Here is a 60948-nt window from a genome sequence, read left to right on the forward strand (position 1 = left end):
ACAGACACCAGTACCGCCTTTGCGGCTGTCTAGGTGCAGGTCCTGGACGTTCCTCGTCTGGCTCCTCTACAAAAAGAAATAGGAAAATGTCAAACCCTGCCATTCGGTGCATGATCCACTAAATAGACCTAATTACTAGTCCTTTGGTACAGAGCTATAAATGGCCATAGAATTCAATATTGCCCCTATCCTGTTTTACACTCCAGGTGGGAGTCCCTGAGGCAGAAGGAGGGCTTGAGCAGGGCTGCAGATGGCTTGGGTATTATGACTTTCTAAGGAGACAGAGCACTTTAAGTGTGCTCTATGGGGGTCATTTTCAAAGGAGTTACGCATGTAAATGTGACATACTATCGTAGCAATTTTCAAAAGCTATTTACTCGAGTAAAGTGCACTTACTTGAGTAAATCCTATGGACAATTCAATGGCATATATTGTAGCAATTTTGAAAAGCCCACTTACTTGAGTAAAGTGTATTTACTCGAGCAAAAACCAGTTTTGCTTGAGTAAATGCTTTTTAAAATCTACCCCTATGTATTTGGGTCACAATCTACCACTGACACAAAGACAAGGCCCTTTCTTTTGAAGAATAATGAAAGGGGAGAGAAGAAGATAAAGTCACAAAGACTCCCAAAATGTAATTTGCACTGCTGGAACACAAGACACGGTCATGATGGACTTTTGAGTCACTGTGTAGGACGGTTACTGTGGTGAGGGATGCATTCACTGTTAGCTGATCCCACCCCACACCATGGAGGCTAAACATTTACACAGCCCCTGCCTTGAGGAACAAATGGCTGGGAGATAGAAAACCATTACCTCCTAACTTCTTGAAATCTTGGGGCCCTGTTTGTACCTGCACACACACTGTACACACTCATACTTTAAATACACATCCTGTTTTTGCAGGCTCCTTTATAAGGGAGCCTTTACCCTTAAGCAATAGGAAAGTACAGAAAAACACAAATAGATGTTATCTCCGCCATTGGTATAGAAGGTTTTTATTGTGGCCACATACATTTCCTATCCATTGGGGAACTTTGAGGTGGAAACTGTCAGAGGAGATAGCCCCCCCCAAAGAACATCCCTTCTGCTTTTTAATATACAGGCTATGCAGCAACACATTAAACAGTGTACTTTATTTGGCCATAAAAACAAAAGTGTATTGTAGCTGACAGCATTTCTTCATACACACCAGAAAGACCACTGCACAGTTTGACATTCCTTACATCAACAAAGCCAAAGCAGAGATAAGGTGTATGCTGCCTTTGTACATACATGTGTAGATCAGGCATTCCTGCAATTTTTGTGTAGCTTGAAAAAAAACCTGTCCTGTGTGGTCATTAAAGAGCTTAGCAGAAACTGCTTTACTTTATACTGTGTACATACAGACAGGTAAAGATGTACCAATAATGCTTTGTGTGCTGTACATGAGCATATTTACTATGGCATAAGGTTTAATAAGACTGTACTGTCTCGCTTATAAAGAACAGCCTGATGGATATCTGTACAGCCGGCTTTTAGAATGCAAAATACAATGCTCACCTTCCTGCCGTAGACATTGCATGGTGTCTAGCTGACCAACTCTACCCATAGCTGCCTAAGATAAGGTGCTGACCACCAGCTGCTCAGAAGGAGTGAAGCTGATGTGGCTGCCTTCTCCCTCTGCAATCCTCCTGGCCTGCTTCTGCTTTACATGTCTCCTCAGGTCCCTCCACTTGTGCATCTGCCCCCTAATGCTACGATTGTGGTGGAAAACTGAGTTGATTGCATGCTTGATCCACTTCCAGATCTTCTCCTTCCTGTAGGCACCCACCCTCTTGGACTGGGGACTGTACAGCAGATTCTGGTACCACATTACATGCTCATCAAGCTTGTCCACCTCAGCTGGCAAGAAGTTGGGCTTGCAAATCAGCGCTCCACGTACCTGAGACATGGTGCAAGTAGGACAGTGACTGGGGCAATAGATATTTTTATAGGCAGTGTAATTTGCACCCCTCCCTGTGTAAATTATGTGCACAGGTGGTTCCGATCTGTGTGCAGAGGAGTTGAGTGCGCGGGCCATTAAAATTGATGTAAAACATGTGTGTGCTGGCTGATTTGTGTGCGCTGGCATTTAATAATAATGAGTAAGATGTGCATGCAGGTTAATTTGTTCATATAGCAATTATAATTACTAGCCAACATGTGTGTGCTCATTGATTTGTGTGCATTGCAATTCAGATTGATGGCGTACATGTGAGTGCTGTTTGATTTCAGCATGTGTTAAGAAGTTTCATTACCTACCGAGTTAATTACAATTAGGCTCATCAACATTGTGATGATCACAAAGGTTATTATGTGCATAATACCTGGGCTGAGGATGTTTAAGTAGTCAAGGGGAGCATTTTGAAGGTTCAGCTTTATCATTGTGGAGACCCTTAACACCTGGCTGCCTTGCTGTGTGGGGGGAGAGGGTTGATTAATCACCTGGCCATGATTGGGTTGATCTTCTCTCTGACCTTGCAATCCAGATTCTGCAGTCCACTAGGACTATTATGTGCACAATATCTAGACTGAAGTTTTGTATGCTGCTGCTATAGGAACAAGACTACAATGTTTAGGTAAGAATAGTTTACAAATTTAAGCCTAGGGGGTCATGTTAATTATCTTTATCAGTTCAGGGATATTTATGTTGAGAGATTGTATCTCCTATTTTGAATTTTTTTTGTTTTCTCTGTAAAACGATCCAAGCCAGATGTTAGATTTCAAACATGTCTTGTCTGCTTCTCATATCCCTATGTGAGGTCAATACTCAATGTATGAGATGTGGCTGCTCACATTTCAACATCACTTGAATCTCTTCCCACTATACTAGCTCAGCTAAATATCTTCTAGCAAGACTGTATTCTACAGCTTTGCATGTTGAAGCCTTTTGAGAGGTTGAGGGGACTTGTATTACATACCAGGTACAACAGAGCCTATTTTTAAGGCTGGGGGCTACCTGAAGCTCTATAAAAGGGGTGAGGTAATAAAACATATTTGGCTTTTCCTGTCCTAAACAATATGAGCAAGGTGAAAATGTGGATATGGAAGAATATTAAATTGATAGGTAACAATGAATATTCTAATTTACTATGTATGTGCTGTGATATTTGAAGAGTCTGTGATTTGCAGATATATTTTGGCCTATGCCTGCCCCCTATAGATGTCTTCACAGTCTGTATAGTACTGCAGAGTAGGCATTCTGTCTAATATTGGAAAAAGGTATAGGCTGATGAGTACAATGGTGTTCTGTCCCTCAGCAGTTCACCCTTCACCCTGTGTTATTAATGATCTATATGTGCACTCCACCTACTCCCTGTGAGTCTTTAATATTTCCTCTGTCAGCCATAAAATGTGTAAAAAAATGTGTAAAAAAAAAAAATTTAAACAATATAACAAAAAAAGTTTGCTACACAACCCTGAGTACCTCCCTGGGTCCCAGAGCTATGAAAAATTAATGACTAGAAGATTGCAATGGAAATATTAGTAATTGTTTTTTCTAAATGTGTTGGATGTTCAAGTAGCTGGACATTGCAGCTGTATGTGGAGATAGCGATGGTGCTGCAGATCTTCATTCCGACGCTGATGCTGTTGACAGCACCACACCTCCTTAGCTTGGCAGATGGTTGTTCCTCCTTGACCATTGGAAGATTTTATTTATTTTATTTATTTGTTTTTTATATACCGACATTCAACTAAAGTCATCACATCGGTTTACATATAATAAAATAAGAGAGGTTACATTGTAATAGAAAGTAAAACAGAAAATAATAAAACAGAGAAGGAGAAATAAAAAGAGAAATAAATAAGTTAGAATTAGGTGTTAATTCTTCTTATCATGTTATAAATGCTTTTTGAAAAAGCCATGCTTTAGATTCTTTTTAAATGTTTGTGAGGATGATTCAAGTCTCAGATCAGTTGGAAGAGTATTCCATAAGAGTGGTCCGGTTATTGAGAAGGCACGTTGTCTTGTTGAAGTGAGGCAGGACAGTTTTGGAGAGGGAGCTTCAAGGAGACCAGTGTTTGTGGAACATAAATTTCTTTTTGAAACTTGGAAGAAAAATATTGTGTCCATCCAATTCGTCTTGTTATTACACAAAGTTTTATGAATAAGAGATAAGGCCTTATATTGAATTTTATAAAATATTGGCAACCAGTGTAGGTCTTTTAGAACTGGAGTAATATGATCTGATCTTTTGAGGTTGCTGAGTAACCTTGCCACAGCATTTTGTAAGAGTTGAAACGGTGCAATGGTGGAAGTAGGTAATCCAAGAAGAATTGCATTATAATAATCTAATTTAGAAAATAAAAGGGTTTGCAAGACAATGCGATAATCATGGTGATGAAGGAGAGGTTTAATCCTTTTTAATATTTGAAGCTTGTAGAAGCCTTCTTTTATGATATTATTAATATTTATTTTATTTTTATTTATTAGTTTTTGTATACCGATATTCAACAAAAGTTAATATATGTTGCTTAAAACATAGTTCTGAATCTAAATTGACTCCTAGATCTCATACATTGAGTAGAATTTTTTTGTTAGTTATATAGTTATTAAGATGGAGGTCAATTAAAGGTGAGGATTTATTACAGATATAGAGAATTTCTGTTTTATTGTGATTGAGAGTGAGGGCCAATTGTATTAATAGATGTTGGATTGTAGTGAGTTGGTGAAGTTGGAAAAAAAAACAACCTGATCTCCTTATAAATATGTAGTATTGTTACATAGCCAATCTAATTTTGTTTTTGCAGGGTAATTATCCTAAGTACCCTCCCCTTCACTCCCTCCTTCACCCCTCCTTCACCCCACCCCCTTCACCCCTTCCTTTACTCCCCTCTTTCACCCCCTCCTTTACCCCTTACCTCCCTTCCCCCCACCCTTTCTGTCACCCCCCCTTCACACACCTCCCTGTACTTTTTTATTTTCAATAAAACATTTATCTCTACAAGTGTATTATAAAAAAAAAAAAAAGGATGGAGAGGGGACAACTAGGGATAAAAAATATTTACAGAAAAAAAAATCCCAGGGAGTTAGGGAAGCAGGGATGAGGGAGGATGGTCAAGACCTGGGGATGCGATTACCCAGGGCCCTTACAGCCGTGTCCAGCAGCTTTATGGCCCTGAGCATTACATCCGTGTTCTTGAGCATCCTCTCCTGGAAAGCATGCACAGCCCTCAGTTTCTCTTGCTTCCCCTCACATAAGTCCTAAATTCACGCCTAGTAAGAGGCTCATCATCGGGAGAATGTGCTCCCAATGATGAGGCTCTGCAGTGCTCACATGAAGGGGACTCAGAGGAACAAGAGGGCCATGGATGTCTTCCTGAGCCAGCAAAGGCAGGCCCATTTGTGTCCCAACGATCATAACTCCCTGGGCAAAATAGAGAGATGCCCTACTCGGGGGGACTATGGAGAGGCTTGGGGTGTGCCTCTTGAGCTGGAGGTGACCGCCTTCTGTGATGTTCCCAGGGGGAAGAATCCGGCTCTCCCCCCTCCATGGCGGCTGCTGCTGGTGCAGGAGCTGGGTCTGGTCCTTTTTCTCCTTCTTCAGGTGCTGGAGTATATTAAAATAAAAGCAGGGGTCAGAATGAAGCGTACATTAATGTGGAAAAACATGTAATCTATGTAAGAACATTCCATTAGCATGGAAGGATCACTTACCACCAGGCCCAGCCCGCTCTGCATGCAGCCGCTCTAGCCACCCCCTCTTTTTTAGGAGCAGCCACCGGGCCTTCTTCTTCAGGTCCTCTATCTAATGAAAAAAATGGGAAGACTACCATGAGTATGCTCTGTAAGTGCTAACTGGACTTGCATACTGGTATGAGACAATGAGTGCTATAACTACAGTTCACTACCATGAAGAACTATGATATTGAGGTTCAATAGTCATGTAGCAAATAATTCGTTCAAATTATCTTTGGGGTTTACATTATAGTCTCCATCCATAACCCTATAATATAACACTCTATGTTTCTCACTCACTTTCCTCCCCCCCCTCCCCCAGGTCTAACCTGACCTTCACACTCCCACAGTGCCCCCATCTACAGTAACTTGCATAACTGGAAAGACTGTCAACTTATGTCACAGCGGTGAGAGGCTTACTCATTAAATTTGGTTTGCACCTCCCACCAGGGCTTCCTGAGGTGCAGAAAGTTAGTGTGGTGATCTTGGAACGGGAAGAGTACCTCTCCTTTTCCACCACCAGGGATGCGAGCAGAGCAACATCCCTGGTTGTGAAGTTTGACTGCCTCCCTCTCCCGGCCATTTTGCATGCACTGAGAAGGCGCAGGAAGTCCCTCCCTCACGTTTCCGTGTGCATGGGCGAGCATAAGTGCTCGAATGCTCGGTATGCGCAGGGGCATGCGCAAATATTTGCATGTGCTCAAACCCGCACGCTGCGCACAAGGGACACGCACAACTCGCTGGTGAAACATGAGTGTATTTTGCATAGTTCGTACAACACGAACTTTGCAAAATACATGCCGCCCGTGATGTGTCTTGCCCTGCGCGCGTTTATGCCCACGCGCGCATGTTATGAAATCTATCCCTAAATGTGCACATTAAACTGTATTGCATACGCAACTATCTCTATATATTGGATAGATTCAATAAATAACTTGTCGGCTGTATTTAAAATGAATCTTCAAAAATTATTTTTAAATCTTTTTTCTATTTATACTGAGAAATCCAAGCACTACTGAACATGCTAGATTACTAGAAAGGCAATAAAAGATCACTGTATTAGCACCTCAAAAACTGGCTGAAACTGAACAAGTAGGAGCCACTGATGCTTTAAACTGTGTCACATAAAAAGCAGGATTGTACAAGGTCACCATATGGCTTTGGTCTATTCAAGGTCCTTCAAACATATCTCTGATGACAAGCAAAGTGATGGTTAATTTTTTTTTTTAAATGGTAACTAGAAAGAACAGAGTAAGGTTATAAAAACACATTTTTCCCAAATGCACACTAACAGGCACTTCAAAGAGAACTACGGCATTAAGAGCTCTCAGATTCTTGACCCTGTATTAGCCTTCATAAAATTTTTGAAAAATATCATGTAAGTCATGATCATGAGTTTAATTCAATCTTGGCATAATGCCCCTTTTTATTAAAGGGACTTGTTCAGGAAAAAATGTGTCCCATGTCACGTCCATGGTCAAGAAATCTTTAGGGTCTCAAGTCAAACTTTTCAAGATATCCATTTTCCCATGTTTTTTTAATGGGCACTCAAAGAGAAAACCATGATTAGAGGTGAACATGCTATATGAGATTATAATTTATGAAGTGTCTCACAAGCAGAACACTGGAACTAAGTTGGTTTTTGGATCTAAGAATTATGATCATGCATTCCTTTTGATTGAGGAACTACACTGACTTCTGATCTTGTGTTGGATTAAATTCAAAATACTTTGTCTTGTTTTTAAAGCCTTATATAGGGGGCAATCAAAATTACTTAGCAGATTTGTTGATAGAGATCTGCAGAGACAAAATTCTTGTTTAGGTTCATTTATTTGTTTTGTAGGTCACCTCCATTTGTTACATTAGTTTCAAAAGAAAAAATTTTCATTTCTTCATTTAATTTGCTTTTTATTTCCAATTAAAGTCAATAGGGGAAGAAATGCAGCCTATTTTGAGCTTCAAAATTGGTATTTTCTAATCAGTTCTAAAGAAACATATGAGAGGACAATATCAGAAGGGGAAAGAGAATTCCAAAGCAACAATAATGTGACAAAGTAGTACCAAAAGTGTCATGAATAGCCTAAGGCACTGTAAAGGAGCAAAAAGGTACCAGCGGTGACAGGATTTCTCCAAGGCACCATCAGAGGAACAAAGCAGCATCAGGAATACCCAATGGTTTCAAAATAGGGCACCAATAACAGTGGAATTAACCCCCAAAGGCAGCATGAGAGGGGCAAAGTGGCGCCAAGAATGGCATGAACAACCTAAGACATGGTGAAGGGGAAATAAAGCAGCAAAGATGACAGAAAACAAAAACACGCACTGATAGAGGGAGAAAGCATAAAGAGTGGCATGAAGGCTTCAAGATGCCATAAGAGTTGCAAATAAGTCACCCAAAGTGGCAAGAATGTTCCAAGGTGTAGAGTCTGGAGTATGGCAGAATGGCACTAAGACTCCCGAAATGGCATGGCAGCTAGATGGCATGGCAGCAAGATCCACCAAGTTGTAGCGAGGGGTATACCAGCAAGGCATAATGGTAGCAAGACCCCCAAGGTATAAAGTCTGAAGTATGATAGCCAGGCTCAGTGGCAGCAAGACTTCCCAAATGGTACATCAGGGGCATGGCAGCTAAGCAAAATGGCAGCAAGCCACCCCACAGTGAAAAGTCTTGGGTATAGTAGCAAGACTGAGTGTCAGAAAGACCCCAAAAGTATAGACTCAGGGGTATGGTAGTCAAATTAAGTGGCAACAAGACCCCCCCAAAGTGTAGCATTGGGGCATGGCATCCAGATAGAAAGGCAGCAAGACCCCAAGGTGCTTTCGGTCATCTTGCCGCTCACATGGAAATTCTGAAACACAGCAAAGGCAGACTGATGTTCAAAATAAGTTACAGTGGCAGGCCTGGGTCCGAGCTCTGGCCCGGACCTTGGCAGCAGGACCCAGCCTTCGGTTGGATCGTGGCATTGGGCCTGAGGTCAGGCATTGCCCTAAGCTGAAGCCCCAGTGCAGGACCCAGCCTCTGGGCTGGTTCATGGCAGCAGGCCTGGGTCCAGGATCTGGCCTATGCTAAGGCCCAGGCATCAGGACCCAGTATCTGTGTCAGATCTCGGCGTCAAGCCTAGGTCCAGGCCAAGGCCGGGCTTGCCATCAAATACCCAATGGATCAGGTAAGACCTTTTTCGGATCTCAGTTGAGTCCCCAGCATCATGCTTGCCCCTAAGCCACGGCCCATCCTTTGGGCCTAAGACAATGCCATAAGCAAGGCCATAGCTTCAGCCCTAGGCTTAGGCCAAAGTGTCGGTGTCACAGGAAGGTATAAGTTATAGCCCTTGCTTTTGGCCTCAGCCTATAACTTAGCTGAGGACCTGGCCTCAGGCCTAGGCTGAGGCCTGATATACTTTGTTTTCAAACAAATTCAGTGAATAAGGTTTGTTTCATTCGGAGGGCCCTAATTTGTTTTGGTACCCCTCAAATTTAAAAAAAAATTGCCTTATTTGTTGCATTTTTTAAATTTGTTTGAAACAAATGCACATCCCTACTCCCTTCCCCGATGCCAGTTCTAATACCGTCCCTCAACTGATGGCCTTAGTGCAGTGAATAAACTACAAAATGCAGGCCCTCTCTCAATTTAAAGTGATTCCAAACCAGTGATGTCTTTCACACTCTCTTCTCTGCATTGCATCCTTGGGTGCTGATGCTAGCATTGAAGTTGAGGTTGAATGTGAAGAAAAAGTATCATCTCTCTCTCTCATCACCTCACTGGAGTCTAAGGTGCTACTAACTAAACCTCCCAAATTTTCTTCAGCTACTCACTCCTTAATATCTTCTGATTTGTGGAATTCCAGACTAGATTCTTCCTTGAATTAGTTGTTGAAAATCCTGCCGTATTCTCAGCAGCAGTAATCATGGAATAGTTTGCTGTCTACTTTGGTGTTTGCACATCTGATGCCCCCATCCTTGTGTCTGTCCTACTAATGTCAGACTTGGATTGCTCTCCCAACTTTTGCCCCTTTTCCAAAATAAGAGGAAGAGGAACAGACAGTGGTGACACATGTTCTTCCAGTTTCAATTTCTTATGGCTTGAGCTGGCTTTCACTCCAGGCTTTCTACAGCTAAAGAAGTGTTACAAAAGGACTGAAAGGGGGTGAAATTAAATTGCAAAATAAATAAACACTGACCTGGCTTCTGGTGTTGTAATGGTTTTGGCCACTTTTCTTTTTTATTTGTTGGTTGGTGTTAATTGGGGAAAAGCTGTTGGGGGCTGCTCACAGGGCTATTGTGGCTTATAAAGAAGATACTTGTTTAGAATCAGCATGAAGTTGCAGGGGGAAAAAAACACAGCACCAAACTGCTCCAGGAGAGTGCCAGCATTGTGCTGCATTGGGCAGAATTGCACAGCTCTTCAGGGACATAAAAGGCCTTATTGCTGTCTCTAATGGTGCTAGGAGGGGGCAGAGCAGGTTGTGATTACCACTGTGAAAGGAGGAATGCTGCCACAGGTTTGATTCAGTTCAGCAGTGTCAGCCTTGGGGACAATGCTGCTGCTCTTGTAAGCTTTTTTTTTTAGTGTCAGGTGCCCCAGGAAAGCCCCTGGCACTGACAGGAGGTGAAGGCTATGTAGAACAGGCCCAGATGATGTCATTTATGGCCCTGTGGGGCCCAGCCATGATAGAAAATAAAAATATAAGAAAGGAAAAAAATAAGTAAAAAATATAATTAAAATAAATCCTGATTACAGGTGAGAGACATCATGAGAGGACTCACGTGAATTTTAAATTCCCAGGAAGTACCCTGGCAGTACCAGCACCAAAGTGTTTTAAAACATAAAAAATATTTTAAAATAAAGCCAAATAACCATAGGGGATGCCAGAGAGGATGGCTGAAAGCCTTGAAAGACACTGAGTGGTGCTTTGAGAATAGAAAAATGTTGAACATAATCACATTTTTTTAGCACTAACAATAAAAGATTTAAAAATAGTCAAAATGAGAAATAATATATAAAATAATAATAGGGAATGGCAGGATAGAAATAGTGAACCTGAAAACTAGTCTTAAATATTTTCTTAAAATTTAAAATTTAGCTAATTTAACATTGTAAAAATGGATATATTTTTGGGGTAGAAATGGGACCAAAATGGGATCAACATCTCAAAACCTTGGTAGAACTTTAAATATATAATTAAAAAAAATAGATTTATTGTTAAATCTTTCTCAAACCCAACTAATTTCTTTGATTCAGTCTGGGGTTTTTTTTTATTTTTTTTATTATTTTATTTGTATAGGTTTAATAATTATTTTCAAGAAAGACACTTCTTGTTTGAAAAAAGAGATACATCATAATGAATATTTTTAACAGGAAATATAACATCACTATGAAGAAATACCCGTTTTGATCTCAAATCAAAGTCCACAATTGCTAGATCACAAGACTAATACCTGAGGAAAAAAGAATTGTAAATTACAATTTTATTTTAAAGAAAAGGAAGTTATAAGGTGTATCTGGGTACGTAATTTACTGCTTGGTGGTCCTAACATTCATTCTATAGGAGAGGAAGTTCCCGGTAATATGTTTTTCCCCACTAAAAAAGGCGGTAAGTTGATTGGGTTGATAAATAACATATGACATCCCTTGATATTTTATAAGGCGCTTGCAAGGATATTTTATCAAAAACATAGCACCAATTTCCAATACTCTGGGTCTTCACAGCAAAAACTGTTTCCTTCTTGTTTGAGTGGCCTTTGATAAATCAGGAAAAACATTCACGTTAAGGCCCAAAAAGTTATCTGTTCTATGTCTAAAGAACATTTTTAATGTCCATTCTTTATCTGCTTCAAGCAGAAATGTAACCACCAAGGTGACTGTGGTAACCTGATCTTTCTGAGATGTTTCCAATATATCAGTTAGATTTAACTGTAATGGATCAACAATGGGTGTTATATTACTCTCTTTACTCATTTACTAGATTCTTATTTTTATTAGATGGTATGTAATAAATCCTTGACATTACAGGTAAAACCTGATCAGAGATCTTTAATATTTCTATCGTGTACTTCTTCCACATCTCCTTTGGGGATATGAACTGGCTCTTGGGGAAATTAATAAACCGGAGATTCCTTCCCCTTAAAACTTTTTCCATTTTTCTAGCCTAGAATTCAATGTATTATTTTCTTTCATTAAAGCATTTTGAAAAGCTAAAGTATTTCCCAATTCTATGTTAACTTTAGAAATACACTCTTTATCTATTACAATTTCTTTTTCAACCTTCTTAATATGTATTTCCATTTTCCCCACATTTGAATAAACTGGAGCCATCTGATTATAAATATTTGAATTTAGTGCCTGTATAGCATCCCAGATGGATTCAAGTGAGATGTTTGTTGGTCTCGGCAGTTCCAATTTCATGAGCTGAGGAAGCACATATTTCTCTCCAGACTTCCTCTCTAATGAAGTATCGTTTGTAACACCCCCAGCACCTGATGGAGAGATAGGGAGACTAACAACAATCTGTGATGGTTCACCCCCTTGAGCACCTAGAGTTCGGGAGTTTCCCAATTCCAGGTGTTCCGGCATTTGGGTTTCAGGCCTCGTCTCATCGGGGTTACTTGGGGGGCTCTGCTCAATCGGGAAGAGGGTAGTATACAACTCTGGAGAAGGGTCAGGTAATTCTCTCTCCTTTCCCACTCTCAGCAAGACTTCCCCCCAGTTTTTCCGTACCACGGTGTATGTGTGCGTCCATCAGGCCCTGAACACCTTGTGATCTCAGTAGGACCTCCTTTTCTTTAGCCCTCCGTTTCCTAACAGAATGAGGCATCTAAATAGAAGAAAAAAAGATTCTGTACCACCAGGCACTACTCACAAAACACAAGCCCAGAGGGTGGCTGGCCTGTTTACAAAAGGGGCAGGAAGTTGGTGGGGTGATCCAGGGGCGGCGTGGGGGCGTGGCCAGAGGCCTCCGACATAACGGCCATTGCTGCTGTGTCAGAGGACCGCATGTCGGCAGGCTGCCAGCATGTGCAAGTTGCGCTTGCCCAGAGGCAGGTGCAAAAGGTAAGACAAGAGTCAGGTGGGGGGTTAGAGTAGGGCTAGGGGGGAAAGGTTAGGGGAAGGGATGGGAGGGGAAGGTTAGGGGGAAGGGAAGTTCCCTTTCAAGCCGCTCCAATTTTGGAGTGGCCTGGGAGGGAATGGAGGAAGGCAGCGTGGCTTGGGTAGATTTTCATACATACGTGCGGGCATACATGTGTGCGTGCTACCCGGCACGCACACATGTATGCCCGATTTTATAATATGCATGCGCAGGCACGTGTATGTTATAAAATCGGGAGTCATCACATGCAAGGGTGTGCAAAATCAGAGCGGGCTTTGATGGAACTTCACCCTAATCTCACCTTCCCACCCCTTCCCCGTAACCTTTCCCCTCCCCAGCCCTATCTTAAAACCTCCTAAATTTTTATTTTACCTTTTGCACCTGTCTGGAGGCAGGTGCAAGTTGCGTACACCGGCAGCCTACGGCTCACAATCCTCCGACACAGTGGCAAATGACCGCTGTGCTGGAAGCCTCTGGCCCCGCCCCACCCCCAGACCGCCCCTTTGGTAAAACTCCAGGGCTTAGACATATCCTGGGTCTTTACGCGCATTACCGGGCCTTTATAAAATATTCCCTATGCGCTAGGGCTTTGAAAATCAGCCCCATATCTCTTGCCCTACCCATTTCCCTCCCACATTCTACTCTTTTTTTCTGATATGAGATATTCATGCATCGGGACTTGTGCACTCATGTGGACAGCTTATAGAATCAGGTGGACATGCCCATGACCTACATGTGTGCATATCTCCCAATTTCTGGAATGCACCTTTGAGGTTGCATTCTTAGCAACATCATTGGAAGAATTCCGTGATAAGTATACTTAGTGGAAACCATTATTTTAGTTAAAGAATGATTAGTAAAGTTGTCCAGAAGAAGAGGACAGCAGAAGACAACTGAATCCAAATGAACAACCCCGCATGCTCCTCAGCTACACAAGTTATGTAATCAAGTTATGATAGCTATCCACACCCACCAACAGGTGAGAAGACAAAGCAGTGATAGCAAGCCATGATAGTCCACCATGCTCTGTAACTCCTTAACTTCATTGTCCAGAGCTAAGTGTGCACATGAGCTGCAACATGAGTCTAGCTAGGCCAAAGAATACAGAGACAAAACAAAAACATAGAGAGAAATAAAGAGAAAGGAAATAGAAAACATTAGTTTTACAGTTATCAGAAAAGAAAAAGGACAGAACAAAACAGCACATACACAAAGAGAAAGAAAGGAAAAACTGAGAGAGAAACCTATAAACATCTACAAAGAAAGGACAGATACAAGAAGAATAAATAATATACAATTATAATATGTAACATCTAGAAGAAATCCTGGTACTTCTGAAAAGAAATTGATTAACAAAATATTAAATTAATTATAATAACTCTCAACAATACATATACTGATAAAATGAAGTAATGCTAATGTGACATCTTGTACTTAACTGATAACTGCAACTAGAGAGGAAAACCAGTTCTCAATAGTTTTCTAACATCTAAAGAGACAGAAAAATGATATTAATATATTTTTCCTGAAAGTGCATAATAGTTATTTTCTTTATAACTTACTGTTAAACATTCTTGTTAAAATAAATAAAAAACAATTAGTCTTTTAAATCTATTCTGATTCCAAATTGTTTAGTGTTCAAGATCCTGCCTTCACTCCCTTCCCCTGGGAGGCTGACTGGGTGAGTACCAGCCCTTGTGTCCTTTAGGAAGACCCAGCTGGAAGGAGGGTAATATTCCACTTCTGACTCTCACTTTTGCTTACATCATTCAGTGACTCACACTTTAATACCTGAAACCCCATAGTATCATTGCCACTGTAGCCACTGTAGCAGGAGATCCACTGTACAGAAGTCTTTTTTTAATTTTAGGGGAAAGACTCCTGATTTTTCTCACTGCTACTAGTACTGCCTGTACTTCTCAAAGGCTAGGCTGGCACTGCAGCAAAATATCTGCTCCTGCTATTCCCTCCCCTGCCCTTTGCAATGGCATGATAGAATCTGAAGTGCCTCCTGGGAGTTGTAGTAATTTATTTTAAAGATTTCTATTTCACACTCATACAGGTTTTGATATCACAGTACAATTAATTGATACTGTACCACCACTCTAGTACTGAACGAGTGTGTCTGATACACATACTCAATCTAGTTCACAGACTTGTATTCACATCAGTGCCTAAGAAGCACAGAGCCCAGTTGCCAAACAGCAATAGCAGCAGCTTGCTAGTAGTGGCATACATTCAGTCTCTATCTCTCTAAATCTATCCCTTACAGTGTGTGTAAAAATGTCTATGATACATACACACACACACACACACACACAAAAGTGAATTTTAAAAGCCCAACACAAGCATCAATCATGGGATGCATGAATATGTGGGCCACTATGCACCAAACAAATTTTAAAAGCCACCCAGATATATGGGTATGTCTCGCTGCTCACAAATGAAAAGTTTTTAAAAGGGGATGGGGTATGGGCATGGTCTGAACATGGCATGGGCGTTCCAGGATTTTAACCTGAAATTTGCATGCAAATACTTAGGTGCACTGGTGCACATTGGGGTTAAACCATGAAGACTTTTACATTCACAGAAACATTTCTTTAGGGTCCCATCCCCTTCTGAGATGAGATTTAAGGTTACAAGAGCAACTGTTTTTTTCTGTTGAGTACCTATTTTATGGAATGCCCTGCCTCTTGACATTTGTTTAGAGTCTAATATTTTGAAGTTTAGGAAAAATGTGAAAACCTGGTTGTTTAGTCAGGCTTTTTAAAGTAGCTGATTCTGTAGACTATGACATAAGATTAGAGTCTGGATTTAATAGTCATTAATGAGTTTGTGAGGGTTTGTGACATAGAGTTAGAGTCTGGTTAATTAATTATTATTACTGAGATTATATATGATTATTATCTTTATTTTTTCTATGTTTTATTGTATTTTTACTATTTGTTGTTTTAGACTGTTTTATGAATTGTATTTTTATATTGTGTAAACATATAGGGCCTGATTTTCAAAAACATTTAGATGCTTAAAACTTGGTTTTACATATGTAAACACACATTACCCATATAAATGGGCATTTGGAAATTACTACAAATCTATGCCTTTTAATTGTCAATAGGTTTTACCTATGTTAAATACACTTAATGCAGGTAAATAGCTTTTGAAAATTTCTGTGATAGTAAGCTATTTTTACATGCATAACTCCTTTGAATATTCACCTGATGGGGGACATTTTCCAATGGATTTAAATGTTTAAAAACTTGGTTTTACATATGTACATGCACTTTACCCTTTTTAAGTGGGCTTTTGAAAATTGCAACAATGTATGTCATTGAACTGTTAATATATTTTACTCATGTTAAGTACACATGGACAGTAACTTTAAAACGAGCATGTGAACACTTATATATGAGCATATGGTCACATGAGTTAACATACGCTGAAATTTTAAATCAAGTGCCGTGTATGATTTTAAATACACCTACCATGCATATTGTGATGGAGTGCAGCGCTGCCGGGGGCAGGAATGGGTAAGATACCATAAGGCAGCTAGTAATACTAGAGCCAGCCAGCAGGGGGAGCAGGTGAAGGCGGAAACTACAAATCCCAGGTTCCTAGAACCACCACCTGACCTGTAGGGAGAGCCTGGAGGAGAGCAGGTGGCAGACTCTGACACTAATGAGTCACACAGGTGAGCCTAGGGAGCTAGAGGAAGAGGGTGTGCCTAGGTAGCGGCAGTGGCCAGAAAAAGCCAGTGCCAGGAAGCAAAGGGAGAAGGAAATGGAGGTAGGTTCCGGGGGAGAGGAATCCTCCAGCTGCTTCATGGGTACAGCCTAGCCAGAAAAGGGAAACTGATAACCTGTACCCTAAGGGAAGTTAGGGCAGGGGTGTTTGCTGGTGAACTGGAGAGCCAGGGGGGCTCAAACAGTACCTTTGATCCAGCACATCTGTTAAGGGGTGTTTGCTGGTGAACTGGAGAGCCGGGGAGGCTCAAACAGTCCCTTTGCTCCAGCACATGTGTTCAGGGGTTAGACTGCTGGAGAGCGGGGGCAGGGTCATTTGTTCAGCTCCTGAGGGGACGGAGCCAATGTAACAGATTCAGCTACTCTGCTTTATAAAAATGCTTTGAGGAACCTCTCTCTCTCTCTGTTATCTTTGGGGGTTGGGGGACTGCTTCAACCCCACTCCATACAAAGAGAACCCAGAAGCCCAGCAAAACCAGGGCCTGCGGAGACCTGAACCTAGGGTGTCCTGTGTGACTGACGGACTCCAGGGATATCCAGGACTCGCGAGGGGCCTGAACCAGAGGCAGAAGAGCGGCACCCAGGGCAGCACGGGCAGTGAGCCTTCACAATATATGGGCTCCTAATTTTATTTATTTTATTTATTTATTTATTGGGTTTTATATACCGGGGTTCCTGTATGGGATACAGATCACCTCGGTTTACAGTGAACAGTAAACTTTGCTCATGGGCTGTACATAGAACAATAGATAACAATGGAAAACAATAACAATAGAAAACTTCGCTCATGGGCGAAACCAATATAGAGGTAACGGGACTTGGCACAAACTGGTACAACGGGTACGTTAACTTCGCTCAAGGGCTGTACAAAGAGCAATATGGGCTAAAACATTAGAGAAAACTTTGTATGCAGGGGGAGCAGATAACGGAAAAGAAACAGGAGATTGACAAGAGCTGGTACAAACGGGTAACAATAGTTGCAACTGATGGGGAGGAATGCAGGACTGCTCCAGTTAGTATCTAGAGAGAGAGACATATAGCAGGGGGCAGGTATTAGCATGGGGGCAGGTAAAGGGGTTGGATGTGAAGAGAAGAAAGCAAAAGGTGAGACCAAGCTGGGGAATCCCATCGAGGAAATGGAGGAGGGGTTATTACAAGAGAGAGGCAAAACAGGGAACAAATGGAGGTGAAGTAGAGAGCCTCATGGAGGCTGATGTTGTCGTTTTAGGCCTTTTATCAAGAGCAACACTTTTAAAATGTACCCGTTAATGTAGATAAATGGCTTTTGAATATTACTATGATAGTATGCTACATTTACACATGCAACTCTTTTGAAAATTACCTCCATAGGGGGTAATTTTCAAAAGGATCAACGCATGTTAAAGTAGCACATATTGTAGCAACTTTCTAAAATCCCATATATGTAGATATAGTGCTTCTACACATGTAAAACCCAACTTTAAGTACATAAATCTATTTGAAAATTATCCCCTTTGTGTAATATATTGTTCTACTTTATGTATTTTATTATAAACCAACTTAATTTTTTTATAAAAATGATATATTAAGAGAAAGAAATAGTAATAAGGACAAAGTTCCTCATAAGAGGCTTCTAAGAAAACTAAAAAGTCATGGAATAGGAGATGATATCCTTCAGTGGATTGCAAACTGGTTAAAAGACAAGAAACGGAGAGAAGGATTCAATGGTCAGTTTTCTCAGTGGAAAAAGGTAAACAGAGGATTGCCTCAGACATGGGCATAGCATCCATAATAAACAGTTGTGTAGAGGTACCACCAACTTTAAAACGGAGTGTGCCATGCTCCATCAACTGCTGGTGGCCTAAGAAGATAGGTCCTATCGCAGGGCCACAGTGTGTACATCCAGGGAAGCAGCAACAGAGAAGAGAAAGAGGCCAATGGGGCCACTTGTAGACCCCATCTCACCAGTGACCGAGAAGAGGAACAGGCCCAGGAAGATGTCAGTGGACCCAATACCAGCAGCAGCCAAGAAGAGAAGCCAGACCATGAGGACGCTGGCAATTGAGAAAAAGAAGGAGCCCATTTTCCTGCTCCTCTAAGTGTGCCTCTGGTATACAAACCACATGTGGACAGCAGGTGCTCTATACTGATCTTATGCATTGCTAGCCCCAAATGGTAGCCTGTTTGCCTGTGTGTGTGTGTGTGTGTGTGTGTATGTGTGTGTGTGTGTTTGTTTGTGTGTGTGCATGTAAATGATAACCTGCCTGAGAGTGTGTGTGTGAATGGGAACCTGCCTGGGAGTGTGTGTACATAGGTGTTAGAATTGTAACCTGCCTCTGTGTGTGTGTATATGTGTGTATGTGTAAATGGTAGCCTGCCTGTATGCATGTGTGTCTGTGTGTGTGTGTGTGTGTGTTTGTGTGTAAATGGTGGCCTACATGGGAGGGTATGAATGAGAGCCTGCCTGGGTATGTGTGGATGTGAGAGAATGTGGATGTGAGAGTCTGTATGTGAATGTAAGAATCATAGAGACCATGTTGGAGTGACAGCCTGTGTGTCTGTGTGAGGGAGTGTATGAGTGTGTGGGAGTGGGAGACTGTGTGTGTGTGAGAGAGCATATAAGAGTGGAAGCCTATGCGTGTGTGTGTGTGTGTGTGTGTGTGTGTGTGTGTGTGTGATAATGGGAGCCTGAGTGTGAGAATAAGTACCTGTGTGTCTGCATGTATGTATGGGAGTGGGAGGCTGCATGTCAGAGAGAGCATGTGAGCGCCTGTGTGTTTGTATGGGAATATGAAGGTGTGTGAGAGAGCATGTAAAAGTGAGAGCCTGTATGTATCTGTGGGGGGGGGAAATGTGAACCCTGCATGTGAGAGACTGCATGTGAGAGTGAGAGACTCTGTGTGTGTGTGTGTACGTATGTATGGGAACCTGCATGTGAGAGAGAGCATGTAAGAGCAAGAACCTGTTGGGCGGATTTTAAATGCCCTGCTCGTGTAAATCCGCCCGGATTTACGCGAGCAGGGCCCTCGCGCGCCGGCGGGCCTATTTTGCATAGGCCGCCGGCGCGCGCAGAGCCCCGGGATGCGTGTAAGTCCCGGGGTTTTTTTAAGGGGGCGTGTTGGGGGCGGGGGCCTAATGATGCGGCGTTTCGGGGGCGGGACCGGGAACATGGCGCTGGCTTGGGGGCGTGGTCGAGGCCTCCGGACCAGCCCCCGGGTCGGATGATGGCTCGGCGCACGCAGGCTGCCCAAAATCGGCAGCCTTGCATGCGCCGATCCAGGATTTTATAAGATACACGCGGCTATGCGCGTATCTTATAAAATCCAGCGTACTTTTGTTTGCACCTGCTGCACGAACAAAAGTACGCGATCGCGCTCTTTTTTAAAATCTACCCCTGTGTGTGTGTGTGTGTTTGTGAGAATGGAAGCCTGCATGTAAGAGCACGTGAGAGTGAGAGCCTGCATGTGAGAGAAAGCATATGAGAGTGGGATCCAGTATACGGGAGTGGGATCCTATGTGAGAGAATGCATGCATGTGAGAAAGAGCCTGTGTGTGTATATGAAGGAGGAAAGAAAGAAGACAGGATGAGAAAGAAGAAACAGAAAGAACAAAAGAGAACCTGAAAAAGGAATAAGGAAAAGACAAACAAGGGGGAAAAAAGACACTGGGACCAATCGATTAGAAAAATAAGATCAGACAACAAAGGAAAAAAATGATTTTGCCTTTCAGCGATTAGATTATGCCATTTTTGGGAATGTGCATTTATTATATATTTGTATTTTGCTTTTTCTTTAGTATTTCAGAGTTCACAGAGTCTAGTTTCTCTGTCTTTCCATTTCAGTTTTGCCTGCATGTTTCTATTTCTAATTTGTAGTTCCCTCATTCTGTTTTAGGTTAGGATCTGTCTGTGATGCACATGTGTGACAGAGGTTCAGTATTTTGACTAGCATGTAATTTCTCTGTATGGATTTGAAGCAATCCAGCTTGTTCTGTTTGCCCAGTAGGTATTATATTAGTGTTCTAGGGCCTGGTGTGTTATACACAGGCTCTCACAGGCATGTGTGTGTGCACTCACACACACATAGGGGTCAGTGCAATAAAGTGCACCCAGCCTAGTGTACAGGTTTACATGTGGTTGGATGCATGTTTTGGACATGCATTTTGGACACACAAGACTAGCATCTGATGCAATAAGAAGATTAGCACATCCAAAATGTGCCCCCAAACAAATGCACAGCCGATAGTGCCCATCACATGTAAATTCCATTTAGATGAGGCTATTAGCTATTACCCTCCAATTAAGAAAAGCACTGGGCGCACAACACACACATTTTAATGCAGCAAATTTTTAGAAACTCCAGCCCTGGAAGTGGAGTAAAGTCAATCTGCGAGTCAAGGGGTCATGAGAAATACAAAAATACAATCCTCTGTGTATAATGAGTGTGTCCTTCAACTTAGTATCATTATGATCCTTTAATAGCACACCACTCAACTACCAGAGAGAGAGCCTTTACCATAGCCGGCCCCTCCCTCTGGAATTCTCTTCCCACGTATCTCCGCCTTGAACCTTCCTTACCCAACTTCAAAAAAGGCATCAAAACCTGGCTTTTCTTACAAGCATACCCTGACTCCAATCAGACCTAAACCCCCTCCACTGCCACTTCCAATTCCCTTACCCCTTCTAATCCGTTGATGCATCCTAGGGAATTGCTGATTTTGTAAATTTGTTAATTTTTTATTCTCAGTTTTTTAACACAGTTCCTATCAATTTCTCTCTCCCCTAGCACTTCACTACCTTTCTCCTTCCCGCAACTTCTGCGCTTACTGTCACCTGACCCCCATCCTCTCCTTTTTCCTTCACTGCTCCACCTCCCCCCTCCCTGTTATTTGTAATTTCCTCTTCCTCCTTTGCAATGTTGATTGTGAACCGGCATGATGTGTCCTATGAATGTCGGTATATTTTAAAAGCATTCAAATAAATAAATAAAATAAATAATTTACTACTTGCGGTGCAGAGAAAATATATATTGGCTTGATTAAAAAAACAAAAATTCTTATGGCTGTAAAATTTAGATGCCCATAGCAAAGGGCACTTAATATAAGCTATTTCAACAACCTCAGCAAAATAACAAACAGATTGGCTTGAAGAAGAGGGATAAAAAGACACTATATTGAGCACCTGTTGCAATTGTGGGCATCCGATGGAGCGCTATGGATGCACAATTCTCCTCTAGCATGCCCTTTCTTATGCAGCCCCTCATTTAAATAGTGCATTGGGCACCTTGGGGATGTGGCTGCACATGCATTAGGAAGCCTATGTGTGTGAAAGAGAAGAGGTGTGTATGAGAGCATTGGCATGTATATGAGAGAGGGAATGTGTAAAAGAATGAATGTGTTAGTTTGTGTGTGTGAATGAGAAAAAGAGGAGATAGTTTGTGTGGCCTTACTTCTCCCAATCTAGGATAATCTCAAGGTGAGTGGAAATCAAAAGATCCCAGGTATGGAGAACAAAGAGATGTTTTAATCCTTATTAGTTTTAATTATTGGGTATAGTTTGATTATTTTGTTTTGAAATATTTTATTCTTTTTTTGGGAAATATTAGATTTTTTAAATTATTGGATGTTTTATTCATCAGATGTTTTGAAACATTTTAATGTTGTTTGGTAAATATTAGAACATATTTATGCAACTTTTTAAAAAATTATTGGAAGTTCATTGTTTTGACAGAAGCAGCCATCTCTACATGGCATAGCATCACAAACAAGGTGGCAGAAAAACTATGCCCCTTAAAAACTAAAGAGCTCGACCCATCCTGTAAAAACAAAAAACCTTGGTTCACTCAAGAACTAAAAAACATCAAACTAGAACTGAGAAAAAAAGAACACGCATGGCGAAAGAGACCATCCAACGCTACACTAAATGAGTACAAAACCCTCATGCACAGTTACAGAAACAACATCCTTCGCACAAAGAGAGATTTTTATGCCCACAAAATTCACAATTTTTCCTTCGATGCCAAAGCACTGTTCTCATACGTCTCAGAGCTCACAAAACCCACCTCTCCAGTTATCCCTGATGATCAAGCTCAATCCAGATACACTGAACTTGCACAATTCTTCGAAAACAAAATCCTTAAGCTAATAGCTCCTCTGGCTACGTATAATATAGAACCTCCTTCTCTCTTCTCCCCCCCCCCCCTTCAGCCAGAAAGCAAATCTAGAATCCTTCAAATCCACTTCCTCACTAGAAATTGAATCAATTCTCAAAAAGATGAAACCCTCCAATCATCCGATAGATGCCATTCCATCTAAATTACTACTCACCATCCCAAACATCATTGCGAAGTCCTTAGCAGAGATTATCAACTGTTCACTAACCCAAGGATTAGTACCAGACACGCTGAAAATAGCCACCCTCAAACCTCTCCTCAAGAAACCCAACCTGAACCCAGCAGACCCGGCCAATTTTCGCCCCATCGCTAACCTACCGTTTGTCGCCAAACTTATGGAGAGAATAGTTAACAGTTATCAGAATTCCTAGAAGACCACAAGATTCTCACAACAGCCCAATTCAGATTCCGCAAATCCCTCAGTACGGAATCCCTCTTAATCTCATTGACGGACAGAGTCCTCTCCGGACTGGGGAAAAAGACCCCCTACCTCCTGGCACTTCTCGACATATCTGCAGCATTTGACACTGAAAAGCACTCTATCCTCATCACCCGGCTCTCAGACATAGGCATCTCTGGATCAGCCCTTGAATGGTTCAGATCATTCCTTAACAACAGGACATACAAGGTTAGAATAAGCAACAAGGATTCTCACCTGGTCAAGTCCACTCTCGGAGTCCCTCAAGGATCCTCCCTCTCCCCAACCCTATTTAACATCTATCTTCTCCCCCTATGTCATCTGCTCTCAAGTCTAAAGATCACACACTTCATATACGCCGACGACGTCCAGATCCTGGTGTCAATCACTAATTCTATCTCCAACACCATCAACTTCTGGAACAATTGTCTACAGTCCATAAACTCCCTCCTCACTAGCCTCAACTTAGTTCTCAATACTTCAAAAACGGAACTTATGCTGATCACCCTGGATGACAACTTTCAGGCTGCCAACAATCTAATCACACCACTAAGGATCTCCCCCTCACACGTAAGAGACCTTGGCGTTACCATCGACAATAGGCTGAATCTCAAACAATTTGTCAAAAACACAACGAAAGAATGCTTTCACAAGCTACACATATTGAAAAAGCTGAAACCTCTCCTCCATTTTCAGGACTTTAGAACAGTCCTCCAAACAATTCTATTTTCAAAAATTGATTATTGCAACTCTCTGCTAATTGGCCTCCCAGCTATCACCACCAAACCACTACAAATGTTGCAGAACTCGGCTGCCAGGATTCTAACCAACTCTAGTAGAGGAGAACACTTCACACCTATTCTAAAAAACCTACACTGGCTCCCTATTAAATCTAGAATCATATTCAAAGTACTAACCATAACCCACAAGACCATTCATTCCCAAACTTTGCTAGATCTAAGCGACCCACTTCGTCCTCATGCATCACTGAGACCTATCAGAACCAGCTACTTAGGCACCTTATATGCACCTCCAGCCAAGTCAATGCTAAAGAAACGAGCATTCTCGACTGCCAGCCCCTCTCACTGGAATGCCCTCCCCATGGACCTTCATCTTGAAACTTGTAGTCGAACGTTCAAAAAGAAGCTCAAAACTTGGCTGTTCACAAAAGCCTTCACTTAAAGGTCTCTCCCTATGGGATTGATTCACACATTTCAAACTCCAATACGCTAACTGTCCGATGCTGTAACCAGTCAGTTGTACTTTAATACGCACCCATGCTTAAGTCTGTCGTAAATCCGAGTTTGTTGACTGTTATTTGTTATTTGTATAATTTTAAGTCGTTCACAGATTTATCTATAAGTTCTTTCGAAGTCAGCCCTGTTATTTGTACCCTCTTGTTCAATGTAATTTCCAACTTTGGTTCTATGTAAGCTGACGTGATATGTACCAGTACATGAACATCGGTATATAAAAGCCTATAAATAAATAAATAAATAGATAAATATATTTTATGAATGATATTTTATATCTCTTGATTTTATTGCTTGATGACTTGAGAGGAATGATGATGTTTTTGTTTTTACATTGTTGCACTTCATAATACAGTTGGGTTTCTGGTTTCCAGTATAATTTCTGTTGGTTCATTTCTATTTTGTATTTAATAAGGGTTTTTCTTTATTTTAAAGGTCCAGTTCTTGAATTCTTGCTGTCAAAATGATGGTATTTATCATCACTGGCTTTTACAGCATTATGGCCCTCTCTTCCTCATTTCTATTTTAAATAGAAGTTTGTTCTTTTTTAATTTCACTTGCATTTAGAAAGTGGTTTTGAATGTTCTTGCAGATAATATTTTTTCATTTACATATTTTATTGTAACTGCTTCTAACAATTGGGTCGCTGTGAGCATAAGAAGAAAGTAATGCTCATAATGTAATGTTGGAGGGTGTGCTGAGTTCTAAGGCACATAGCAGCAGCAAATTTTCTGGTGCACCACCATCTTCAGCAGTCACCCTCTGCCCTTGGACCCAGTGATCTGTACCTGGACTGGTGCTTTTAAATATAATGATCTGGAAAGAGGTATGATGAGTGAGGTGATCACATTTTCAGATGACACAAAATTATTCAGAGTATTTAAATCACAAGTGGTTTGTGATAACTTGCAGGAGGATCTTGCAAGACTAGAAGACTGGATATCTGAATGGCAGATGAAAGTTAATGTGGACAAGTGCAAGGAGATGCATATAGGGAAAAGTAACTCATGCTGTAGTTACATGATGTTAGGTTCCATATTAGGAGTTACCACCCAGGAAAAAGATCTAGGCATCACAGTGGATAATACATTGAAATTGTCATCTCAGTGTGGTCTAGTGGAGGGCCCAGCAGCTGCCATTAATCAAAATGGTGCCGGCAGCCCTTTGGCCCTATCTTGTAACAGGAGCTTCTGGTGCCATTGGGTAGCCCCTATCAAATGATAGAGGCAATCCTTTGCCCCATCATGTGGTAGGGGCAAGGGGAGGCCAGAGCCATTTTGACAAATGGCAGCTGCTGGCCCGATTGCAGCAGGTCACTTCCTTGCCTCCTGCTAGACCACCAGTCATTTTTGGTGAGTCCTGGGTGGTTAGGAGGGTCGGCTAGGGTGGGCAGGGGGTCAACTGTTGGGAGGCTTCAATATTTTAATAAATAGGAAAGGTTGGGGTGGATTTGGGGTTTTTTTAAACTTGCTTTTTTAGACACACCCCAAAAAAACGATATGAAAAACAACATGAAATTTTGTGATTTTGCCTATCATATTTTTAAAGTTCCAGAATGCAACAAAATAAGAAATATCATCAGCATTTCCTATTTCATTGTAAATTAATGTCCACCTCTACTGATAATACAAGGACTAGGGGGCACTCCATGAATCAGCAAGTAACACATTTAAAACTAATCAGGAAAAACTCTTTTTCATTCAACGCACAATTAAGCTCTGGAATTCATTGCCAGAAAATGTGGTTAAGGCAATTAATGAAGTTAACTTTAAAAAATGTTTGGACAGGTTCCTGGAGGAGAATTCCATAAACTGCTATTAATCAAGTTGTCTTAGAGTATAGCCACTGCTATTACTGGCATCAGTAGCATGGGATCTAGTTAGTGTTTTGGGTATTTGCCAGGTACTTCTAAGCTTGATTGGCCACTGTTGGAAACAGGATGCTGGGCTTGATGGACCCCCAGGCTGACCCAATAAGGCAACTTCTTATATTCTTATAATAATTAGGCATAAAGGGCACATAACAAGTATCACCGTTTGTCCTATCTTTCCTGCATTATCTCAAATCTCCAATCAAAAATTTACCCTATACAGAACATGGCTCTCTTTAATAACATCATTAACATCTGATTTGAGGGTAGGGGAAAAGTGAGGGTAATTTTTTTTTCTGTTCCTTAACACACATATTTGAAAACTACCTGCTAACATTATCAAAGGAACCAGTACTGGCACTCCAGTTGCTGGCTTGTTTGCTTCCATTTATACATGTTCACAGCAGTACCTCTATGTATTGCTTTCTCTCTGGAAATTTGACAAAACTTAAAAAGGGAATAATCAATTCATGTGGATCCTTAACAAAAATAGATGTACTAAACTGAACTAATTTTGGTAGGTTACCTTGGGTGACTTACCAATATTATTGCTTATATAAACAAGCTGATATTGTGCTAGGTTAAAAGCTACAGAGATGCAAATATGTTGTACAGTATTTGTATCTTGTTAACACATTGTATCATAGTTACCGTTTGTGAAGTCTGTATATCAACAGGTAAAATTGTTGTGTGGTGTCTGGACTAAGCGAGTGAATAATACTTGTGACACATCCCTGGGAACACCACCTGCTCCAGACAAGAATGAGAGCTTGTTTGCCAAAGCCACTTGTAGACAGTGCTGCTGGAAGGTTATGGAGAGCTACTGGAGAGAAGAAAAAGTAGAGGTGTTAGAGGAAGTGGAGAAATAGAGAAAGGGGAAAGAGAGGAGAAAAAAAAGAGGAAAATGCTTGGAAGGGAGGGAGCTTCTTCTCCATCATTAAATGCTAGCTATAGAAGCTAGAGATGTGCGAAGTCTGAACCTTTCGGTTCGGGCTTTGTTTTCGGCCCACTGTGGGAAATTTCGTATTTCCCGCAGTTCGGGCCTTTTCAATTCGGGGGACCCGAATTTCGTATTAATGCGTAAAAACATTAGCGGGCACTAACGGGAGTTAGTGCGCACTAAATTTGAAAACAAATTTTTCCTGAAATTTCGGGAAAAACTCGTTCGGGTTTCTGCATCCCCAAACCAGGACGAATTAGGCAATTTTGTTGAAATTGCCTAATTTGTCCTAGACAAATGCACATCCCTAATAGAAGCATCATTACAGGCAGTTAATAGAGCGGGGTCACAAATGGTAAGACCGAAGATCTATAACATTTAATTCAGCAGCACTTCAGAGAGCTACTTCAGAGAGCTACTAAGAAAGAATTCCATCTAACACAGCAACCTGTCAAGTCTTCTTCAAAAAAACTGGAACTAGGTCTATTCACATCAAAACACATCCAAATCCTCTTGGTCTACGCCCCACCAGGAATATTGGACACTGAAGCCTCCCCTCTCATAGAAACGATTGCCAAATACATAAATTCAGACTTACCAGCTATGATTTTGGGGGATTTCAATCTTCATGTTGATGCCTCGCCACTCTCTCCTATCTGTGAAACCTTCCTCTCCACTCTCAGAGCAATGGGTTTTGAACAAATCATCAACAAACCTACCCACAAAGCAGGTCACACACTGGACCTCATATTCATCAACTCAAACCTGTCTCAAAAGAATGCACCAGTCTGCACCCCTGTACCCTGGTCAGACTACTCCCTGATATCAACTACTCTCACTACCATAGTAAATCCTGCAAAAACTCAGCCTCATTCTACCATTCACTTCCGGAAATTATGCCCCTCTGACACTCTTAGCGAACAGCTAACTAAAGATCTCCCTAATCTGGACTACTCCAACCCCAACTCTGCGCTCCTCACTTGGAGCAGTATCACGGAAACAATTGCCAACAAACTATGCCCGAAAATGACAAAAATCATCAATTGGTCACAAAAATCGAAACAACCATGGTTCTCCCCAGAACTTAAACAAATGAAGCTAGACCTCAGACATAAAGAAGGCACATGGCATAAAAACCCCAACACCACAACTCTATCAGACTACAAACGCACCCTCCATCTCTACAAGACCTCTCTGCTACAGACTAAAAAGGAATTCTACGCAATCAGAATCCATGATATACAATATGATGCCAAGGCTCTGTTTTCATTTGTTTCACAACTCACAAAACCCTCTGCCCCCACCATTCCAGATGAACAGGCTCAATCTAAAGCCAATGATCTTGCACGCTTCTTTCAGGATAAAATTGCAAACACATTGGCACTTCTCCCCACTAACACAATAACCTCAGTTTTCAACTCCAACACCAACTATCACCCCAGAAACACCCTTGACTCCTTCGAACCCACTACCACCATGGAGATAGAATCCGTTCTCAAGAAAACGAAACCCTCCATCCATCCGACAGACCACATCCCTACAAAACTTCTACTTCTCATCCCCAGCACCATCTCCAGGTCACTCACCAACATCATAAACTGCTCCCTAGCCCAAGGAACCTACCCTGATGAACTAAAAACAGCATCTCTCAAACCCCTCCTGAAGAAATCCAATCTGGACACAAAAGAACTCGCCAATTTCAGACCCATATCGAACCTGCCGTTTCTAGCGAAGCTCACAGAGAAAATCGTTAACACACAACTCTCAGACTACCTTGAGGAAAATAAAATACTTTACCCTTCACAGTATGGTTTTCGGAAATCAGCCAGCACAGAAACCCTTCTCATCTCCCTATCAGACCACATCCTCATGGGACTAGACAAAGGGCTTACATACCTACTGGTCCTTCTAGATATCTCATCGGCATTCGATACAGTAAACATGCCATCCTCCTAAATCGTCTTTCAGAAATTGGAATCACGGGTCTTGCCCTCAATTGGTTCAACTCATTCCTCAACAATAGAAGCTACAAGGTGAGAATCAACAACAAAGAATCACCAAGCTATAAATCAACGCTAGGCGTTCCACAAGGCTCTTCATTATCTCCAACCCTTTTCAATATCTACTTACTACCCCTTTGCCAACTACTCACTAACTTACAATTAACATACTACCTCTATGCAGATGACGTTCAGATATTGATCCCCATAAAGGAAACCCTGCCAAAAATTCTCGACTACTGGGAAAATTGCTTGAAATCCATAAAAAGTCTTCTCTCCAGCCTGAACTTGGTTCTCAACGCTTCCAAGACGGAAATCCTGCTCATCTCCCCTGAACACATGACCAACACCGATTTCACATCCTCGGACACACAGATTTCTAAAACAAGAGATTTAGGAATCATACTAGACATAGACAATCATCTGAACCTAAAAAAATCAATTAATAATATCACCAAAGAATGCTTCTACAAGCTTCAAGTTTTGAAAAGAATTAAACCACTCCTCCACTTCCAGGACTTCAGAACTGTCCTTCAATCTACACTATTTTCAAAAATGGACTACTGCAACGCATTACTTCTGGGGCTCCCCATCTCAACAACAAAACCACTACAAATGCTCCAGAACGCAGCAGCCAGAATCTTAACTAATACTAACCGAAGTGCCCACATTACCCCCATCCTCCGTAACCTACACTGGCTGCCAATAAAATACAGGATTCAACATAAAACACTCACCATAATTCACAAAACCATTCACAAACAACTCACCCTAGACCTACAGTCCCCACTCAAACTCCATGCCTCAGACAGGCCCATCAGAGAGGCATATAAAGGAATGCTGCAAGTTCCACCTACCAAATCCACCTGGCTAACAACTACCAAAGAACGTTCCTTCTCTACAGCAGGACCAATCCTCTGGAACAAACTACCGACTGATTTAAGACTGGAACCCTGCCTCCTCACCTTCCGAAGGAAACTTAAGACGTGGCTTTTCCTCCAAGCCTTCCCCTAACACAAATTAACTCATCATACTCAGATCAAGGAACTGAATGTCTACCAATTTCATTATCATATTATATGATAATTATCTAGTTAATTTCTATCACTCCTACTCCTACTTCACTTATTCCTAGCTACTCTAGCTCCCAAGTTTTAATACCCTGTTTTATTGTAACTTTGATTGTTTCGACCTTTCTTATTTATAGTTACTTGGTTTTTCCCTTGTTTCATGTAAACCGGCCTGATATGAATCCCATTCATGAAGGCCGGTATAGAAATATTTTAAATAAATAAATAAATAAAATAAATTCAACCAGGTTGGAGTCCCACTCAGCAAAGAGGTTCATGGCAGCAAAGAACATGTCATGGAAGGACACTGTCATGGCCATCATCAGTATGGGGGTGTCCTGCAAATAGTCATCATCTGATGTACTGGCTCTGGCTTGTCCAAAAAGATCACAAGAGGGAGGCCATGTGCAATCCATATTTGTGTTCTGGAACAAAGGGTGAAGGTTGAACTTAGGCTGGAACAGGTCAAAGGCTCAGGACAGGGATACAGGGCCAAACTGAGCTGGCTGCTTAGCCGCCTCTGGAATGGTGATACTGAGTCCTCTCCTCCTATCTCACAGGCTATTCCTGGGTTCCTGCTTCTTTTTTGCCTCTGTTTCTGTATCCATGTTAGTGAGAGAAATGTTCCTGTCTGGTCTGAGCTTTAGTCCCTCACGCTATCTACACATCAATTGCAGATGATGAAGTTTCCTTTTTTCAGACATAAATTTCCCATGGTAAATACTCCACCACTTATCAAACTTTAGTAAATATGGGCAGAATGTCTATAAATAGCTCATTTCTCTTCTTCATGAGTGTGGTCATTACCATATTTACATGGGGGACTGCAATAACAATTATCATGATAACCTTTGCATCTTAATAGATACACTAAATGGTTAACACATAGCCCAAAGCATTTAATGTGTGATATATATGCCTTATTGCACTTTGGTACATCTACCCACTTACTTTAAAATGTCTTTAGTTATCAAAGAAGAGGGAAAAATGAATATAAACATATTCATTGATTTAAAATGATTCAAAGCTATGTGTGCTTCTGATATGGGACACTATTCACACCCTGTCTGGCAAAATCTTTCCCACTAAGATCACACTTTAGCTGTTTTTATTGTCATTCATCCTGTTTTGGTATAAATTTTCAAACACTTTGGCAGGGCTTTTGCGCATAAAACTGGCATATATGCATGTGAGAAGGCTCTGTGCAGGCTAAGAGAATTTTCCCAATGGCCAAAAAAAGGCATGTGACTCCACTGCCACACTGAAACGTTTGCATGAAGAAAAAGGAAGTGTCAGGGAGGTTGTGAAAAGTATGCACGCACTCATGCATTTTAGAAGCAGAGTATGCACATACATCATCATAAATGCACACATGCTTTTACAACTGCTAGTCTAGCCATGGACATTGAATCTGCAGTTTTTGGGATGGGAAATGTAGAGCAAGTGGTGGAGGATATAGGTGAACTGGTGGTCTGGGTCGAGTGCTGGAGATCTGGGTGAACCGGTAATTGGAAGTACCCATACAAGAAAGTATTTTCTTAAGAAAGATAAGAACCTTCATCAGCCAACTTTATAAAATACCTCCCTTCAAGTACAAACTGAAGGCTATTATGTACATGTTACAATAATTTTGCACATAAAGGCCCAGATTTTCAAATCATCTACGGGCGTAAAACCCGGGGTTTTACGCCCGTAGGTGGCCTTACGCACACTGGGCCAATTTTCAAAGGCCCGGCTACGTGCATAAACCCCCAGGATGCGTGTAAGTCCCGGGGTTTGTGAAAGGGGCGGTCTGGGGGTGGGGCAGAGCTAGAGGCGCCCAGCACAGCAACAATTTGCTGCTGTGCCGGGGGATCGCGTGCCGGCAGGGTGCCGGCGCGCACAACTTGCTCCTGCTCAGAAGCAGGCGCAAAAGGTAAGTTAATGATTTTTGGGGGGGTTAGGATAGGGAGAGTGGGAGGGCAGGATAGGGGAAGGGAGGTCAGGCTAGGGAGTTGGGAAGTTCTCTCTCAGTCCGCTCCTTAATTGGAGCGGACTGAGAGGGAACTGGGGAAAGCCCCCGATGTGTCGCCGCGCATAACTGGAAAATCCTCCCACCCTTGTGTGCACTGACTCAGCATTTCACAACATGCGTGCGCCAGTGCACGCATGTTATAAAATCGCACATCCATGTGTGTGCGTGGGTAGCACGCGCACATGGACGCGCGCGCACAATCTTTTAAAATCCATCCCAAAAAGTAGGTACATACTTTCATAAAATAAGAATACGAACTATGCAAATCTCTGCATAAAAAATGCACATACTGAGACATATTTGTGTACTTTTGAGCAGAGCTATGCGGTATTTTATAAACTATGTGGCTTCAGCTACATAGTTTATAAACATAAGCATAACTTTAGGTGCATCTATTTTATTTGTGTGCATGTTGAATTATACACACAGTTGAAAGTTACCCAGTTCCTATATAAAGAAATTGGATTTTGAACAAGTTCTTTGGAATGCATGCAGCCTTCTTTAAGGTGTAACCTAGGTCATTTTTTTTCCTTGGAAGAACAATGACTCTTCAGAAAAGAATAGGGAGGAAGCAACAATGTTCTCTGCATACTAGCTTTTTCTATTGCAATGTCTTTTATTAAACCAAACTTTTTCTATTGCTGTTTTCATAAAAGCAGAATTTGTTTTATGGTATGCATGAAAAGTTAAATAGATGTGCTGGTTTGGATGGTTTGTGTAACTTTACTTAAGCTGTAGCAGCAAATGTGACAATTCCTATGTTTTGGTTGTATGCATGTGCCTTATTTGCTTAGAAAAATTATGTCTCCTGCATTACAATCTGAAGCAGGATTCAATCCGCAGTCATGTACACCTGACTCTGTCTTGGAGATCTAAATCTCAGAGGTCTCAGAGCAGGGGCAGAGTTGGATTTTGAATGATGCCAGTTCCCTTTGCTGAAGCTGCACAGAGGACATTTTCTCTCCACGTGGCTGTCTCTGTGCAGCTAGTTTGAATTATGTTTGGTGGAGAAATAATGCCTTTTGAAGGGATATTTTGCCCTACAGGAAAAAAAAAATACCTGATAAAGAAACTGCCTTCTCTTTACGGCAGCATCTGGACTGTAAAAGACTGACTCAGGGAATTGGATTTTTCTGTGATCAAATATTCCTGTGCAAGGGGAAAGAAACTAGTCAGAACATCTCAACATGTCCAGTAACTTAATTTTTTCTATAGAACTCAGAGTCAAAAGCAATACAGCTTCCACTATCTTTTAGCCTTGGGGAGCTAAACATCATAAAGCCACCCCCCTCCCCCACCCCCACACATTCTCTCACACTCACACACACACTCACACACACACTCACACACACACTCTCACACACACACACACACACACACACCCTTTCCCCACAACAGGTTTGGTTATTAGGATATCCAGAATAAATGTACATGAGAGATTTGCAAGGACTGTGGCAATGTCAGTGATTAACAAATGATATGCATTTCCAAGAGGCAGGGAATAGAGTATATTTCACTCACCAAAGCTGGTGATCTCAGCAAAGTGACTACTGCTACTGAAGTGTGAAAGAAAGGATAAAGAAAAACTCATATTGACCACATATCACCCCTGAAAGTGCCCACAGTTAGCTTGATGATAGCAATAGTGCAGACCTTTCAGATGAAGATAACACCCTAGAAAAACTATAGCTCACGCTGACCCTGATCATGAACCCACTGTAGCAGAAGCTAATAAAAAAATGAAGATATCTAGGTATACTTACTTGGACCCACAAATATAAAAAGGAGATTATCTATTGCTATTTGTTTGCCACAAACCCTATATTCAGATCAAGCTGATACACAAAGAGAGCATGCCAAAAACTAGAATAAAGAGGAATAATGTCAAAACAAAAGCTGCAAAAAGTAACTGATACAAATGTAAGATCTCTAATTGGAGAAATCAAAGCAAAGAAGTTATTAAGTGATAACACCTGAAAACAACTGAAGGGTGATAAAAAATGAGAAACTGAAAGAGAAGTTCAAGAAGAAAGGCACCGACATCAGAAGAAAAGTGCTGTAACAGCAAAAGAGCCCCAGAAGAGATGTGTCACAACAGCCAGAGGAACTGGAGAAGTTAGCAGGTGAGACACCAAGGTATGATAATGGTGCAACACAGGAGAACACAAGCAATGAATGACAAACCGGGAAACAGAGAGAGAGGCAGGAGAGCGAGCAGGAGATGGGGAGCTGGCACTTGAGCTCTTGGCCTATGTGAAGATGGATATGTATGCTGGGATTCAAGAGAAGAAAAGACTTCTAAAGTTAAAAGAATGATGAATCAACAAGGCAATAACCTGCATAAAGGGACCATCTATTGATATCACAGAAATAAATCAGATACTATATTGTGTTGTGAAAATAATTACTGGACACAAATCCAGGAAAAAAATGGAGAAAGATATCAACTCCTTCTTGGATAAAACATGTAGAGGAAAAAAATAAAAGCATTGTGTCCAGATGTGTCACAAGTAGCTGAGCACTTTGAAGGATAGAGGACATGAAAAATAATAAGAAAAATACAAAACCTCAAACCTACTGCACTAACAAAAGACCTTAAATTCACATGCTCCAATTATAGATTGAAAATAACAGCAGAAGCAGAAAATCTGCAAAGATATGAAGAAAGTAAAAATGAGAAACTTCAAAGTAAAAGATTTAGACAGGTCCCAAAACAGTTTTACAGGCAACAGGGAAAGAATATTCATGCAGTTAAAGCACCATCAAAAACTAAAATAGAGAAGTTCTGGAGAAATGTAAGGATCTAATAAAGCACAGCAGAGTAGCAGAAAAGCTACCTATAAGAGCCAGTGCATGCTGAGATTGTACATCCCAAGTGCTGAAGGTGGATGGGCATTGTAGAAATAGATTACAGATATAGACCTGCTAAAATAAGCCTCAAGGAATACCAAACAGCATCAACAGATCCTGATCCTCAAAAAGTGTTCATGCTTGAAATTAAATGGCCAGAATTGTCTCCATCCTAAAACTTGGACAAGCATTCCAGTGAGTAGAAAGAATAATTAAGAATCTTCCTGCAGATTTGGGGGAAAGAGGCAACAAAATTTGTAAAACAATACAAAAAATCTCTTTAAGGAATCAACCATTAAACAAGGAAAAATAATTTGTTAAAGCATAAATAAAGTTTGAAATACCAAGAGTTACTTCAGCAATCACGTATAGATCAAAACCTGACACGGGAATGGCTAAGCAGAAATAAACTTGAAAAAGACAGAAGATTAACAATTACAGTGTAGGGCAGTGGACTACAAACAAGATGATTCACAACCTGCAGAGGAAAAAAAAACCAGTAAAACAGATAAATGCAGATTTTGTAAAACTGAACTGGAAATGGTTGCACATTTCATCATTGGGTGTGACGTGCTGACGTCATAAGGCCAGTATACAGAAAGGGACAATCAGGTGGCACGGCTCATCTACTGGAAAATGTGTACACACTATAAGATCACTGTACCAGAGAAACCCTGGGATCATGACCCTGATAGAACTGTAGAACATGAAGAAATTAGGATCACTGGGGACATTCCCATTCCAACTGATAAAAAGCTTGATGCAAGAAAATTAGTCATTGTGGTAAAGGAGAAAAGCCCAAGAGAGGCATTGTTAATAGAAGTGTCAATACCAAGCAATTAGTCTGTACAATGTATGGAGAAAGAGAAGAAATGAAGTGCTAAAATATACAATCAAAGACCAAAATAATAAGACAGAATGGTACATAAATGTGTATTGGGTCCACCATCCTGATTAGAAAGAACGTCTATGCATACCTCGATAGGTTTCTAAACAGTGCCTCCCTGTGGCAGAGACCTTCCTGCTATTGTGGACGAGGTTGGTGAGGTGTTAGATGTTTCTGTATTGGAAAATCTCTAGTTTGAACATCACAGGGCATACTGTTTGATGCTCTCTTTCCAAAGTGGTCTCCTGTGCAGAAAAGGGATCCAGAGCCCAGCCAGCAAAGTCTCCTGGGGGGTAGGGAGGGGAAGAAGGGATAAGAAAAGGGAGCTTGCCTTCCAGGTTTTCCCTGCAGCCATTCAAATTGAGGATGTTGCCTGAAGAACCTCTAAAATAAAAAATAAAAAAAAAACAACTCCTGAAATAACAGGTTTAACAATTTTTATTTTTACTAGCCGACAACAGACTACACAAAATATTTAAGACTTTTCAACATGTATATATGAAACACAATACAGCAATACAGTTTTTTTCTTTGATAGATATATTTACTACACACTTTGAAATTTTACCAGATTCAAATTTCTTTGATAAACATAAATTAGTTTGAAAATATTAGCAATTTTTTCCAGAACCTTGCAGAACCTTAAGCTGAGACCAACTATAAATTGATAAGTATTATTTTCTTTTGTGTTTCTACTTATTTTACTTTAACTGAGTCCAGACTTCAAATTTGTACCTTAAGAAATTCAGTCTTTGTGGTGTTTTCTCTTGTAGACTCTTTGGAACCAAAGTAATTATCCTTGTTTTTTCTTCTCAGTATGTGTCTGTTGTTTTTTTTTCAGTCTTGTCTGTCTTTTGTGTTGCTTTCCTATTGAGCTTAATACATTTTACAAGACTGGGCAGACCTAGTATGTGGTTTTGCAGATATGAGTGTGCATACTTATCTGTGATCTCGGGGGTTTTACTCCAAGTTTGGAAGCAACAGTCTCTGTTGCAGCAGACCTGTCTTGGGTAATAGTTTTCACATGCGATGGGTATCTTCAGGGTGATGAATTCAGATGGTCATAGGCTTTGGTCCTCCCTTCTCTGTCATCTTTACATCCAGGGGGGGTACCTACTATCTGACTATACAATACCAATAACAAAGTCTACCTCCTATTTAAAACCAATAGTAAAGTCTACCTCCTATACAAAACCAGTAACAAAGTCTACCTCCCTGGCATTGTATATCTTCCTTCAGCTTAATGTCTTGCTAGTCAGTTGTCCAACAACTAAATGAACTGGTTATCTAGCTATAGAAAATAAATGATAAGCAAGAATATGTGCCTTAAATTTGTTAAGGGAACAGCATTCATTCTTTCTCTCAAACTTCCCACTTCCTTGTCATAAGAACAAGTGAAATAGGACAATGTTCCTGTTCACTTTTTTATAATTAACTATTCTATCCCTTACTTTTGCATAGGGCATAGGAGTTACTTGAATTTAGGATTTTTTTTCCTTCTTCAAATCTCTCAGTTATACACGGTAGCACAGACATTACTAGTCTCCATGACTGTCCACCTTTGGATCAGGCTAGCTGCAACAAATTTTCTATGGAGTCTGAAAGAGCTGGTGAATAGCACTTGTGCCTTCTCCCAGCACCTCAGTCCTTCTGGCTATCTCCATGTGAGAAACCTTTTCTTAGCGAACAGATTCTTGCTCCGCTGAGATCAACTAAAGTAGTTCCACTTTTAAAAACAATCACATACCTCATGTAGGATAAATGCCAATGACCCTAAACAGGATGTGCATCATGAACTTGAGTCCTACTGCTATGCACACAGACTGATTAAAAAGTGCATGCCTAAAGCAATGCAAATATGGAATTTTGCATTGTGATGATTTTGGCAACTTTATTTGAGAATGTTTTTCGCACAAAGAAAAGACTTGTGTTTTTTTTCTTCATTTCAGAGAGTTGTCATTACCTTCCAATATGAGAGGAGAACCTTGGACCAGAACTAAGAACATGCCATTGGTAAAACTTTGTATCCAGCCTGAGACCAGCTATGAAATAGGTATTGTTCTAACATCTGTTTTTCTGATAGTCTCCTCTAATGAGTATATGAGAATATTCCGATGCATCGGGACCCAGATGATATCATTTACATCCCACCAATACTAATGTGAATAGAAGGTGGCAATATCCAATCTGGATCAATGATGGAACTTTATGGAACTGAAGATTCAAGAGGTACTCTGAGTTACCCAGATGGACTTTTGATGTTGGACATTATCCTGAGGACACTATCTGAAAGAGCCTTTGCTAAAGGTTTTCCCCCATAGCTTTTTCCATGTATTCCCCAAAAGCTCTGCCAAGAGAACTTTGCTAACAGAAGTTTAACTGCTGCAGTGAACCTGCATGCTAAGGCTGAGTTCATATTCAGTGCAGTTGCTCTATAGTGCAAAAGCAACTGTTGAACCAATTATTCCCTTGAAAGACTTTTGGCCATTCAGAGAATCTTATCCTGGTCCTGCTGTCATATCTCATGGAGATGCCTATGAGATTTTTCTTTTTGTTTTTTTCTCTGTCATCTACCTTAAGGGCTTCACTGGATTCATGTGTCAAGGCAGATCCCTGGTGGACAGATCTATGGTGGACAGATAAGGGTGAGATAACAGTTGTTTAATTGTTTTCAGCTGGGCTAATTATTTTGGCATTGTGTAATTTCTAAGTGCACAGTTGAGCTTTGATAACAATTATAAATTCTGATTAACTTTTACTACACTGTCTTGTGCTATGAAACTGAAACTGTATTATACTAAACAAGACCAAAGAAAGAAAAGAAATAATTGTATCATTTTAAACTTTGTTGTACCATATGCTGCTAATAAATGGACTACCTCACAACAGTGTCTATATCTGCTCCCTAAACTAATGAATTTGCAGCATAAATTTACAAGATTACATTTTGTTAATCAAATGTAAGATATTGACACCAGATCCTCCTACACTCAACCTTGTACCTCTCAACCTTCTTAGTACCTGAGCACTATTTAATTTCTATGCATTTTCCAAAGAAGCTGCGCTGTTCATAAAATGTCTGCACAGATCTAAAAGCCAAAAATTTCTGTTGGGAAAAATCTAAACAGTCACAAAGAATGTATCCTACTGAATAAATGTTTGTTACAATTATTTAAGTGCTTGTTCTATACTGTTTGTCAGACCTTGATCTATCGGGGGTCCCTTGATAACATTATCATGTGTCTCTTTAAGGATAAATGGTGATTTTAATTTTTTGTTTTTGTTTTTTATGCAAATGTGTTCAAAATAGACATGGTGCTTACAAAACTCAAGGCATAACTTAGTGCTAGCCCTGTCACAGTCCCATATTTCAAGCTCCTGTTCTCCTTCAATAGCGCCAGCATGAAAAGGTCCTCCTTCCAGAAAATCCTAACATCGGGGCTAGCATCTAAGTTATGCCTTGATTTTTGCAAGCACCATGTATATTTTGAACATATTTGCATAATAAAAACAAAAAAAATATTAAAGGGACTGTTTATCCTCAAAGAGTCACATGAGAATGTTATCAAGTGACTCTCCGAATAGATCAAACTTTGACAAACAGTATAGGACGAGCACTTAAATAGTTCATAAAATGTCCCCAGGAACTGATCATCTTACTCCTTTAGTGTCTGTCCCTATGCTGTCCATTTCACTTGCAAAAGCCACAAGGGTAGCCCTTGTTCTTTTTTGGGGGTTTTGCTACAAGAGATATACAGTAAACCACAGGGGAAACCTGAACTGGATTCTTGCAAGATCTGGAATCTTGGCACAGGGGCTTTTCCTAACACCATTAACATGGTCACAATAATCACCCTGGCAAAGGTGATGGGGGACAGCACCGCTAGCCACTCCATCACTTATCCTGGCCCAATTACTTATTTTTAAATGCTTTTCCTGGGGGGTTGCTCTGGCATGCCTCATTGGGTTTTCCTGCTGTCTCCATACACAGTGTAGCAGCAGTAGGGGGTGGATCCATGATCTCTTGCTGCTGTTCATGTTACCTTGGTGCCCCTTTCTTTGCATTCTTGGGATTCCTGGGGCAGGTGAGTCTCTTATCATTGCTTAGGACGCCATGCTGCTTTTTTTCCCCCTACCGCCACTATCACCCCATGCTTTCATTTATGTTTAAAAATTGTTCTGTTTTCTGCTTTATTTCTTTATTATTTTTCTTCCCCCACAGGGCCTTTAAGGGGCTGCATGGTCATGACATCATCTCTGGGCACACGGGCCCAGCTGAAGCCTATCTATCATGCAGGAGCTTCCCCACTGCTCCCCGCCGCTTCTCATGCCACTCTGCGCCGGCCCCGCACTGCTACAGCAGTGGCAGGGGCCTCTTCTCACTGCTGTGACTGAGCAGAGCTAAGGCAGCAGCAGCGGCAGTGCTTTTTCCGCCCCCCCCCCCCAGGATTTAGAAGGACTGTGGGAGGCACAGGAATGCCTCCCTGCGGCTGCGGGTACCTCTTTTTTGTGCCGTGGGAGCAAAGGTAATGCTCCTGCAGCTGCTGGCTTCACCTCTCCTGGCTGCAGACCGTGCCAGGGAGGCACTCTCCAGAGGGCATGGGTGCCTTGCCCTACCCACCAGTTAAACTTTATTTTTTTCTTCTCTTGTCCACATTTTGCCTCTACACATCAACTCCAAAAAGAAACTCTTTTTGGCAGAATTCAAGTATTAAGAACAGCATTAGCAGAAAGTTTGAGAGACTGAGAACAATTACCTAACACACTTTGGCTTATGGTTATCATATGTGCAAATCTAATTGGAGACATTACCCCATGAGAGATTTACATATATGACATCAGAGAACCAGATTATGGCTTGGCTACTCTGAAAACCAGACCTCTGGGTGGAATTTCTAAACTGGATTGAGAAGTACTGCCATACCCCATCCAAATTTGCTTAACTGATCATACTGCTGCTAAAATATCATTCCTATAAAACAAAATCATTTCAGCCTTAATCCAGAACAATTAATGAAGTATTAGAAAAGCTTCAGGAAATAATTTACTAAGCTGCTTAAAATGTAAATTACTTTCTGTCTAGCATGAATAGAGATTACTCCATCATTGCATGAATTCAAAGTTTATATGTAAGTCATTCCATTAATGTTGAATTCAGTTGCATTGAAATTGCTCCATCATTGTGAGAGGTTTTGTACTTGATCTGTGGGCCCTCTGGCTTATCTGACTCCTTATATATAGAAATAATAGATACATTTGTGTTTCCAAAGATAATTGCTTGCTTGTATCATCAACTGGTTGCATCACAAATTCAGGATAATTTTGTATGCATTGTAGTGACCCTTCTCAGGACCCATTAGTTGCCCAGAGGCTGTCCTACTTGACTTACTCTGTTGCTCTACTCTTGATAGCTTGGTGCTTTTTTTCACCTGTCCCTTGTTAAGTGACAAGGACTGTATTTCACCTGTATTTCACATTTCAGAGAGGTCCCTTCCACTCTGCTATGTTCCTTTTGACTTTGAGACTTACAAAGGAGGCATACCTCTTTTACCAGGGTAGAGACTCGTTATAATTGCTGAATTCAAAGCTACATGAAAGCTGCTCCATCAAAGCATGATTTTAAGCAGTAGTAAATTAATTTCCTCCTACCAAGTGCAGCAATAACAGGCTACAGTAAATAACTTTCTAATTGGAACAAAAATCTGATGGTACAATTAGACACATAGGTATTGAATTTCAATATTTACAGGATACTTCTTGTGTTAATTTCAGAACTCAAATTTAACTGTAGTGATATATTTTGCTACTGTTTAGGGCATATTACTGTAAAACAGGGTGATTTAATACAAATTTGAGTGAATAATTAATGCAGGGTAAAGATGGACAAGATTTACATCTTTTACTGCAACACTGTGTATTTTTATAATTCTTTGATGCAATGCCAGGTTTGGATTCATTTTTGCATAGAATTCATTTCATGATGTTAGAAATGTGCAAAACCTTTCAAATGAAATGCAACAAAATGGCAAAAAAACCCTCTATTTGCATCATGTAGATTAGTCATGATGTACTTATTTTTGCATACGACATAGAAACAAATAGTAAATGACCAGCAAATTCCATGTTATTTTCCATAATTATTTGCATGGATATACTATTATTTTTGTGTCTCCATTTCTCTTAGATACTTTAGATATATGGGGTAAGTCCCTGTGTTCCAATTTTCTGTGCTACTGAATGGAAAGATGAAGGAAGGCAGAGGATTTTGCTGGGGCTGTTACTGCAGTGTGTAAACTGACATAACCTAAAGGTTTCTTCAGAGCATGGGCCATGCAAAGAGCAGGGATTGTCTCTTAAGTGTATCCATGCCATGCTACATGCATCCTGCAGCATTATAGAAATGAAAAGTAGTAGTGTTTGTTCCCCTCTAGTTACAAATCCACTGAATACAAGTGCCAATCCCAGCAATGACAGTGCTGTGTTAGAGTCAGGCCTCAGAATAAGGGTCATTTGATAGGTTAATAGTCAAAAGACCTTACCAGCTGTACCACATAATATTGTGCTATTGAGTGAATGGTGATTGTTCCAAATATCTTGTGAATGCTTATTTCTCTTTTCAGCAGCGTGCCCTCACTCCCTGATTGCATGCAGACTTTAATATGGCACAATATGGCCCAGCTTGTCAGCCACGCAATCACACATGCTACTGTGGAATCAGAAGCGTTTCTGCATGGCATTCTTATCCCATGCACAAAAGTAAACATTCTGCTGCTGACGCCGATAGATTGTGAGGTAGTTGGCAGCAGAAGCACTGCTCAAGTAAGCAGCAGCACGTCAGTGATGATTTAGACGTAACAGAGGGAAGAGCATAAGAACTTGATGTGTTCATGCAATAAAAAACGGGCCTCCCATTGGCCCCTAGTCCCAAAGCCAGACAGTTGTCATAGTCATCTTGGTAAGGAAGTTAACCATTCCCTTTCACTTAACAGACCTTTGAAGGTGGTAATTACTGTAGATCGTAATGAGGTTGATGGTCTATGACTGTACCATGATAGTGATTCAGGAATGTGAGAATGGTGGTAATCTCAAGACTATTAATTAGAGTTACCAAGTGGAAGAAACTGGCAAAAGGGAAATTTTCTTCTCATGCCTTCTGTGGTGTTTGCTGACAAATACTTGAAAATTGTTTTGATATATAATCTCCCCATATCTCATAACCCCTGCACCTCGCTATGCCCTTCACTCTACTAAATACCCAGTTGTATTTGGTTGGAGTCTGATCTCCATGAATTAGGAGGTGGGGGGGGGGGGGGGGGGGGGGTTGCAGCTCTTTGCTCCCCTGTGCTGCTCTCAGTACTTTACTTGCTAAGTGAGTGCTGCTCAACAGCACATCACTTCACTCACACTCACACCACAGGCCTGTATTATTTAAGGCCATCATGAATAGTCAATTGCACTATGGAACAGCGACATTCCCTGTGGGAACTCTGCACCTTTGGCAGTGTAAGTAGCAGTCAAATAATGTCACCCTCCAATTTCTCTCCCCACTCTTCGTTTTCCAACTCTGGCACCCTGTATATCTCTCAACCTTTCTCCCATCCTCAATATGTCTTTCTCCCTCCCTTTCCTTCTTATCTCCCTCTTTTATCATCCTCCTTATTCTCCTGTCTCATTCCCCATTTTTCCTCCCCTTCTTTTCTCTTGCTATCTCTCTACCTTTCTTCCCCACCATCCCCCTTTTTTTTTATTGCTTTCTCTCTCTTTCCATCTTCCTGACAACAGCAGGAGAGTTTGCTCCATAAATACGTGGCAGCCTCTTACTGCGTAACTCCATTTCTTCAATTTGAATCATGTGTTCTAACTGAGGAAGCATAATTGCACAGCGGAGGGAAAAAAGTGTTTTCTTTATATGCCTGTGGGAGGGAGGGGCAGAATTCAAAGAGAAAAGGAGAGCATAAGAGATCACACCCTGGGATAAAGTAGATCTGTGCTGTAGGATGGGAGTGGGAGGGGGGGGAGATTTTTTTTGTTTTTTTGGAGAATGGAAGTAAGTGAGGAAAGCATGAGCATAGGAATGAATGCACTATTATTATCCCATTAAATGCAAGAGTCTTGATAGGTCTGATTTATCTGACAAAGATGAAGCAAGATGACCAAGAAAATGAATTTAGTAAATTAATAGTATCATGTACAATCAGGAACCCGATCATTATTTCTTTGTGGGGACTCACATAAAGGAGTTGACCACACACTACTGACAGTGCAGCTTTTATTGTTTTCTTTGAATGTTAAAATATTTCTTCTTTTTGTGACATGGAGGATGAAAGGTTAGGAGAGGTCTAAAGTTATTTTCCTTTTTTTATTTGCATTTCCTTTTTACTGCTGGTCTGTTGCTCATTCACTTGCAAACCACAAAAGAAGTATTTCTGCATGACTAAAATGGTTCATATGAGAGCCTGAGATTACATGTTGTTGGGAGGGTGAGTACAGGGGATGAAGTTTGAGTCACCAGCCTCATGTGACCATCATTAAGATATGGATGACTTAGTCCTTCCTCCATGAAGAGGTCACCCTTTGGTACTGTGCATTCTGTTCCTTAACAGGGCTTGTTCTCCATCGCTCAGCTAATTTGAGTCTCCGTTTCTTGAGATCATAGCTCCTAGCATTCTAAAATCACCCCATGACATATCCTTTAATTCTCTGAGCCAAACTACCTATAAGGCTACTCAATGGCAATGGTTGTCAGCCTGTTCCCTGGGACCTGCTTAATCAGCCTGGTTTTCAGGCAATGAATTTGCATGAGGAATATTTGTATGTATTTTCTTCATAGTATAAAAATGTATCTCATGCATACATAACTCTAAGGGATCACTAGATGACATACTTGCGATTGAGAGTTATGGGCTAATCTGTTATTAGGCTTGTGTTTTAGAGTTTGAGGTCAAAAATTCATTTCTATATCTCACACTAGGAATGATTTAGTTTCCTGTGAATGTTAGTAAAAAGCCTTGGGGGGAAAGGCTAGTAGGAGGAGACATTTAAGTAGCCCTTCCCTTATAGGGATGTCAGTGTAGGGTTTTTTTCTTAAAGGTTAAAAGTGGTTCAAGGAACAGCCTAAGGTGGCTTGAATAATGGTAGCCAATGACAGAGTGAGAATGCATGGTATAAGAGGCATTGTTCACTGATGAAGGAGCCCAGGGAAGGGGCCTCTGGAGGAAACATGCCATAGGAGTTAATGGAACAGCATGATAACTCCCCTCGAGGTGAACAGCTTGCTGAGAATATTGCCTAATAAGCATTTGGAGTAACATGGTATGAAAGGAGAAACAAGAAGTGCTGACAGAGTAAGGTGTGTAGTTGTGGAGAAAAACATGAATTATCGATTGTAAGCAATTTGAAAGCTACCGTCAGCTTTCTTGAGAGCGAGGATATTTGGCAGAGGTGTGTGTACCTGGAATGAGAGAGGAGAGCAGCAGAAGTCGGGTAAAGGAAGAGAAGAGTAAAGGAAGAGAAGAAGTTTGGATTACTACTTTCATCATTCGACTCTATAATTCGTGGTTTTGATTCAAACATAGATTACATCCTCATTCTCTTAGACATATCCACTAGAGATGTGAATCGTGTGATCGATCATCTTAACGATCGATTTTGGTTGGGGGGGGAGGGAATCGGATTGTCGCGGTTTTGTTTTTTTTTTTAAATCATGTAAATCGTAAATCGGGGGAGGGCGGGAAAACCGGCACACTAAAACAACCCTAAAACCACCCCGACCCTTTAAAATAAATCCCCCCACCCTCCCGAACCCCCCCCAAAATGTCTTAAATTACCTGGGGTCCAGTGGGGGGGTCCCGGTGTGATCTTCCACTCTCGGGCCATGGGTGCGTTAATAGAAATGGCGCCGGCGCCATTTTGGTTCCTGTCCCCCGACATCACGAGCGCAGGAGATCGCTCCCGGACCCCCAGGGACTTTTGGCCAGCTTGGGAGGGCCTCCTGACCCCCACAAGACTTGCCAAAAGTCCAGCGGGGGTCCGGGAGCAACCTCCTGCACTCGAATCGTATTGCCGTATTGCAAAATGGCCATACGGCCGGCCATACGGCCATATGGCCGGCACCATTTTGCAATACGGCAATATGGCCATACGGCCGGCGCCATAAAATGGGGTCTTTTGGACTTTAGGCAAGTCTTGTGGGGATCAGGAGGCCCCCCCAAGCTGGCCAAAAGTCCCTGGGGGTCCGGGAGCGATGACAGGAACCAAAATGGTGCCGGCGCCATTTCTATTAACGCACCCGTGGCCCGAGAGTGGAAGATCACACCGGGACCCCCCCCCCACTGGGGACCCCAGGTAATTTAAGACATTTTTGGGGGGTTTGGGAGGGTGGGGCATTTATTTTAAAGGGTCGGGGTGGGTTTTAGGGTTGTTTTAGTGTGCCGGTTTTCCCGCCCTCCCCCTTCCTCTCCCCCTTCCCCCGATTTATGATTTTTGACGATAAATCGAGGGAATTCCTATTGTATATCGCCTCTAACGATTTTTGATGATTTAAAATATATCGGACGATATTTTAAATCGTCAAAAAACGATTCACATCCCTAATATCCACTGCATTCAATACACTAGATCACAACATTCTCTGCAGTAATCTTAAAAATATAGGCATCAATGGCAAGGTACTTGAATGGTTTACATATTATTTAAGTCTCGCCACAACAAATTAATTTTAAACATCACAACTCGGATTCGTATTTTATCAATTCTGGAGTTCCTCAGGGATCCGCCCTCTCCGCAATTCTATTCAACATTTATCTTCTCCCATTATGCCTCCTATTATCCAGCCTCAATGTAAACTATAAAATATATGTAGATGACTAGGGATGTGCAGAGCAAAAGTTTAAGTTCATATGTCCATATGTCCAAAGGGGGTCCCATTTGCGGTCAATATGGACATAAACAGAATTCAATGAGTTGAGTATATGTCCATATGTGCCAAATAAAAATTTAAACCCCTCACCCTCCTTAATCCCCCCCCCCCCCAAGACTTACCACAACTCCCTGGTGGTCCAGCGGGGTCAGGACGCCATTTTCTGACCAACTTTGCAAGGAGCACGTGACGTCGGCGTCACGTCGGAAGTGACGTGGCGTCACGTGATCCCCGCGGGTTCGTGCCGGAACGCTCGTTCGGCCCAAAAGGAACTTTTGGCCAGCTTGGGGGGCCTCCTGACACCCCCAAGCTGGCCAAAAGTTCCTTTTGGGCCGAACGAGGGTGCCGGAGGGAACTCGCGGGGAATCATGTGACGCCGTGTCACTGCGACGTGGCGCCGACGTCACGTGATTCCCCGCGGGGTCGCTTCCGGGATCCTCGTTCGGCCCAAAAGGAACTTTTGGCCAGCTTGGGGTGCCGACGTCACGTGATTCCCCGCGGGGTCGCTTCCGGGATCCAGGAGTTTGATTCTTAATGACTGATTTTTCGGTTCCTCTGGCAGAGGATCTGTTTTTTCCATGAAATCCCAATAACAGTTTCGATGCACAGTTATGGTCCTGATTGACAGAAGCAGTGTGGTTCTTTTGGTGAAAGGGGTGGAGGGAGTGGGGTAGATGTGTCATGTATGTATCACTCCATTTCTGTAATTGTCCAGGGGTATTTAAGTGTCACAACACCTCGGGTCCAATGTGTGTGTTTATTCAAAATAATAATATGCATAAAATTAAATGCAGCTAAAACTGAAATTGTACATTTATCTACATTCTCAACTCTGCTTGTGCCCCACCCTCGGTATTTATTTTTGATAACTACACCATACCGTTACGCAATCAGGCTTGCAATTTAGGTGTCTCTATTGATTCTAAACTTTCTCTGTCGTCTCACATTTCAACTACTACAAAATCTATGTTTTATAGAATTCATTTACTAAAAAATCTTAAACTTTTACTTTTTCCCAACGATTTCCTGCTCAGTACTACAGTCTCTAATTCTAACATGCATCAACTACTGTAACTCTCAATATATCGGTCTCCCAGAATACTCCATCCAACCACTTCAACTAATTCAGAACTGTGCTGCTAGACTCCTTACCAATACCCCTCGAAATGCCTATATCACCCCTATACTTAAACAACTTCACTGGTTTCCAATTTGACAATGAATACAATATAAAATTTTGACAATAATTCAATCACTACTTCATAATACTTCCTCCATATGGCTATGTTCCACTCTCCATTTATATCAACCTCCACACCACCTTTGTTCTTCCGAAAAAAAACTATCTCGAAATACCCACTGTTAAAACAGCTTGCCCAGACCTTACTAGAAACTTTGCTTTCTCTGTGGCCGGTCCTAAATTATGGCACTCCATACCAAACTATATCCATCAACTTACTACCAAAAATGACTTCAAAAAAGCAATAAAAACATACTTATTCTCTATGGCCTTTCCAAACTCCCAGAGTTCATTCTTCTTAGAAGAGTGTTAAGTTATTTGTACCGTTTGTTATTTTTTTCTTTGTTTTATCCTTGTCTATTTTTATTGATTTTATGTGTGTTAATTGTAAACTGCCTAGATCCAGCAATGTGTGTATATGCGGTATATAAGAATCTTTTAAAAAATAAATATATGAAGGAATTGTATTGGGGGGGCTGGCTGGACCTAGGGGAAGAGGTCCTAGCTGGTTATTTTAGCACAGAGCTCAGGACACCACATTGGCCCAAAGGAACAGAGTGCAATGTGCCTGGAACTGATTCTGCAGTATTATACCTAAATTTGAACTGCTTCAGACGTGAGTTACTGTGACTTCTGCAACAGAGAGGAAAGGTCTCCCTCAGTCTCTTCAGGCTGTGTGTGAGCAGATGTTTGGGAAAGTGTTACACAAAAGCAGGCTCCTGTGGGAAGGTGAACTGGGAACCCCTAAGGTTCTGGGAATAACCTGGAATTGTGAGAGTACAAGGGAGGTGAACCAGAGCCTGTTAAGTTCTGGGAGTAGCCAAGAAAAGTACAAATGAAATAGCTAAGAAGTGACAATCTGTGAACTGATATTTTGGAGTCCATGAACATGCTGGGAAGGAAATGGACAAAGAGTGTGTACTGAAGTTATTTCTATTGCTAAGTGAGTTTTGGGGCTTTTTTGTTTTTTAATAAATTTACTAATTTTTTGGAGTATAAGAGTAATGTGGACATTGGATCTCATGTAGGAGGTCCTAAGCCCAGTTGGGCCCTGCAGGAAATCCTGCCCCCAACCTACAGCCTCAGAGACAGTATATTCCACTTTGGGAGAGTTACCCAATGCTCCCCAGGGCTGGGAAGGTGGCCTGCTGGAACTGGGGGTTACACAAAGGGGTAGATTTTAAAAGGTTGCGTGCGGGCGTACATGTGTGCGCGCTACCCGGCGTGTAACCTTTTGAAAATCTGGCCCATAGTAATTGTGGACATCCTGAATACCAGATTGGCTGTGTGGGTCTCATGAACCATAGCCCTGTAGCATGCTTAGTTCATCAATCACACCAATTCTTCAGTTCATGCTTCTACTAATTCTGCCTTTCCAGTCTATGTCCCTCAATCTTTCCTAGCAATATTATATGTGTCCCACCTCTTCAATTAATCTATGGGAATTCTTTGACCCCTCCCCCTTTCTGCAGCTCTTCTTGGGGTTGTGCCTCAAAAAAAAAAAAAAAACCTGCTTTCCCTCTTTGGAGCCTATCTACACAGCCCCTATCTTCACTCCCCAAGTTCATACTTTTTATACCGACTATCAATTGTGCATAACCCAGAACAGCAGTTCGGATAGTCAGCTCTAAGTGCTGCACTGTTCCTTGCCACTATCCTGGCTCTCATATTTTCTCTACACTAGGAAGAATCTACCAACTATTCAAGATGAAACTTGAAACTGGCTAATTTCAGTCTGGCTTCATTTCAACAGAAAATATGGGGTTTTTCATCATGACCCACTAGAAAAATCTGGCAACATTTTTCCCTATAGATCTGGGGAAAATCAAAACCAGATGCCAGGAAATTTGAAGTGGAGCTGTAGGTTTGAGGAAATTTGTTTCAAATTTGCTTGAATTGGTTTGGAGTTTCTGCAGATCTGGTATAGATTTTACGATAAACACAGCATTTCCTTTACAAGAGCTTTGTCAAACTGATTTGATGACAGCAAGAGTTTTTCACATCCCAACTTTGTACCACTTCCATCCTATCTGGCACTACTGATATCATCCCTAGAGTATCAATCCATCCAGACTGGGGCCAGAAAGGAGAGTGTGGTATGTAGCTTTTTGGGAGAGCCAGGGAAATATTTTAAATACTATTCTGAGTTTGAAAAATTCATCTTGGGGTGCCTGAATAGGCCACTAATGACTTAATGAGAGCATAATAAGTCATTTCGGGCAGACCCAGCTCTAAGCAGTGAAATGCATTATCAGCCTAACTAATATATGCACAAACCTCATTATTCCATTTTGAGCATGCATAGTTTCTCTGATACTGTTAATTCTTCTATAGGAAAGGATGGAGGAAGTGCATGAAAAATGCTTGATTAAAAGTGTTAGTGAGAACTGTGAACAAGAAGTCAAATGTTCAGTCACTACACTGCCTTTTTTATAATATTCTCTGAAACATTTACTCAGCCAAGCAGTCAGGAAGTAAAAAGAAATTCAACATAGAGAAAAGCAAATATGTAAATATGTATCCAATTACACAGAAAAGTTTTCCTTGTCCGCACTCCCTTTCTCTATAATTGATGCAATGAGCAGCTCTCTTGCCTATAAAGATGAAACATTGGCAACTCATATGGCAAAAACCACCTTTTTCTGATTCTAAAGAAGCTGAACTCCATTTTTCCAACACAGATAGCTTGACAGTACATTTAGACTTAAACCTGGACAAAGTAGCATCAGCACGCAGTGTGAAAAAGATGCCCTTTCTTTCCCTTTGCTATGCCATGGAGCATTTTTGACAGATCAGAACCTGTATAAGAGGAAATAAAATCACAATCACATCAGGCCTTAAACAAAGATAGACTGTAACCAGGGCTGACCTTTAAGTATATTGAACTGGGAGGTTGCCTGGGGTTTCACAACACAAGAGGTGCCTTAGGCCCTGCTGGCACCATCTGTTGGGCTGGTCAGCCAGTAGGCTGGGCAGTGGCAGTGCTGGCTGGACATGGACCTGCTGAAAGCAAATCAGGCAAATGGTAGCTGCAGAGTGTCCACCCCTTAAACCCACAGGTGTTCCTGGATCAGCGGCATTGAAATCACTGCCAGCTTATGCGCCCCTGAACTTTTAAGGAAGTGGACTCAGAGAAAAGGCACATTTGAACCTGGTGACTCCTCTTTACCAGTACTGCACAGTTCATTGATCAGATGTTTGAACAAAGAGGCACTGGCATCACAGAGGATGGAGCAGCCATGGTTGAAGCAATGGCTAGGGCATGAAAACGGGGTGATGTCTTCCAAATTACTATGAGTCTGATCACCTGTAGGTACTGTGGAGTACAGATGTGCAAAGCCCGAACCTTTCAGTTTGGGCTTCGATTTCGTCCCACCGTGGGAAATATCTTATTTCCCGCAGTTTGGACCTTTAAAATTTGGGGGACCTGAATTTCGGATTAGTGCGCACTAACTCCCCGTTAGTGCGCACTAACCTGAAAACGAATTTTTCCAGAAATTTCGGAAAAATTCATTTGGGTTTCGGGGTCCCTGAACCAGGACGAATTAGGCACTTTTGTTGAAATTAACTAATTCATCCTGAACGAATGCACATTCCTACTGTGACTCTACATAAGCTTGTTGAGTAGCAGGTGAGGAGATAAACCAAGAAAAAGCTGCCAGGTCCATGTTAGTTGCAAAGATGGTTTAGGTTGCTTATATGTGTGTTTATATGTGTGTGTGTGTGTGTGTGTGTGTGTGTGTTTGTGTTTATGTTCCATTTACAGAGGTCAATATCCAGCCAACCATGTCTGGGTAAGACTAGCAGGACCGCTTTTTTTTGGGTAACTTTATCCAGATATTCTACCTGAAGTTGCATAGTTGAATATCCGCTCTAAAGCCACACAGACAAAGCTGTCTTGAGTAATTTTAGGATTGTTATTTACCCAGAGTTACTCAGGTAATTTTGTCTAGGCAGCCAGAAAAAGTGAAACCATGTTCCAGTAATGTTCCCAAAGCTGCCTACTTTTGTGCAGGTAAGTTTTGTCCGAGTAACAATTTGCCCAATCAAAAGTTAACCAGGAAGCAGACGAAAAATGTAAACCTTGGGGTTTGTGAGGTTATCTAAAGTTAGCCGGACAAACTATTTCAATATTGATCTCAGAGTCATCATATTTTCCAAGTGAGATGAATTCTTTAAAAGAAATTTTGAACTTAAAAATTTAAAATTTAAATTTAAAAGAAACTTCAGAACTTAGACTTGAACAATGTCCAATTATTTTCAAAAAAAGACTCAAGACTTGGATCTTCTCCTTAGCCTACGCCTAATTCGATCTTAATCCTTCCTAACCACTGGATGCAAATTTTCATGTCTTTCATTGCCAAACAACCACAGATAATATCTCATTTTCTCTTTTCTCATATAATCGCCTGTTACATGTTTTATTACCATTCATTTACTATTTCTGTTATTTAAAGGTTCTATGTCATTTTGAGTTTAAATGTATATCCAAGTTCTGTATTTCCTGTTCCCTGTAAGACTCAAGTCAGTCATTTCAATAGTTATATGTAAACCGAAGTGCTTAGTGATTTTGTCTCTAGAACCTCGGTATATAAAAATGTTAAATAAATAAATAAATAAATAAATAAATAAATAAATAAATAAATATGAAAGCTGAAAACTTGTCAAATGAGTCTGCAGGGATAAAAAAATTGTTTTTGTTTTTCGGTTCATTCTTGGGTGGTCTTTTTCCCACAAATTTTGGTTCATGGAATATTTGATTCATTTCATTCATGTGAAAAAAACAAATCAAATATAAAACAACAAAAAACGAATCAAAAAAAAGAAAACAGGGCCTCCCTAGGCCTCCCGATCCACCACCAATCCCTCCCATCAGGAGAAATGCCAGGGCCAGGATTCCCCCGGCCCCCACTTATTCATTCTGGTGGGAATCCACCTGCAAGGCCTAGGCTCAGGCCACAGCTTTGGCCTTCCATAGGCTGAGGACATGATAGGTTACTATGACCTCATCCTCAGTCTATGCAAAGCCGATGCCTTGGCCTTGGCTGATGCCCTGATGCCAGAACCTGGCCCAGATGCTGGGTCTCGATGCTTGGGCCTTGGCATCCAGTCACTGAGTCCTCCCTTACTCCTTGTTCATTCTCCCTGTTATCCCCACCTATTTTCAAGTACCAGCCAAAAAAATAAAAGTTGCAAAAAAAATCTCCATAACAGATTAGTGTATTTTGACTAGGGATGTGCATTCATTTTAAACAAATGTGCAAAACATGATGAATAAGGGAAGAAAGAAGAAGATGCCATTGTCGCTGCTCTAAGGCCAAGGCCCAGGCATTGGGACCCAGCTTCCAGACCAGGTCTCATTATCAGGCATGAGTCAGCATCAGGACCCTATTTCCAGGCCAGGATGCTGTGTCAGGCCTGGGTCCAGGCGTTGGCCTAGACAGAGGCCCAGGCATCGAGATCTCGCCTGATGGTTTCTTTGGATATGTGATGGATCAGGTAAGTGAAATTTTTCAGGAGGTGCAAGTCTCAGCCGAGGCCCCGGCATCAACGTAGGAATAGGCTGAGACCCAGCATCATGCTCAGGCCTAGGCCATGACCCTTGTTTTGGGCCTTGGCCTATGCCTTAAGCGGGGCCTTGGTTTCGGGTCTAGGCACAAAGTATTCTTTTTTTGCTAATACAACAAATAAGGTTTGTTTCATTTGGGGGGTCCACAAATCATTTCAGGGTCCCCTTATTGAAACAAATTGCCCTTATTCATCATGTTTTGCACATTTGTTTAAAATGAATGCACATCCCTAGTCAAAATACACTAATCTGTTGTGGAGATTTTTTTGCAACTTTTATTTTTTTGGCTGGTACTTGAAAATAGTTGGGGAGAACAGGGACTTGGAGAATGAACAAGGAGTGAGGGAGGACTCAGCGACTGGATGAGCAATGTGATTGTGGGTGTAAGTGGGTGATGAGATATGGAGCTGCAGGTAGGTCAATCCAGCAAAAATAAAAGGGGATCTTTCCATAAACATTTGCCCAGCACCCAACAAGTGGTTAAAGCAGTCCTGGAAGCAGGACAGAAAGGGCCTCAGCCTCAAGTGAGGAGGAGTGGGGCTACTGGGCCCTGGTAGTCAAGATGGTAAGGGAACAAATGCCTGAAGGAAGACAGAATGTCAGGAGGGAAAAATGGTATGAGGGAAAGAATGTCTGGAGGGAGGGATGGAGGAAGGGAGAAAAGGGAAGAATGCCTGAAGGAAAAGAAGAGAGAATGAATGGAGGGAGAGATGGGAGAGCAAATGGGTGGAATGGGGGAGTGACAAAAGAATGCTGAGAGAGAGGATGAAGGGGAAGAGACAATACCTGGAGGAAGCGAGCAGAAAGGGAAGAGAATGTTTGGAAGGGGGAGGTGCCATTGGTAATTTTTGCCTGGGGCATCATTTGCCCAAGGTCAGTGTTCCCAGGCCTTCAGAACTTGGGAGCCTTTTACTCTCTTGGAGACTAAGAGGAAGACTAATACTTCTTGAAGAATTAAAGATGATCTCAGGAAAGAAAGATTTATTTCCCTACCCAGATGTCCAAAGAGATTGCTGCAAGTGTGCAAAGGAAGTGAGGTTTCATAGCTGGAGACAGAAGAAGGACTGTCAAGCTTGAGGAAAGCCATCCTAAAGTTGTCGTCTGCATTGTATATGTACTAAACAAAAGAGTAACCACTGTGATTATCCTCCTGCAATCAAGCTGTAATAGTAAAGAGTTTTTATTGTGAACACTTGACATTTTCCATAGGACCTCCAGACAGAAAAAAAAGAAAACCCTTAAGGGCTTTAAAGGTCTTGTGCTGCTTTACTCTTGTGTGGGAAGAACCCGGAAGCATGGGGGATGCAATGGCCTATGAGCTTTTATGTGGAATCCTGTTGCCGAGAAGATTGAACCAGGATTACACTAAACTGGAACCTGATATGGGGTCCACAAGAGTTTTGTAGGTTTTGGGTGTGTACAGACATGTCTCCTACCCAAGGATGGTAACCTGAAGAGATCAAAGATTTTTTATTGGAGAACTGCAGATTTCAGGAAACTTAAGATGGCAACTGTATTCCTTGAGCTGTAGCAAAAGCCTATGAAATGTTCTCACCAGAGAAGCACCTCCTAGGAGCATTGGAGACCTGGAGGAAAACATGATCACTTCTCAGCCAGTGAGCAAGATGATGATACACCATGAAGTGTAAAAAGCTCATGCTTTCATGCCCGGACAAAAGCATGTTGGGAGCCTGTAGAAGAGGATAACACAGAGACCTAGATCAAATCCAGCAGTTTTCTAGTCTTGCATTGCATTGATTATCATTCATGAAAATTATATAGGGACCATCATATTACCCATGTACTCTTAGGTCATTTATAAACCTTTTCTTACTGTAGGTCACTAATAATCATTCGTCCATAGTCCACAGTTTTTTTTCAAAGATTTTATACTGCAATTAAATAAAAACAAAAGGGAGATATGTATCCATTGACACCAGAGCCTTTTGATGTATTTGTTCAGTTTGTTTTGTTTTTACTGTATGAATGTTATGTTGTAAACCACTCTGAGCTTTTGTAATTGGGTGGCATAAAAATATTTTAAATAAATAAATAATTTGGTATCCAGTAAATTTTTAGAAGGTGTAATGTTTTCATTGGTATAATAGAAAGTAGAGTTATGTTTCTTCCATTTGTAGGTACCTGGATTTTCTCCAAGAAAGTTCATGGATAAGTGATGAACTAGGAGGATTTGTCATTCAGACAATCAGCCACCTTCATGGGATAGAAGACTAAAAAAAAACATGAGCCAAAATGAGCTAATAAGTTTTACGAACACATGCTACTTTTTCAAGATACCTCCCTCTGAAGGGGGCTGTCAAGGAACACTACAACCACCTACTCTCTGACATCACACATTTAGCACCTGTGTAGATTCTAGTGCATATAATAAGGAACACTTTGGTGGCACCCTTACATACTCGGGCACTTTCATTTGGTCAGCTTTTCTAAATCTGCCTTGGGCTAAAAGATTCTGTTATGGGAGGTTCTGCATCTTCTGCAATGTGCAAAAAAATAAATAAATAAGAATAAATACAATTGTTGGTAGCAGGTCCCTTGTTCTTGCGATTGGCATCAACCAGAGTGACTACGGGTCTGGGTCCAAGTCTAAATATGGGGGAAGCAATCTTCCTAGACCCCTGACATGGCCAATCACTCCTGCAGTTAAAGGCTCACATTCCAGCTGGAAAATCTCCACTATATAATAGCAAGGAAGCCAGAATTAGCAAAATGGGTAGAAAGAAAAAAAAGAAGAAGTAGAGTAAAAAAGACCAGTATCCATCCATTCAGCCAATACACTGGGCAATGAGTAAAAAAAAATAAAACGGAGACCAGGTTGGTATTCAAATTAACCAGTTTACTTTAACTTAAATAGCACAATCCAGGCAAAAATCACAAAGATCAAAAATAACATCAAGAATATCAAAACAATAAAACAAAGGTTTCCTTGTCCATTTTAGATCTTCTCACCACTCCCACTGCTCTTGTACCTTCATCCATAACAAACATATCCTCCCCTTGTAGGGTAGGATAACTAGAGTGAAGTTCTAGCATATGCTGCTGAAGATGGCAAAATATACCCAAGCACAAAAATATATGAAACGAGGCCCAACAACAACTCTAGATATAAATCCAAATTCCCAGAAGTCTTTTCAAGTCTCTTTATTCTTTTCTTAACCCACAATTTTTTCTCATCCTAGCTATTAACAGCCTGGTAGCCTGGGCAAAAAGATCCCTTGATGCAGCATTTTGGGATACTGAGGGGATACCCTTCCCTCTGGACTCATCAATCATTCTCCAAAAATCTTCTTAAATGTAATAGAACTCCTTCAAGTCACTGAACTTCCAAGGATGAGGCCAAGACCCTCCAGAGCTCCTCTTCTCTCTCCTATCTCCTTCCACCCACTAAACTGAGCATGCTTATTACAGATGCCATCCACGGCAGACCTACGGCTCGGCTCCCCCACCTCTTTCAAGTAACTCCAGTGCCTGGTCCCTCATCTCTAGTGGCAGTAGGCCACCGACTGTGTCCTCAGGCCACCCCTGGTGCCTTTGGCTCAGCTACAGACTCTGGTATCTCCAGTTCAGCTACTGCTCCTGCTGCTCTGCGTCGGATCTCTCTGCGTGGCCTGTGGATAAATGCTGTTACTCGGTGCCATGCCCCTCCCTAAGCCCCTCCCTAGGCGTGTGCGCATTACTATGACTTAAGTAGGGCCTGTGGCGGGAACCAAGCTGCAGCCCCGGATGATGACGTCAGTGGAGCTCTGGTATATAAGCCCAGGCTCCGTTCCCTAGCTTTGCCATTTTAACAGGTCTCCTCGCTGGTCGAGTACTCATTGCCTCCTGAGGGTTTCCCCTCATTCCTGTGTTCCTGATCCTCACTGATTCCATTTCCCTGTTTCCTTGTTCCTGCATTCCCGTTCTTCAACCCTTCTTCGGATTGCCTTCACGGACTTTGACTCTGCTCTGCCTGACCATGTCTGATTCTCTCCAAGCCCAGATCTCTCCTTTGCCTGACCACATTGTTGACTCACTCCAAGCCCGAACCTCTGCTTTGCCTGACCACATCTGACTCTCTTCAGACCCATACCTATGTATCACTTGACTACTCCGTTGCCTCTCTCCAGATACAGACCTCTGCATTGCCTGACTACTCCGTTGCCTTTCTCCAGACCCAGACCTTTGCATCGCCTGACTACTCCATTGCCTTTCTCCAGACCCAGACCTCTGCATCGCCTGACTACTCCATTGCCTCTCTCTAGAACAGACCTCTGCATTTCCTGACTACTCATTTGCCTCTCTCCAGACCCGAACCTCTGCATTGTCTGACTATGTCTGTCTTATCTCCTCGCTCAGATTTCAGCCTTGCTTGTCACCACTTCCAGATTGCCACCAGCCTCGACTCAAGCTAGCCTCGTGATGCCTCTTCAGCCCTTGTCCTGGACTTGACCTATTCAGGCTTTGGTCTGCTGTTCCTCGGGTGCCCTCTGTCAGACTTTGTTCCTTTGGCGCCCGGGTCTCTGGGACTCCACCTCTTCCAGTACAGGCTGTATCCTTCTTCTGTTGCTGTCTCTGGGCTGACCTCAATTCTTCCACCTACGACAACATACGGAGGCCTACCTAAGTCCAGCTGGCCCCGGTACCCAAAGGCTCAACCCGCGGGGAACAAGGGCTGGTATTGGTAAGGCACCAGCCGGCATCTGTTCATCAGCCCACTCCGCCTGCCAACCGTGGGGACCCATAGGATCCTTCCTACGGGTTGTGTGAACCCCACCACGGCCCAAGGGTCCACTGCTGGTGCAAAAATGCTCATGAGAATCTTTATATCCCACACAATTCTTTTATAAACATATTGCCTATTTCTTGTAAGTGTTGTGTTGCCACTTAATAAATATAAAGTTAAAAAAGGTGGGGGTTATGGCAAGGGGAGGAATACTAGTTATCAAAAAACCCTCCCACTGACTAATGCTGAATGAATACTGGGGATAATATTAGTGATTGGCATTTTTTCATCAACGTAGTACTAGTGAGGTATAGTTCAAATGCTTTTCCATCTTAACTAAGTGAAAAGGAAAGCTCATCACTTTCGCTTTTATAAAGGTTGCTGGTAATTGTAAAAAAAATAAATAACAGGAGTTTTTTTTTTATCGGGTTCAAATGAGCATACACCTACCTGATCTATTTAATTAGCTTTGCAATGGAACTGACCACTATAATACTGCTGACATCAAATGATACTGACCATTGCCCAGCTGAGAAAGCACTATGACTGAAGGAGGGATCAGAGTTACTGACACTATCACAATCGTTATCACTGAATCACACTCCATCATAGGCCTGGTACTTTTGGTAGTGGAACACACAAAGCAGAAATCATGGTACTGCCTCTTCACAATTAATGAGAAAAGCTCATGCTAAATGGCCCTAGGAGATCTCTGTCGTGACACTTCTTTCATATTCCTTGCAAATTAATTTTAAAAGAAGTAGAGTAAACAAAGACATTATTGCACTTTTCCAGTAATTTTCCATGAGAGAGAAATAGAAGGATTTTCATATTTTTCCTCCCACAATTGATAAATTTGCTAAGCAGAAAAAATAAAGATCTAAAATGATACACCTGCCCTGAGCTATAGTAAAAATATTCAGGGCAGTTGGCTGTGGGAGGTAAATAATATTACTCCTTGTGAGCAGGTCTATGGGAAAGCAGAAGGCATTAATAGAGCAACTATTTTGGTTCCTTCTCTTATGTGCCCCAAATTTCTTTTTTCTGCCATGCCAAATAGTATTTATTTTCAGTCCTAAATACCTGCCCAATAAAACTTTGTAACACAGTAATTTGTGAAAAGTCAAGTATCCAGTACTGTTTGCCAAGTCAAGATCCAAAATGATACGGCAGTACTGACCCCTTGGGGATCCCGTAGTTGGAAAGATGTAAAGGAAAAGCCATGGATCAATTGGGTTCTATAGCATTGCACCAGGAAGTAGATTGGGCAGACTTCATGGGCCTGAAGGCTCTTATCTGCCTTCAAGTTCTATGCTCCTTAGTCTCATAGGGGCCAATGCAATAAAATTTGTGGAAAGTGGGCGCCCGCTTTCTTAGCACATGCATGGTGCCCGCAAGGGGGGGAGCATGCAATAAACAAATTAGGGGGTCACGCTAGCAAGGAGGCGCTAGGGTCGCGACCTCAGCGCCTCCTTGCTAACTCGACCCTGTGGTTACCGGCAGTCTGCCGGTTATGAACACCGATGCCGATAAAGTCGGCGTCGGTTTTCATTACTGCAGGCGGCCGGTTATGAAAACCGATGCCGAGCACATTGGCCTCTGTCTTCAAAGCGGCCGGCAGAGGGTTTTTTTTTCTTTTTTTTTAACTTTAAAAAAAGTACAGAAAAGCAGTTTTTTTCTGCTTTTCTGTACTTTTTTTTCAGAGCGCTCAGCTATTAATGCGTGCTCCAGGCAGGCATTAATATCTGAGCAATAAATGTGCATCTGAGACGCACATTTATTTTTTTTGCATTTGGAGTGAATGAGTAATAGCCTCATTCACATGCATTTGTATGTGATGAGCACTAAATCATTCACTTTGTGTCGGACATGCGTAAAATAGGCGCTAATCCCCCTATTGCATTAGGGGGTGGATTAACGCCTATTTAACCCGTATCCAACAGCGGGGTAAACAGTGCACTTGGCTGAACACACTGTATTGCATCGGCCCCATAGTCTTTGTATTTGTTCTTTGTAAAAGGTAAGGATTGCAGATTAAAAAAATCAGCAAAGTAGTAAGTTGCATCTTTTCTTAGGCAGCAAAATGAATAAATACCAGCAATTCTGTTCAGTAGCATATGAGAAAATATTTATTGGCTCTATTTCAGAAACTTCGTTTAAGGAAAGAGAGTTCCAAAGTGACACCTTGCTGAAATAGTTTCTTCCTGTTTTTGTTCTGCAGACTCTGTTATCTCAATGTTTTATTCATCAGTGAACATGTCAGAATAAAATGTACCACAGAATGGTTTTATTTCTCTTAAAAGATTACTGCTGTGGGTGCTTTTAACAATATTTCTGTAAATTAATACTGTAATCACTTACCATAAGAGGATGCAATATTGCAAAACAGCATCTGTTTTAAAAAATCAGGACTTTTTATATTTCTTGCTTTTTTATTTATTTATTTTTTTGACCTGGCAGTTTTCCTATTCCTTTGTACTTCCAGCTCGAATGGAACCAGAGGTGGGAATCTTGTGCCG

The 60948-nt window shown here is 41.5% G+C and overlaps 1 long non-coding RNA gene across 1 annotated transcript; it reads left to right on the top strand.

Annotated features, from left to right (window-relative positions):
- The first annotated feature begins 2410 nt into the window (after positions 1-2410).
- Positions 2411-38865, top strand: LOC115080611. The gene is made up of 2 exons (XR_003853608.1): positions 2411-2600; positions 37929-38865. It is a non-coding gene; the product is annotated as an uncharacterized LOC115080611 (long non-coding RNA).
- Positions 38866-60948: the final 22083 nt, after the last annotated feature.

This window comes from Rhinatrema bivittatum, chromosome 1 (assembly GCF_901001135.1).
Source record: "Rhinatrema bivittatum chromosome 1, aRhiBiv1.1, whole genome shotgun sequence".
In the NCBI taxonomy this organism is placed as follows: Eukaryota; Metazoa; Chordata; class Amphibia; order Gymnophiona; family Rhinatrematidae; genus Rhinatrema; species Rhinatrema bivittatum.